Source organism: Hibiscus syriacus, unplaced genomic scaffold, assembly GCF_006381635.1.
Source record: "Hibiscus syriacus cultivar Baekdansim isolate YM2019G1 unplaced genomic scaffold, ASM638163v2 tig00009024_pilon, whole genome shotgun sequence".
Classification (NCBI taxonomy): Eukaryota; Viridiplantae; Streptophyta; class Magnoliopsida; order Malvales; family Malvaceae; genus Hibiscus; species Hibiscus syriacus.
The window spans coordinates 68,071-140,159 of record NW_024062185.1 but is presented as its reverse complement, the minus strand read 5'-3'; the positions used below and the strand labels follow the sequence as shown (position 1 = coordinate 140,159).

Sequence of the window (72,089 nt, the reverse complement as noted above, 5' to 3'; positions counted from 1 at the left end):
AAGTTGAGAGGTATCGTGCAAGACTGGTGGTCAAAGGATATGCTTAAAAAGAAAGTATTGATTTCAATGAAATCTTTTCTCCTGTGATTCGACTAACAACAGTTCGAGTAGTTTTGGCAATGTGTGCTACATTGAACTTATATCTAGAGCAGCTAGATGTTAAAATAGTTTTTCTTCATGGAAATCTTGAAGAAGAGATTTACATGCTCCAGCTTGAAGGTTTTGAAGAAAAAGAAAAGAAGAACTTGGTTTGCATGTTGAACAAATCTCTGTACGGTCTAAAGTAGGCGCCGAGTTGTTGGTAGAAGAGATTTGATCCCTTCATTATGTGTCTTGGATACAACAGACTTAATACAGACCATTGTGTTTATTTCAAGAGGTCTGATGATAACGATTTTGTTATATTACTGTTGTATGTGGATGACATGTTGGTTGCAGGACCCAACAAAGATCATATTGAAGAATTGAAGGCACAACTGGCTATGAGATTTGAAATGAAGGACTTGGGATCATCAAACAAGATTCTAGGGATGCAAATTCACCGAGACAGAAGTAATAGGAAGATTTGGCTTTCACAAAAGAATTACTTGAAGAAGATCTTGTCAAGATTCAACATGCAAGATTGTAAGCCAATTTCTACCCCTCTTCCTATTAACTTCAAATTATCCTCCAGTATGAGTCCTAACAGTGAAGAAGTGAGGATGAAGATGTCTCGAGTACCGTATGCATCAGCAGTGGGAAGTTTAATGTTCGTTATGATATACACAAGACCAGACATTGCACAAGCAGTGGGAGTGGTTAGTCGGTACATGACGAATCTAGGCAAAGAGCATTGGAATATAGTAAAGAGGATCCTGAGATACATCAAAAGGACCTCAAATGTTGCATTATGTTACGGAAGATCAAACTTACTTATCAATGAGTATGTCGATTCTGACTATGCAGGGGAATTAGATAAAAGCAAATCTACTACAGGATATGTATTCAAAGTTGCTGGTGGAGCTGTAAGCTAGGTTTCAAAATTGCAGTCAGTTGTGGCTACATCCACAACAGAGGCAGAGTATGTAGCATCTACACAAGTCAGTAAAGAAGCAATCTGGTTGAAAATGCTATTGGAGGAGCTTGGGCACAATCAAGAGTATGTCTCTTTGTTTTGTGACAGTCAAAGCGCCTTACATTTAGCAAGGAATCCAACATTTCATTCAAGGACAAAGCACATACGAGTTCAATACTATTTCATTCGTGAAAAGGTAGAAGAAGGGACGGTAGATATGCAGAAGATCCATACCAAAGACAACATAGCAGATTTCATGACGAAAGCGATAAATGCTGGTAAATTTACTTGGTGTCGATCCTGTTGTGGCCTGTCAGAGACATAAGCAACATGATGGTACAAGGTAGAAAGAATGGTGTGAATATATGATTGATCCAATCAAATCTTCAAGTGGGATATTATTAGTTGTCATGCAACTAATAATAGTTGCATAATGCATAATAATGGTTCATAATGCATTGTAAGTTGGCAACAATAATGGTTCATAGTTGGCATTAATAATGGTTGAAAAGTGACATGGCAAAATTATACATTTTAGTCATTGTACTTTAGGATATTTACAAGATTAGTCCTTAAATTTCAACCATAAATACCCTAGCTCATTTAATTTCAAAATCATCCTAAATCATTCTAGCTTTCTTCAAATACTAGAGAATTTAGAGAGTTTCTTGAAAGTTATTTTCTCATTTTTATCAAGAGAGAATTATCATTGTTTTCTCCTTGATAGATCGAGAGAAGTTGTAATTCCTATTTTCTCATAGTGAAATTCTTCTACCGTTGCCCGTGGTTTTCACCCTATATTATTTAGGGGTTTTCCACGTAAATTTTGTGTCTCTTTTATCTTCATTTTTATTTTATCAAATTATCAGTTGTGATTTTGCTCAATCCGATAGCCGTCTTCCGCAACAATAATGGTCCTAAAACTAATAACAATTGCGTTAATAAAAGACTGGCAAAATTCCAGGAGATACAAAGTAATTTTCGACAAAAATATTGGAACATCTATAATAGTTTTGAGTAACTAAAATGAAGCCAGAAAATGAAGGATGCATTGCTGCCACAATAAGAAAATATAATCCTGAAGCATTAACATTAAACTGATTGTAGAAGTATATCTTGATCTTGCTGCTCAGTCATATCACCTTCCCACATGATTATCAATATTATCTTTTCCTAAAACTAGCCTCAAAATTCCTCATGAATTTCAAGTCTTCAACCAACATAGAAACTAAATAAGTTTTAAATTCAATGTCAGGGATTTCCTCACTTTTTAAAGTTTAGAAAAGCTTATAGTACTAATCCACATTTGGAAAACATTCACGTATGCATAAATTGATAGTATAATTTACCTGAGCAAGCTCATGTCTGGAATCTATAAGTTCAACAAGAAATTCGTGGTTTGCATGCAGGACAGAATTCCCTTTCAACTATGTCATTTTCCTAACCTGAGAAAGTGAACAAAGTGGAAGATTTGGTTAGTTCTACAAAATTAAAATTTGCCGATAATAACAACACAAACCTACTAGAGAGAATCTATGAAAAATCAATAACAGAAAGATGTTATTTGCCCAAATATAGCAGCCGAGACACAGATTTTGCTAGTTGAGCAAGTTTCAGAATCGCTAAAACGAAGAAAAGAGTTGCTGATTTCTTGAATCCAAAAGATGAAAGCTACCTGTTTATCTGTTGTCCACTGCAGAACAAAGGATAGAGTACGTAGCTCTGTTATGATCCGGAAACCCTTTTCTTGTTTGTTATCAAAAGAGCCTAAGGACTCCTTTGAAATTCCAGATGACAGACTATAGATAGGCTTAAGGTGATGTTGTATTTGTCTTGGGATGCATGAGGCTGGAAAGACATCCACATGACCTGGGTCATTCATAACATTTTCACCATACCTGGGAGGATGCAGAAGCATACAAAATATAATCAAAACCTTGAAGCCACCAGTGACCTGCTTAAGCAATATATGATAATGCTACGGAAACACAGACAGAGACCAAAAAAGGGTAATACGCTTACAGCTCACTCCCTGCATAGCTCGAGAGAATTCAGATTTAGCTGATTAACCCGGTCTAACTTTCCTGCAATAGGAAGTGGATGTTTACATGTTAGTTCCTAAACACACACACACACAAACACACACAAAAAGAATATGTTCCTACATAATTCTCAGAATGAAAAGAATATTTACCAGAAGGGAGATGAGTGCTACCCTTCTCAAAATCAATACATAATGTAAGCGGTGTGCAGTTCTACGAGCTTCCGCATTTAGCAAATTAACATCTTGCTCTGCCTTTTTCACCGCATTATAAAAAGTATGATTTGTATTGAGAGACTGTAATAATAATAAAACACAACAAAGCTGTTATTGACCAGTGCATATGGAATGTTCAGAAAAATAATGCAAAACAAAGCCAGTTTGACCAGCCTACAATACACCAAAATTACTTTTGAAATGTAGTTTCCCTCAAAATAAATTATTGACTCCGAAGCATCATGAAAAGATATATTCTCATTGCTTTAGCAAAAAACCATAAGCACAAGGAAAAATACTACTACTATCGTTAACATCATCGGTCACCTCACATGTAGATATTCATTGATTCTCATTGATGCTTTGTTAGCCTCCTCTACAAGTCCTCTGAAACAATAAAAGTAATAACTATATGAATAAAGTAAAATTCCAAATCAACATACGATAGCTATACTCATTGAAGATTAACAATAAATAACCTGGCTGGATGAGTTGGTCTACAGAGTTATGCCGAATCAACAACAGAGCAGACCTACAGAAATTAACGTTTAACGAAGACATTTCTTAAAAATGATATTAACTAAGAAATATATATGATATAGAAATGAACCTACAGTGTCCGAAATCTCATCCATGGCTCGGATTATTTCAACCGAAGATGGCATGCCAGATATATAATCAACCAGCTCAGCAGACCTAATAAGTAATAACCGAAAAAGAATAGGAGTAAAAATTAAAAGTGAGCCTAGAATCCAGCCATAAGCATATATTCAAATTGTTACTGATTATATAAAGCTCATTGAAGTTTTTGAATCTCAAAGCTTTCAAATAAGTGAGAAGCTTCGAATAAAACAAGATATTGAGGTTATTCATGAAGCAATTTAAATAAACGAACATAAACGAACAAAATTTTTTGTGTTCATGTTCGTTCATTAAGGAATATAACTTGTTCATATTCGTTCATTTAAATAATAAACGAACACGAACAAACGAACATAAACGAACATAAACAAACGAATGTAAAAAAAGTAAACAGCAATAATAACAACTTAAAATTCATTAATATAACCTGCAACTTTAGAGTTAATTTGTTCGAATACGACAAAAACATACATAAATCATAAATAAGCTATATGAACATAATAAAGTCTTAAAGTTAATTTGTTCAACAAAATAATCTTCTTGAAATCCAAACAACTTCAATAATCTTCGTAACATATTCAACTTGCACTCTGTTCGAACATAAATGAACATAAATGAACGAACATATAATCGAACGTTCACGTACGTAAATGAACGAACGAGCCATTTGTTCACGTTCGTTCATTTAATTAAACGAACACAAAATCTTGTTCATGTTTATTCATTTAATAAATAAAAGAACATAAACGAAATTCTCTCTGCACGGTTCATGAACGGTTCGCTGAACGTTCAGATCATTTATAGACCTACAAGCGCTTGAGTGATGGAAATGGACTGGGCGGCGTTTGGATCTGCTCCTGCGGGCTTCTGGTGCTTTCACAAAAGAAAAAGGGAAATTTAATTGGGCTTTGAAGTTAAGACAAATCTCAACAACCTAGTAACCATATCCAAGCCTCATTCAAATTGTAGTTTATATTTATTTGGCTTAATACCTAAATAAGGGTCCAAATTATATTTTGAATATATACTTAAACTATTTTTCTGACTTATCCAAGTGTCTACCGTTACAAACATTATCATTTTAAGTGTTCGTGCCGTCAACGACATTAATTTTCCAGTTAAGTAGTACGTGTTAGAATCTGATGATTTTAAAATTTTTATTTAAAATTAATATATATTTTTTAAAAATGAACATTTTGAATAGACCCAAAACTTTGAAAACCCTCATTTCAACCCCTAAATCCATACTAATAATCTTCCTTTACCGTCGACGAAGCTCTACCTGATCTTATATCCCCTGATGACCAAAGTCCCCATGAAATCATGATCGATCAACGACAAACTGACGTTTTACACTACTCGAAACCTAGGATGAAAATTACGATCTCAACGACCAATCAACGAAAAATATGACGATATTTGACTAGTAGGATGGCAAGAACTATGCCGGGGACGATGGTCGTGGCCGAAAAGTGAGGTGGGTTAAACTTTGAAAACCCTCATTTCAACCCCTAAATCCATACTAATAATCTTCCTTTACCGTCGACGAAGCTCTACCTGATCTCATATCCCCTGATGACCAAAGTCCCCATGAAATCATGATCGATCAACGACAAACTGACGTTTTACACTACTCGAAACCTAGGATGAAAATTACGATCTCAACGACCAATCAACGAAAAATATGACGATATTTGACTAGTAGGATGGCAAGAATTATGTCGGGGACGATGGTCGTGGCCGAAAAGGGAGGTGGGTTAAGGATAGGGTTTGATAATTTTAGGTATTTTGGGGCTCTTTTATAATTTGAGAAAAATTAGTTTTTTTTTATAAATATAATATATTTTTAAAAAAAAATAGATTTTAAAATATTTGTTTATGACATGTGTCACTTAACGGGAAAAATTAACACTGTTGACAGCCTGGATACCTAAAATAATTTAGACACCTGAATGGGTCAAAAAATAATTTATACATCTATTCTAGAATTTAACTGTAATTTAAACATTTATTTTGGTATTAAGCCTGTTTATTTAGCTATTGCACAATGTTTGTATAAGGGTTCATGACATCACCCACCATCCGAGACAGAGTGAAAAACAAAGGCCCAAAAAGGGGAGGGTTGTTGGGGTTTTAAGATGTAAAGTGGTCCACTCCATGGCTCTGTTGATGTAGCAACTGTACTGTGACCCTTGGGGGAAGCTCTTTATACCCAACCGTTCGTCTGCTTCATCTAACAGTCTGGTCCATTACTCCGCTTGAAATTAATAGTTGATGATATGTTGGTGCAATGGCTTGCTTGGAGAGTCATGCCGCCGACCTTTTAACTCTCAAACATTCCGGACTAGCACATAGAGATTCCCTTCCCTGAATTACATATCCATGATTCCCAGAGGTTTATCCCCCTCGCCTCTCCCTCTGCTGCACAAGCTTCTACTCCCCTACATATTTGTGGTCACTTCAGTTCAAAATATCTTAACCTTGTATATCCCATTCCCTATACTTTTAACATTGAGGTTCGTGAAACGATGTAAACGAGTCGAGTCGAGTTTGAGTATTGTTGAGTTTGACTCGATTCGAAAACTCTGAAATGAAACTTGACTCGACTTGAAAACTTCGATAACTTAAAATTTTCAAGATCGACTCGAAATCGAAATCTTGAATTGAAGCTTGTGAGCAGCTCGAAAAAGGATCGAAATGAAAAAAAATCCTAAATTTAACTCGATTGAAGCCTTAAATTCAAACTTGAACCTAAATCTTAAATACATGAAAGACTTATTGTATTTTTTTGAAAAAAAATCAACAAATAAATATTAGTATTATATTTTCGAACTGATCATGAATTTTTCGTGTCGAATATTAAATAGTTTGTTTAAACTCATTAAGAACTCGAGTCAAATTCATTCAATTCAAATATTTATCAAATATTGATCGAATTAATCTCGAATAACTCTTGAAATATCTAGTTTCATTTACGACCGTAGATATTCAACTTATTTCTTCAAGTTTGGTTACTCAAAATATCTTTGATACTGCTCCATATTTTAAACCTTTTTTATAATTATATTTCCATTAATATCCAAAACTATTTAGTGGCGTGCCCTCACCTAAACTTAGGAACTCCAGAAACTCCAATATATATCCACGTGTATCCTTTTGCATGCCGTAAGCATAGTGTTCCTCCATCTCCCCCCACCCCACCCCACCCCAACACACTTTCCCAAAACCATGGCCTCCCCTGCCTCCACTTTCCTACAAAAAATCCAATCCCACTCACCGAGCACCACCCACCTCCTGGGTTTCTTGATCCTCTTCTTCGTTTCGGCCTCCATTCTCTTAATCCTCACCGGCATAACCCTCATCGCCTCCGTTTTCGGCTTCATCTTTTTCATGCCTTTGATAATCGTTTCCAGTCCTGTTTGGTTCCCGATATGTGCCCTGCTCTTCCTCGCGGCCGCTGGTTTCTTGTCGGCATGCGGCTTCGGAGTGGCCGTGGTGGCCGGGTCGACTTGGATGTACCGGTACTTTAGGGGCATGCACCCGCCTGGGTCGGATCGGGTTGATTCAGCTCGGAGCCGGATTTATGATACGGCTAGCCATGTTAAGGATTATGCTATAGAATATGGTGGATACTTGCAAAGCAAAGTCAAGGACGCTGCTCCCGGTGCTTGAGCAATGGGGTTTCCACCCCTTGTTTTTTTTTATTTGTTTATGGAATTTGGATTTGTGTTGATGTTGATTTCGAGTCTTTGATCCTGTTTTTTGTTATTCGTGTCTAATTGAAAATTTGGATAATAGATCGGATGTGTTGATTTGTAAGATGCAAGAATAATGATAAAAAAAAGGATACAAGGTCATCGACAGAGGATTGTTTTTATATTTTCTTCCATTCTTGTTACATAATATATCTGATTAGCTCATTTTATATTCGCTCAAACTCTACAATCTATCTACATATAGGCTTCAAATTTTACTGAAATCTATTTATATTTATAAGTAGGCGCATGCTCTTGGGTGCTTTATACATGGAAATGGTGGAGGTGGCTCGGAGGGTCTTCGGAATTCACCGCACGGGGACCAGAGCGGTTGTGGTTCCGTCATTCAACCAACACAAGCTGTTCCACTGCGTTTATATGATGTTGATCTCTAGGCATTGTCTCATCTGAAAGAACATATTCGGGATTGTCTTGTCTGCATTTGTTGAGCTTTTTATAGAATAAATAATTTTTAAAACTTAAGATTTTCAATTATTAGACAGCATACTTATCAAGCAAGAAAAAAAATAAGCTACTAATAAAAGAACTTCATCAACCACGTAACTATCCAATAATTATTTGGTAACTAAACTTCTAGTAAAGAGTCTGATCTTTCATGCACGGCATATAATTGTGTGTGTGTGTGTGTGTGTGTGTTTTGTATTATAATTATATTCGAAAGAAGATACTTGGGGAAAAACAAACTAAGATGGCGTCAACCAAAAATGAGTAAGTTATGTGTGTGTATGTATATTCACAAAGAGATTGAATAAATTAAAATTTGAAAAGTTCATAGAACCCTGAATAATTTGCAAATCATTAGCGAATATAAGTTGTTGATAGGAAGTGTTAAACATTCATCAATTTCTTTTTCGAAATAACTTTTACTAATTGTTTAAATATTTATTATTAAAATAATACTATTAATATGTGTCTATAAATATGCATAAATAATTTAGATATTTATTATAATATTTGTAATAGTTTAAGGTAAAGAGTTTTGAGAATTCTTATGCACTTCGATTAAAACCATGAATTTAAAACAGGTTTCTGAATTGACTTGAGATCCGCAAAACAAACAATATTAGTAACTACGTTTGATGTTGTGTAACTCGATAGCTTTGTACATATACTCTAGAGAAGAAAATGGAAACCATAGATAAATTAACTCTAAATTTTCTATGGGTGTGGGACTCAAGATTCAATATTTCATTTTCCAATACACTAATCACATGTTTTTGTGTATTAAAAACAATACGTTGCAAAGTAACGAAAGGAAGCATAAGCAAACACCCACCTATAGGAACACAGCATGTAGCACCTTAGAGATTTAACACAAAAAAGGAAACGCCGTAAACGAAAACATCTATGTGTTAAACAACCTTTGAGCTGTTTACCTAATCAAACCATTCTTTGAGCTGAGGTAAGCAGGCATGGGGCTGTCACGTGGGGAAGGCTCTTCCACTTGGTTTCCTTTGCTATCGTAATAAATCACACCTGAAAAATCCAACGGCTGACATTTGTCGCCCATCAGGATCGCCCTTTGCCATACGCCACCGTCACCGATCTCCTCCGCCTCTGCATCTATCCTGTTTCCCTCGCCGTGCCTCTTCCGACGCACAAACTTGATCGCCTTGTTACTGAGCGTCGCCAAAAGCTGCTTCGGCCTCGGCGACGCGAAGAATCTCGGAGAATCGGAACGCAAGCCGAATTGGTCTTAGGGTTTGGCTTCAGTTTTTTGGAAGCTCGGGCGGCGTGCTTGGCATATTCAACCGCCCTAAATTATATTTTCTTTAAACTTATTTCATATTTTCCTTAAAGATATTTATCAATTATAATTTATTTAAATAATGGTTATCTATTGTTCCCATATGTAATGGGGTAAGGAGAGGTAAGATAATAGGTTGCCCCCAACATTAGGTTGAGAGTAATTTTCATAGGAGACCTTCAAATTATGAAATGCCCTCTATGGGACTCGATCCCACGACCTCAAGGTTATGAATCTTGTGTTCTACCAACTGAGCTAGATGGTCATTTCAATTATAATTTATTTAAATGATATGTTTTATTAATTTTTCCATTAAGTTAAGTTAATTATAATAAATTAGTATTTGTTTTAAATACTTTCAATCATTTGACAATGAATACTTAATCACCTATGATACAATCGTTGTTGTTCGAACTTGAGACCTCTAAAAATAACAATCATTCCTTTAACCACTAGAGTAATTTGATTCGTGCATATTTTATTTCAATTGCTACTTTTGTAAAGGGTGGGAGCATTGCGAATAATATTCTCCTAGGAGCATGTTAGGGGATATGGAAGAAAGACTCTCCCCCAGATGTGCCATTAAAGCTAATATGCAGAAGACTTTTGACTTCCTAAACTGAAATCTATTCTAGGAGTTTTGTAAGGGTTAGGTTTGTCTGCTCAGGTTAGGAAGTGGATTGAAGTGTGTATTATTGGTTTCTTGTTTTTTATTTCTTTTAATGGGACCTTGGTTGGTTACTTCAAAGGCAGGAAGGGGATCTTTTGTGCCTTATTTGTTTGTTCCGTTAATGAATATGTTGAACTAGGTTGCTGGATGAGGCTGCTGTAAAGAAGATTTTCTATTTTCACCCAAGTGCAGGAAAATAGGGTTTACTCATTTGTGCTTTGTAGATAACTTGTTTATTTTCTGCAGAGTGAGCATTGAGTCCATTCTGGGGATTAAATGTGTTATGGACCAGTTTTATGAATTTTATGAATTAAGGATTAATGCTGTAAAGCCTGAGATGTTCTTCTCTGGTATGACTGAGGGTCAACTGGCCTTGTTCTTGAGGCTCACATTTATTGAATACATGAAAAAATGAACTATAGGTAATTTAGGGATGTTAAGAGCAGTATAAGTGAGATTGTAGATATTATTAAAGGAATTGTCCGAATCAAAATGTATAAGAATATGATTCAATATGATGTTGTAAATCATGACCTTAAATTGCATTCCAACTAAATAAGATGGTGTCATATCCCCAATTGGAGTACCACTCATACATGTCAGACAATCAATTATTCTATTACTCGAGCGTCGTATGTACTCGATGTGTACTTCCTTTTGATGTAGATCCTTATGTTAAATATATGTTAAAATTACTAAATTACACACTCCACATCCACGATCTGGGCCAACGACATATTTTGCACACAAAAAGTGGTTTTTACCCAACAAAACAAACGACGCAAGTAGAAGTTTTTTTTTTGGTCTGCGGTGTTTCCTATATTATTAATGGAACTCATCACTAAAGATGGTAAACGGATATAATTTTGTGGGTCTTGTACTATATTCGTTTAAATTTGAGTGAGAATGGGTATAAGTTTAGTGGATAGTGGGCGGGAGTAGATGTAAAAAGTCATACTCACTGTGAGTAGTAGGTAGGTGATGGATTTGATACCTTATTCACTCGGCATCCGCCCACCTCGCATCCACCCGCCCCGCATCCACCCGCCCGACCACTAACTACTCAACATATAAATTTTAGACAATTGTAAATTTAGATATAATTTTAGAAATAATTTTGTAAATCTTAAGATTTTATAGGACATGATTTATAATTTAACCTAATGTTAGGGTTATTGATGCTGGGATGTCACCAAGAGTTGAGGAATCTATTTCTGTTGTTAATAATGAGATATTACGTCGAAACTTCTTGGAGCTCACCACCAACTTTTTGGCTCCATTTGGACCATATTTTAGGGCTACTACTCCTTCTGAAGGATCTTCTCCATTTGATGACCCCCCTCCACTACATCCATTTAATGCTGATGATTTTCTCATGAGCTTATCAGCAATAGGGGTGGGCAAGTTTCTCTCCAAGCGTGTGAGACCTAACTGGCTGGATCTGTATAGGTAATATGAATGTTTGCTTCCACTTCTCAGCTTTATTAGTTGATTTTTTTATGTGTCTTGCTTGTGCATGTTAATTTTGTCATCCAGCTTTTGCATGCAGTCTTTGGTTACTGCAGTCTATTAATTGTACGTTTGAGCTAGAGATGCATTCTCTTTGCGTTCAGGCGTTCTTAAGGGACCCAACTTTATGCCATGGTTTCAAAGACGGATTGCTGTTGCAGAAAATGAGCAAAATAGATTGTGGAGACAGGCGAGAATGAATACTGACATACATCTCCTTAAATCTAGAATGCCTGAATTGGAAATTGTTGACAGCTTTAACGCTATTGAGAGGCATCTTCTTGGAGAAATACAGGTAATTTTACCTTTTTTCTGGATGATATTAGATGTTTGTGTCTGATATTGACTGTTTCAATGATATTAGGAGTACCCTGCTTGGAGACATGCTAATTAGTCTGAGAGAAGCAGTTAGTTTTAAATTACATGCTCCTGATTCATTTTGACACGTACACCTTGTTCTCCTTTCCACTCTTTCTTTCCTTAAATCTTTGCCGGTCTTTTTGTCATTCCTCTCACGTTCTTCTTTCAATTATCCAAGACTTACACTCTCAAATCTTCATGAATTTCTTTTTTACTTTTCTAATATGGTTCTCTCTATGTTAACCTTGTTAGTTTTCCTTCCATCTATTTTTCTGTCCAATGTTATAACTCTGCTATTATCAATTCTGTACTACCAAAAACTACCAACATGAAATCAGAAAATTAGGAGTCTCACTGAATAAGAAATTTTATTGCTAGATGCCAAACAACCTTTGAATCCAAATATTGATGCTTCATTTTAGATCTTCAATATGTTGGCTGCTGAGGTATAAAAGTAAAATCCAAAGAATTAATAGAATCACCAGTCATATTTAATTGAATACATTTTTTTGGGTGGGGGATGTTCTTAACTTCTTATTCTTTTTATTCAAATTTTTTTATACAATTAAAAGAGAGTGAAATATTCGGGATACAAGGAAATTTAAAGACATAACAGAAAGTGATATTCTAGAGTAGTACTAGCAATAATTAAAGACCAGAGATGAAAACAGAAAGAAATAAAGTGGAGAATATTTCAATGTCTCGATGAAGAATTTGGAGCGAGTAATTAAGTGGTGCTGGACTACATAGTTAACATTTATTAAGCTAGGCTTGCAATTTTCCATGTACCTATTGGCTTTAAGCCTAACTGGGCTTTACAACACAAATGTGATTGTCAAGTTTTTTTTAAATGTTTCAACTTTAGCGGTCTAACTTTGCAGCTGTTTCACCTTTCCATTTGATATAAAACAAAAAGCAAGTTGGATATAACAAATAATATTTGGCCAAAACTTAGACTATAGTTCAAAGAAAGCTTCTAATTCATATAAAACGATGGCTTATGGAATTAAAACAGAACAGCACGCCTTGATGTTTTGGAAGCATAAAGTCGGCAAAAGCAGCAATTAACAAAAGTAACTACATAAAAAAGTGTAAATTTTCACTATACTTGATGTTTTGGTTGGAGAAGCTTATGCACCACATTTTTTTTATGATTCTTTTCCTGTTCTCTGGATTTTGAATGAATCATTTCACCCTTGATCTCATCCTAGTAGCTCTAGCTTGCTGACAATCAAATTTGCAATCGAACTTCCTTTTTTGTCATTTGTTCTTCAGTGATCAGCCATAATGTAGCAACTCCATGCTTCATTATAGTGTCTACAAATGGATTCTTTCTAGCACCCTATTCTTGTATTAAGAAAGCTGTTCAATGTTTTGCCAACAAAAGTATGCCAATAAAAGGAATTCTAAGAATTTATCGTGTATTTTTGGGGAAGTTATGACAGATTACTTGCCTAGATATTTTTCGACCATTTATATATCGTCATCTATCTTGTAATGTCGGACACCTTTTAGTTACCACCGTCACATCTTCCATTTCAACTAATGAGCATTCCACCACGGCATCACCCATGCACATTGCATACTCACACAAAAGACTGCCTGTGCAAGAGAATTGTAGTGAAGAAGTGGTAAGTGGAGGAAACGGGCCATTGCAAGAATTATTTTTTTGTTCCTCAGCATAATAAGTTAGTTTGATATGGACTCTGCAAGTTATGGAACAAATTTGTTGTTTGAAATCATAGTGTAATTTAAGTTCTCTTTTTGTTTAAGTGGATAGTAAGACATGCTATTGGAAAATTCTCAGTGCTTTATCATATACGATTTGTTGCAATATTTATTACATAACGTACATTTTGCTAACTATTAGAATTGCACCGATGTAATCTTCAGCTGCAGCAATCTGGAAAGGCCGTATCAGACTCTGCAGCATTGTGCCAGAAATTGAAAGGTGATCTACAGGCAGTGTTCAATGTGCTTCCAAACGACATGCAGCAGCTTTTGCTTTTAAACCCCCAGAGAGCTGCTCTTCTACAGGGAAGTTCAAGTCCGGAACTGACAAAACTTCCCGGCCGTCCTTTGATTCAAGCTGGGGTTGTATCATCCAGTTCGCCAAGATGACAAAAAGTATGGCTCTGGTATCAACATTGTTCAGTATGCTTCTATAAGTAAGAAAAAAGGGCACGACCCATGATTCTCTTGTAGCTTCTTCTCCAAATTTTGGATGGAGATTCCCCTACTTTTGGCGTAATTGTTCATATAGGTGAGACTGAATACACTTGCAACTCTGTTTTCTGTACTATCATGTCATGTGTTATGCAATTTCTTAGAATGTTTTATCTTTACTTTCCATTTCCCCAATTTACAAAATAATTTGAAAGAGTTCATGCATATTTTGCTACTATTTTTGGTTTTCGGGCCACAGCTCTGACCATTTATTTTGATAAGGGGAAATGGATTTTAGGCATAGATTTCTACAATTTTTCTCATTCAGTCCTTTTGATGGTGGTGTTGAATTATCAAAATGATTTAAAAAAAAATCAAGCTCAAGGACTAACGTTGATTAAAGTAAAAATTCAGGGACCAAAAATCACTTTATCCCTTTTTAGTTTCACCATTTATCTTTTGAGTGCCTTGAGCAGATATCACATGCTGAAGGAGATCTGTTTAACAATAATAATACTAATAATGATGATGCTTTTCTGCTTTTAAGAATTCTTTCTTAAAAATTTCAACTTTGTTGGGCGTAAATTAAGAAGAAAAAAAGCCAACATTTCAACTTTAATCATCTATATTCAGATAAATCTCAAATTAATTAATTCTTGAAGAAATGTTTCAACTAGCTGAATTAGTGTAAATTATTCTATTTGAGAATTAATTCATTTTAATTCTAATTTGACTGAAAAATTTATATTTTGACAAATTTTAAATCGAATATATCTTAAATTGTAGTAATAGTTTAATTACTTTGATTTTAAATAACTTTTAAGTTGTAATATTTTTATAGTCAACAAAATCTACTTTATTAAGATTGTAATCAATCTCCTAATGATTGCACTTTGTATTATATAATCTCACTTCCGTCTATTGGTATATGGCCATTTCCAAAGATATATAATTATTAAAAAAAATTAACTGAATAAAAACAAAATTTTATTCAATGATTAAAAAAGTCTTTACTATTTTAGGTAAGTAAAGTTTTTGCTTCACAATATTTCATTGTTCATGTTAAGTTTTGTTTTGATGATTAGAAAGGTAGAAATCCGATTTATGGTTTCATAGGTAAGTGAAGAGGGAAGAAAGTAAATGGTGGAATGAAATAATATTATCTTAGGAGCCATGAAACCAAAGTAAAGAGATCGTTTTTTTAGCTGAACCAACTTGTAAAATCTCAGCATAAGCTCAAGAGAGGAAAAGGGAAATGTAAAAGCAATGGCTAAGTCCTTAGCAGTCAGGCTCGGGAGCAGAGAAGCATAGCAATGCATTTTCTGATGATGTAAAGCCTGCCTCTTCCTTGCTTAAGAAACCCTCCATTGGCCTTGTACCCTCTATTTGCACCTTTCTTCATGCCTTCAAATCACTCAACCTCTTTGGCCTCCGCTCTCTGCTGGGTATGGTTGGATGGATCATTTAAATGACTTGTCTTGTTTGGTTCTGGGGGCAAAGCAGAGAGAGTGTTGTTATATAGGGACGAAAAGCTATGGTTGTTTGGGGCCGGGGGTCAAAGATTTTGTTTTTGATTACTATCATCTCTTATCGTAGTTAATAATTGCGGAGGCTGAACACTCGTATAAAATGTTTTGACCAACATTGTGTTGCAACCGTCTTTTGGTTGGACTCCGAAATTGGGCTTCGACTTAAAAAAAATGTGGATTAGAGTCGCCACCGATCATTTATTTAAAAATAAATGGGTTGATCGGATACCCTATTTCTTACCTGATCTGCGTCTTACCAGAAATATGTCGGGCTCGAGAGTCGGTTACGGTCAAGGAAGGATTAGCACCATTGAACCGCCCTTTCGGTACTACGTAATTTCCAGTTGTCTTAATTAAAAAAAATAACAAGTTAAATTAAAAGGTAAAGTTTCGATCCTAATTACTTACCCTTGATTGATTTGAAAATATCCTTTAAAAAAAATCGAGAAATGTGTTAGATAAACAAGGTAAAGAAAACAAATAAGATACAAGGGAAAAATAAAATAAATAAGATAAGAAAAAAATAGAAAAGTAATAATTATATATAGTAATATTTGAATATATATATATATATATATATATATATATATATATATATATATCAAAGTATTAATAAAATAAATAAGCTATATATATACACCAAATACTTAAAAATAGAAAAGCTACCATCCCAATTCACCGAAAGTGGGGGACTTTAATAAGAAATAAGACAAAAAAATGGGCCCTCTAGATTAATAGTATATAATATAATGTTTAATAATAATAATGATAAAGACACAAGATTTTTTTTTTAAATAATAATAATATAATAATAATGAAAAAAAACGAAAATAATAAAAAATAATATAAATATATAAAGTTATAAAATATATTACATAAATAAATAAATAATCAAATAAAAATAATTAAGAATATATATATTTAATAATAGGTATATAAATAAACTATTAAAAGTATAAAAAATATATACGACTAGATAAAGATAATTACAATACATATATAGTAATATTAGACTTATAAGTAAAATATTAAAGAAATATATATATAATAATAATAAAATATAGTAAAAAATAAATGAAAATAATTTAATATATATATATATATATACATATAATAATAATAACATGAATAATAAAAATAAATGAATAAATATCCATATAATAAATAAAGGGACTAATATAGATTTTTAAAAAGCTATTCCCCTCCTTTAACCGAAAATCAAACCGATTTTTAAAAATAAGCCTCGGGGTAGATCTAGGTTCGAAACTTCGAAACCCCACCCATTTTGGTCATCGGCGCAACCAACGTTTTGGGTTATTCGAACCAAATCTCAAGAAAAATAACGTGCACATGCAAAAGAAAGAAAAAAGAAAATGCTACCTTTTATTTCATTTTCGAATCCTTTACAATTGTTTTGCCTTTGTATCTTCCCGTGCTTTCCTCTATGTTTTGTGTGTAAATCGTGTGTTACAATGGTGAGTTACAATGGCTATTTATAGTGCTTGTGGATCCTATCTTTAGGAATTTAAATCTTAGTAGAACTCTATCATATTTTTAGTAGTTTGAATCCTAGCAAAATTTTATCCTATTTTTAGGAGTTTGAATCCTAGTAGGACGAAAATGTGTGTTGACAGCTGCCCCTCTTTGCCCATAGTCGTGTAACGGGGATAGGGCAAAGATTAAAAGACACACTTTTCGTTCAGTGGAGTTGAAAATTAACTCTGATGTTTCAATAAGTCCCTGTCGAATTGAGTTACGGATGACTCCTCCATCATGAAGTCGAGTTCATCTTGAAATGATATGAAATTGAAGCTGTAGTTCGAAATTTGAATCAACACGTGGCTTCCCGTTACCCTTCGGTCTTCTTCTCAGTTTAAAGACCTTGGATCGGAATCGAACTCAGAAATCTTCATTGACAGATAGCTTTTTCTTGACTTAAGCTATGTTGTTTGAAAATGGTTGCTTGTCACTAAGGCACGGCTAACCCATGTCATCTTCTCGACTTGAAAACCTCGACTGCAACCGGAAAGTAGTGCGATTGATGTGTCATCGAGCTGAATGGAGTCGAACTCGACAATTTTGATGGCAGATAATCCTTCTTTGAGTTGGATATCCTTCGTCGTGAAGTTGAAATCCAAGTAAGTAGCATTGTTCCGAGTCCAATATCCTCCGTCGTGAAGTTGAAATTGGCTCTGGAACCGGGAAATTGTTTGTTGACAACCAGCCGTCCCTTCGTTGTGAAGTTGAACTTGTGTTGTTTCGAGTCCAATATCCTTCGCTGTGAAGTTGAAATCGACTCTGAATGAAATTTTGTTGACAAGCAGCGGTCCCTTCGTCGTGGAGTTGAACTTGCGTTGTTTGGAGTCCAATATCCTTCGTTGTGAAGTTGAAATTGGCTCTGAGATTGGGAAGTTGTTGTTGACAAGCAGCGGTCCCTTCGTCGTGAAGTTGAACTTGCGTTGTCTGGAGTCCAATATCCTTCGTTGTGAAGTTGAAATTGGCTCTGAGATTGGGAAGTTGTTGTTGACAAGCAGCGGTCCCTTCGTCGTGAAGTTGAACTTGCGTTGTCTGAAGTCCAATATCCTTCGTTGTGAAGTTGAAATTGGCTCTGAAATTGAGAAGTTGTTGTTGACAAGCAGCGGTCCTTTCGTCGTGAAGTTGAACATGCGTTGTCTGGAGTCCAATATCATTCGTTGTGAAGTTGAAATTGGCTCTGAAATTGAGAAGTTGTTTGTTGACAACCAGCCGTCCCTTCGTTGTGAAGTTGAACTTGTGTTATCTCGAGTGTCACGATATCCTCCGTCGTGGAGTTGAAATCGCGGATGTTTGGCTTCGAGCTAGACATCCTTCGGCGTGAAGTTGAAATCTATTCTCGAGCAAATTGTGTCGTTTCAAGAGAAACTGTCTCAAGGGAGACAAAATTTGTTTGAAGGAAAACATATTCAAAGATTTCGTTAAATTGTTTTCAAAGTTTATGTTTGGAGAGAAACTGTCTCAAGGGAGACAAAATTCGTTTCAAGGGAAACTATCTCAAGCAAGATAAAATTCATTTCAAGGGAAATGTTTTCAATGTTTATGTTTCAAGAGAAACTGTCTCAAGGGAGACAAAATTTTCTGTTTCGAGGGAAATTATCTCAAGAGAGAAAAAAAAATCATTTCAAGGGAAATGTTTTCAATGTTTATGTTTCAAGAGAAACTGTCTCAAGGGAGACAAAATTTTCTGTTTCGAGGGAAACTATCTCAGGAGAGAAAAAATTAATTTCAAGGGAAATGTTTTCAAGAGAAACTGTCTCAAGGGAGACAGAATTTTTTTGTTTCGAGGGAAACTATCTCAAGCAAGATAAAATCTTCTTAAAAAAATAGCCTTGAGTGAAATGAAATGCCTTCTTTCGAGTGAAAACGGTCTCAAGCGAGACAAATCTTGTTTTAAGAAAAACAATCTTGAGTGAAATAAATCTTCTTTCGAGAAAAACAGTCTCAAGTGAGACAAAGTATGTTTTAAGAAAAACAAATTTGAGTGAGATAATCATCTGCATTAAATGAGACTGTCTTAAGTGAGACAAAGTTTATATTGGAAATGTTGAATCTGGAGATGAATGTCGATCTTTCAATCTGTCAAGTTGGCTTTTAATCTCATCTTCTCCTGAAAGATCTGTAAAATGTATATGGATGTAACTATCCTGATGATGTATGCTTGATGTATGCCCAAATGAAATTTATTTGCTGTTGAATTTGCCCTCAAGGGAGGAAAAATCAAGGTTTTTATTGCTCATGATGATGAATTCAAAGATGCAAGTTTCATGCGTCATGTATGTACGTGTTGATGTATATGTTGAGATGTGAGGGGAATGGCTGCGTGTGCAATCTTCATTCTGACTTAATTTATCTTCATTTCCACCAGGGTGTACTCTTGCAGACCTCAAGATAATTTTTCCTTCCCTTATCAAATTTTGCCCCAAAAATGGTTTCCTTTGCCTCTGTTTCGATCTTGAGCTTCGGAGCGATATTTGTTAAATTCCAAGATATGCTTCCAGAGAACTTATCTTGTTTGAAAATGCTTTTCTTCTTTCGAATTTTCAAAATTTTGAAAAATATCAAAAAGAACTTTTGAAAAAATTACCTCTTTCTAGGTTTCACAATTGAAGCAAATCATAAAACATGAGTTCATTGGATATCAAAAGAATCAAACACTCTTTTAATCTTTGATAGCTGCAAATCTTTGACAAATATCAAGATCGAAAAGTTGGTCTAGAGGTGGGTTTGTTTCATCGATTTGGTTATCGTGAAGATCATGGCATGCCCCTCTTTCTTGATTTGGTATTTTGATCAGAGGCGAATAAAATGACACAACTAGCATAATCAATGACTAGATCTTTCAGAACACTTCTGTTTCAGTTCTCTGAAATCTTCCATTTGTTCAAGTTTCGTAAGCTCTTCTAACAAAGGTAGTGCAGAAATATCGGTCTAAAAAATGAAATTCTTGAGTGCTCGTGTGAATTTGACTATAATAGGTGTTTCTCAACTCCCTTAGTCTATTATTACCGAAAATTTCTTTTTAGATGAATTTGATTTATTTTGCCATTGTCTGGCTAGCCGAATCCATAAAGTCGGGGCGTTCAACCAATTGCTTTAGAGGGACAGCTTATAATCACTTTTATCAGGTTTAACTGAAGGGTTCATCTCATCACAAAGTCTTTGACCTGACAAAAGCAGTGGAGCAAAAACCGAATTGCCAAGTGTCCGAGCAATGTCATGATTTGAATGTAATCTATTCATAAAGCCAGGGCTTTCGAGTTTCCTCTATAACCAATTGCCTTAGTGGAATAGCTCAGCTTTAGAGGGACAAATCACTGAAGGGTTCGTCTCATCACAAAGTCTTTGGCCTGACAAAAGAAGTGGAGCAAACATCGAATTGCCAAGTGTCCGAGTAGTGTCATAGTTTGAACATAATCTATTCATAAAGCCAGGGCTTTCGAGTTTCCTCTATAACCAATTGCCTTAGTGGAATAGCTCAGCTTTAGAGGGACAAATCACTGAAGGGTTCATCTCATCACAAAGTCTTTGGCCTGAAAAAAGTAGTGGAGCAAACACCGAATTGCCAAGTGTCCGAGCAGTGTCATAGTTTGAACATAATCTATTCATAAAGCCAGGGCTTTCGAGTTTCCTCTATAACCAATTGCCTTAGTGGAATAGCTCAGCTTTACGGATTTAATTTCTTAAGATTGTCAAGAAGAACCTGTTATAGTCTAGGTGTTTTTGAAAGTAAAGGGTCTCATCTTTAGAGTTCAATTTCCAAACAAATGACCTAAACTAGATTTGCTTACTCGACTATTCCATCTGTGAAGATCATTATCATCCCTGAACATCATAAACAAGGGTATAAACCAATTAGTTTTGCAATCTCATGTGCTAGTTGCCCTATTCTGTTCGCTCTTAATACGTGTCTGAATACCAAACCTTGGATGGACTCTTTATGAGAAGAGAAAACTTAGCTCGGTAAGAGAAAAATATGTAGTATGATGTATCTTTTAAATTAGGACCAAGGGGTCTTTGTTTTGCAAGGTTCAATCTTGTCATTTGTCAAAGATTTACAACCTCAATTATTAAACAGTTTTTAATTGAGGTGATATTCAAGGAATTCAAGATTAAAATTTGCTCATCTCCTAAGAAGGAAGCATTTTATTTAAAATGTTTAAACGTCAAGTGACTTAAAATGTTCACGCATAAGAAGTACGAAAGAAAAACAAGTTCAAACAAGATGATATACTTGATAATGCAACAAAATTCCTAATAGATTCCCCATATGACTCTCGATCAGAATGCCCCATTACATATTGAAAGTGAATGCCCCTGAATCGATCAGATCTTGAACCTTACGTTTCAATGCCCCACAATTCTCAGTGGTGTGCCCTGAGCTCCCAATATGATAGCTGCATACGGCGTTAATATCATGACCTTCAGGATATGGGCCTCTCTAGGTTTGGATTGAACTGGAGTCACAAGATTTTTCTCAACTAGCGTTGGGAGTAACTCCTCATATGTCATTGGGATTGGACTAATGCAAATCTTTTCTTTCTTTGGTCCTCTTTGAGTTTGTTTAGAAGTACTAGATGGTACAACTACAACAGTTTTTGGACTTGAGACCGTAACACCTTTGTTGGCGTTGTAGGTACTGACATTGTTGATATCTCCCTCAAATTTTCCTTGTTTTATAGCTAGCTCGATCATCTCACCAGCCATAACTAGATCTGAGAAAGTTCCCGATGTAATTGCCACCAGGTGCCCGAAGTAAGGTGCCTTCAGGGTCTGTAAAAACAGCTTTTTAGTTTCATTTTCATCCAAGGGTGGATGAACTTGGACAGACAAATCCCTCCAACGCTGTGCGTATTGTCAGAAACTTTCATTGTGCTTCTTTTCCAAACTCTGTAGCATAACCCGGTCTGGTCTCATATCGTTGATATGTTTATATTGTTCCAGGAAGGACTTGGCTAAGTCTTTCCATGTTTTGATATGAGTTCGGCTGAGCTGGTTGTACCAACGGATAGCAGAACTGGACAGGCTCTCCTGAAAGCAGTGGATCAGGAGTTGGTCATTCCCTCCATATCCTGTCATCTTCCGACAGAGCATAATGATATGGGAAGATGGGCAGCTGTTTCTATCGAATTTTTCAAACTCAGGAACTTTAAATTTTGGCGGAAGCACCAAATCTAGAACTAGGCTCAGCTCTCTTGCGTCCACTCCATAATAGTCATGATCCCCCTGTACCAACTTCATTCGATCTTCTAGCATCCCGATCTTCTCTTCTATCTTATTCGCTTTGTCATCTTCATCGAAATCCGGGATACCGTAATCATCTGGACGATTATCAGGATTAGTTGTGGAAGTTTGCACCTTTACAACAGATGGTGCTTTTCTTTTGGCAGCAGAAGAGTTCTCTTGTGGTGTTGGTATGATCTCGGGTGAGATAACCACCTGTGGGGCTGGTAATATGATTACCCCTCCGGAGGAACCTCCCTCTACTACACTAGCTTGCTGTAATCCAGATAACTTGGCCACAATTTGATCGACCAATGACTCATGGTTATTCTTTATGGACTCCAAGGTGCTTTGACTATTTTGAGCCAACCTGTCTTCCAATTCTTTTTGCAGTCTCGTCATGTTCTCCTCGAGTTTTTCCATTCTGGCCTCCATTTGTCTCTTCTTTGCTCGGGTATTATGCGGATGATGCGTATTTAATGTCTGTAGTGGTAGACTTGATGTTTTCTCTTTCGCTTTCTGAGACATGTTCTGTTTGTTAATACGAATGTAAAAACATGGAAAATATAGAAATAAACATGAGATATAGAATGCAAAATATGCAATGCATGATGTATGCAGCTTAGAGGCACTGATCCAGAAAAAGTGTTCATTATTATAAATAATCTTTATTCAGACAAAAATATCTTATCTTGTAAGAGACATAAAAACAATCAAAGGTACACTCGGATTAAATCCTCTAAACCCCGAATAGCTTCTAGTAGATTGACAAGTCTTCTGCCTTAATCCGTTACTGGTTGAATACCTTGTCGAGCCACTCCGGCTTCCCTTGCCAGGCCATGAAGATGACGGGCTACCTTCTGTACTTGATCTAGGAAGTCTCGAATGGATGCGTCTCTGGCCTTCACCCTTTGTTGTGCTTGCTCCCAACGGAAATGCCACTGTAGACCTCCATCAAAGGGCACTATCCGAAGCTCGGCTGCTTGCTTTTTGAATCCATCTATGATAGCTTCTAACTCATCTATTGTTTTGCCATCTCTCTCATGCTGTTTCTCCAGATCAGTCATCTGGATTCTCAAGCGTTGGTTTTGATGTTGACTGTCTGCTAAGCGCCTCTGAGCAATCTTCATCTTTTCCTTCCAGGTTCTCTCATCAGGCCCCTCAAACTTTCTTTTCAGGCTGTGAGCTTCGTCTTTCCAGTACTCGGAGGACATTTTCAACTTGGAGTTATCTTTGACAACATCTTGATACCCCTTTCTTAAGTCTTCGAGCTCGAAACAGACTCTTTTCTGTTCCTTTTTCCAGTTTTTCTGCTTTATCTTTCTAAGAATCGGCATCCAGCTTCCACTAATAGCGCTCAGCCTCAAGTTCTTTTATCCTCTGCCTCAGCGCTGAGTCCGATCAATTACCCATTTCTCGTCTACTCCCGCGACTCTGGCCAGTGTACTCTTGAAAGGCTGACTTTTGGTGTGCTTAACGTAGACTTGCCCTAGTTTGATGTTTTCACAGTGTAGCAGTGTGGTGTATTCTTCGATAGTAGGCACCATGTCCTCCCAGTTAAAAGTGAAACAACTGTATCCTGGGTTCCAGAATTGGACCATGGCTCTAATCAAGGGCTCATCAATCCTAACCTGAAGTAAAAGTGCAATGTCACCGTACCGTTGGCTGAACTTCTGTTTCTGATCATTCTTCCAACTGTCCCAGATATCTTGAAGCTCCTGCACATTGTTCTATTTTAGGCTGATAGATGCGTAGCTAACTAGCTCTAACATATAGCTTTCTTGAAGGTTGTCTCCCTTTTCTTTCTGAGTCTTCTCGGACCATAGTCGTACCTTGGGGTTCTTAGTCTCTTGTATTACAACACCTTTGTCCATTAATGCAGATTATTTATGGTTAACGAACACGTTTTTTTTTGGATCAACACCTCTTTTGAATGATGCAGATGATGGAAATAAAATAAAAGAGAGGAAAAAAAATGAAAAGAGTTAGTAAGGTAAAGATAATAATCAAAGCAATCATGAAAATAAAAGTCCTACTCCACATGATATCTACCCCACATGCTTATTATTCCTACCCGGACATGATCTCTATCCCGCAAGTTGATTTTGAACAAGTCCTAACCGCATAAATTTCTAGTTCACATGTTTTGAACAGAAAGTAAAGCAAAAAATAATTTTGGCATCCTAGGGTTTAAAACGAGGTTTTGGGGTGGGCCCTAACTCCTTGTAGTCTCCAGGTTTAGGTTCTAAAAAAAGGTACTCGAGTTCTCCTTGCCGGTGCCCCCTTGGGCTTACCAGAGAGGAAACATTCCCTTATGCCCATACGGAGAATAAATTCACACGAAGGCATAAGGTATATGAATCCCGAAGGTTACTTGCTAGGCCCATATGATGAATAAATTCACACGAAGGCATCGCTTTCACCCCCACTTAAAACGGGCACGGAGCTCGGGTATAGAGCCTTTAGATGAAAAAAAGAAAACTTTGAAGGCTGAAATCATGAAAAAACGATTAATCCAACTATTTACTCGAAAAATAATCAAAAGTAAGTAAAAAGGATCGAAATATTACCTTAAAATTTAAACTTACCCTTTTCGTTAAAAAGACAATTGGAAATTACCTTAGCCTGACTCACTTACCATCCCCAGCGGAGTCGCCAAGCTGTCGCAACCGTCTTTCGGTTGGGCCCTGAAATTGGGCTTCGACTTGAAAAAATGTGGATTGGAGTCGCCATCGATCATTTATTTAAAAATAAATGGGTTGATCGGATACCCTATTTCTTACCTGATTTGTGTCTTACCAGAAATATGTCGGGCTCGTGAGTCGGTTACGGTCAAGGAAGGATTAGCACCCTTGAACCGCCCTTTCGGTACTACGTAATTTCCAGTTGTCTTAATTAAGAAAAATAACAAGTTAAATTAAAAGGTAAAGTTTCGATCCTAATTACTTACCCTTGATTGATTTGAAAATATCCTTTAAAAAAATCGAGAAATGTGTTAGATAAACAAGGTAAAGAAAACAAATAAGATACAAGGGAAAAATAAAATAAAATAAATAAGTAAGATAAGAAAAAAAATAGTAAAGTAATAATTATATATAGTAATATTTGAAAAAAGAAAAATATATATATATATATATCAAAGTATTAATAAAATAAATAAGCTATATATATACACCAAATACTTAAAAATAGAAAAGCTACCCTCCCAATTCACCGAAAGTGGGGGGCTTTAGAAAGAAATAAGACAAAAAATGGGTCCTCTAGGTTAGTAGTATATAATATAATGTTTAATAATAATAATGATAAAGACACAAGGTTTTTTAAAAAAATAATAATAATATAATAATAATGAATAAAAAAACGAAAATAATAAAAAGTAATATAAAGTTATAAAGTTATAAAATATATTACATAAATAAAGAAATAATCAAATAAAAATAATTAAGAATATATATATTTAATAATAGGTATATAAATAAACTATTAAAAGTATAAAAAAATATATACGACTAGATAAAGATAATTACAATATATATATAGTAATATTAGACTTATAAGTAAAATATTAAAGAAATATATATATATATATATATATATATAATAAAATATAGTAAAAAAATAAATGAAAATAATTTAATATATATATATACATATAATAATAATAACATGAATAATAAAAATAAATGAATAAAATATCCATATAATAAATAAAGGGACTAATATAGTTTTTTAAAAAGCTCTTCCCCTCCTTTAATCGAAAATCAAACCGATTTTTAAAAATAAGCCTCGGGGTAGATCTAGGTTCGAAACTTCGAAACCCCACCCATTTTGGTCATCGGCGCAACCCACGTTTTGGGTTATTCGAACCAAATCTCAAGAAAAATAACGTGCACATACAAAAGAAAATGCTACCTTTTATTTCCTTTTCGAATCCTTTACAATAGTTTTGCCTTTGTATCTTCCCGTGCTTTCCTCTATGTTTTGTGTGTAAATCGTGTGTTACAATGGTGAGTTACAATGGCTATTTATAGTGCTTGTGGATCCTATTTTTAGGAATTTAAATCTTAGTAGAACTCTATCCTATTTTTAGGAGTTTGAATCCTAACAAAATTTTATTCTATTTTTAGGAGTTTGAATCCTAGTATGACGAAAATGTGTGTTGACACATTGCCACTTTGGGTACCGGCTCACTGCCATGCCCAATGTGTAGCCTTTTTACTCTATTCTACACTCTACGGTGTTTAACAGCTGGGCTGCCACATATATTATTTTTCATTTAACACAAATATAAAGACATCATCTTTTAAATATGCAAAACCATCGATATCGACAAACAATATTTAAACTTGCTACCGAATCTTTGAGTAGAATAAAGAGAGATATTTTGTTTTGATGTGTTTTCACCTCCATCTCTGCTTCAACCACTATATATATATATATATATATATGTCGCGACAGTCTTTCAGTTGAGTCCTGGAATTGGGTTTCGACTTGAATTGATTGGATTAGAGTCGTTACCGATCATTTATTTTTAAAAATAAATAGATTGACAGGATACATTTATTTCTTACCTTATCTGCATTTTACCATAAATGTGTCGGGTTCGGGAGTCGATTACGCTCAAGGAGGATTAGCACCCTTGAACCACCCTTTTGGTACCAATTAATTTGTCGGTTGTCTTTAATTGTGAAAATTAGAATTTAAATTTAAATTTTAAAAAAATCGATCTGAATTACTTACCATTGAACGGTTTGAATTATGACTAAAAAAATATGTTAGATAAAAAAATCTAAAAAATTGTTGATATAATAATAAAAATAAAGAACATAGACAAATAAAATGAAAAAAAAATAATAACCAAAGGGTTAAATTAAAAAAAAGGTAAAAAAAGAACTGAACTTGAAAAACTAATAAGAAAAATGAAATAAAAAGTTAAAACAAAGATAATAATAATAAAAAAACCGGGGACTAAATAATAAATAAATAAAAGGGGATTAAAATGTGAACATATTAAATTTGGAATCCACATTGAAATGCAAATTAAACTCAATGACGAAAGTATAAATACTACAAAACTTTAGTACTGCAGAGGAGGTCTACCCATAATATTTGAAGGACCAATGGGAGAGTTTACCCAAAGTTCAAAATCACTTGGGAATTTGCCTAATATCACGTAACAAAAAGCCAAAATAATGGCTTTTCTATTTATTTGCTTCGATGGCTTCTGCCTTCTCTAATCTCTTCCTTCCTCGCTCAAGAAGTAGCCAACACGGCTGATCCTCCAATAAGCCGAAGCAAGCCACGCCTCGACCACCTTATATGGGTGGCCGTCCGACTCTGATCGCAACTCCGTTCGTAGTCATCATCGTTAGAGTGGGTTATCAACAAATCCGCGAGCTTTGGGCTAGCAAACCCGGCTCTTCCGTCGCCATGCTCGGCTATTCATGGTCGTGGTAAGGCATATCTTCTCTGAGAAAGCACAGCTGGCATAGGTCGTGGATGGACAACGCCGATTGGCCGTGAAACATTCCCTGTCGGTTTTGATTTGGGTATTGCCGCCGTCTCCGTGTGGTGACCTTCCATTTAAGGCTCCGGCAAGGCCGAGAGTGTCTAGGGGCCACTGTCTTCTCATTCTGATTCCCTTTTGGTTTTTTAGTGGATGTTTCCCCTTAGTTTTTTTAATCTGAAATCACCTTGCATATTCGTGTGATTTTTCCCCAATAATCGTGTCCCCCTTCGAATGTGTTTACACGCTTTATTTATAGACCTTGGTTTAAAAATTCGACTGGAAATTAGTTCCTTGACTCCACCATGCGGTTGACAGGCCTTCGAGCTGAATGAAATCGAACTCGAAAGGTCTTTGTTGACAGATAGCTTTTCTCGACTTAAGTTATGCTGCCGGAAAATAGTTTCTTATCACTAAGGCACGACTAACTCAGATCTTATTCTCGACTTGAAAACCTCGACTACAACCGGACAGTAGTGCGATTGATGTGTCATCTAGCTGAATGGAATCAAATTCGACAATTTTGTTGACAGGTAGCCCTTCTTTCCTTGAGTTATGCTGTGAATGATGTGCCCTTGAGCTGAGTGTAATCGAACTCAAAGGTCTTTGGTTGGCAAATAACCTTTCTCGACTTAAACTATGTTGCAAATAATGTGCCTTAGAGCTAACTATAATCGAACTCGAAGGTTTAGTGTTTCAAGAGAAACATTTTCAATGGTTTTTTTGTGTTTCAAGAGAAATGATTTCAAAGGTTTTTTGTGTTTCAAGAGAAACTGTCTCCAGGGGGGCAAAATTTTCTTTCAAGAGAAACATATTCAAATGTTGGTGTTTCAAGAGAAACTGTCTCAAGAGAGACAAAACTTTGTTTCAAGGGAAACTATTTCAAGAAAGAAAATTTGTTTCAGGAGAAACTGTCTTAAGAGAGACAAAACTTAGTTCCAAAAGAAATTGTCTCAAGGGAGACAAAATTTGTTTCAAGGAAAACATATTTAATGATTTTGTTTCAAGGGAAACTGTCTCAAGATAGACAAAATTTGTTTCAAGGGAAACTGTCTGTAACACCCTCAACCCGTATCCGACCCGGATACAAGTCTGAGGTGTCACATTGCCTTTTCAACTTTGACTCTTGACGAAAACCAAGGAAATTTAAAACTTTTATTAAAATAACATTGTTACTTTACACAAGTTAACCAAAACAAGACAAAACTGATCAGAGCATATACAATTCAAAACTTTAATTACATGCCAACTATTTTCACTGTACAGAATACATCTAATTCAAAATATCTTTTCTGATCTGATCTTCGGTAAGAAGTAACTAACCTGTCTTGCTCCACATTGCTCTTTACTCTTCTCACTTCTGTAACCTACGTGTGAAACAATCACACGCTAAGTCTATGACTTAGTGAGACAATAAATATATAATGTAAACTATAACTTGTAATCATGCATGAATAATTACTGCTATCACATCATACCCAAACATTTATCCATTCATATATCAACCCACACATGCATATAATTATCTTCTTTCCTATTATTATCATATTAATACCATTCATATTTCTATTCTCTTGTTTATATAATCTATTATGTTCATATCATATATCTTATAACATATACAATAATCATTAACACACATATATCATATCCTATAATTCATATCACAAAACACACACACACACACACACACACACACACACATATATATATATATATATATCACATACATTATTCAATGTTATCTCTTATTAGCCCATGTACACCTATGAGAACTGTAGTTATGTGAGTCTATTGAGGTTGTGCACTATGCTGTCACCACAGTTCGTAAGGGGTCCCACTAGGGGCTATGAAATTTTGTCCCGAAGGACCACTATGAAATATCCCGAAGGATCACTGTATGTCCCGAAGGACCGCGTAGAACCTCGACTCTTGGCATGCCAACTATACCTATAGTTCTCGTATCATATAACATGGGCATTTTCACTTATATCATTCACATGTATACTTTCATATCACATATCATATAAGCTCATATCTTTCTCGTGCAGTCACATAGTTCAGTTTCACATATGTTCATATATATACATCACATAGCACATACTTCTCATATCATTACATTCAAAAGCATGTTAACACATATAATCATGTATACATACAATTTATGTCATTCATATACGTATAATCATATATTCATGCATTCTAACATAGAAAATAGACTTGTCGCAAGTCTTGTTTCCATTTAACACCATAAACTAACTAATATGCACTCACATTGGCCTCACTAAGTTCCAATCCACTTTTATGATTTCCTTTCTTCCGATCGAATCTTAACTTGATGATCAACTCGTAACTTGTTCGTGCTCGATATCTGCATGTTTATACATTGATACATATCAGTATTCCATTGATATACTCTAATCTATCATTTCTTAGATCAAAAGAAATGTCTATTTCAATTTCCCTTTAAAGTGCATCGATGCATTCTACAGTGTATCGATGCATCCCTTAACATGTGCATCGATGCACTCCTTATGCATCGATGTATTAATTGCATTTGATGTTTCCATTTTTAAGGATGCATCGATGCACTTCCTGTGTATCGGTACACACTGAACAATTTTTGGAAATTTACCCTTGATGCATCGATGCACATTGAATGTGCATCGATGCACATAGCCCAAAATTCATTTTTAAGCCTGAAAATCCACTCAAATCAACTCAAATGCTTCATCTTTCATCCCCTTTCATGTTCTCAACTCATATACACATGTTTAAACCAATTTATATCCATATAAACCATCTTTAACTTCAAAATTCTATTCCTCATATGTAACTCAAGAATTAAACTAACTTTGCAATATGTTTTAATTCCAATTCTATGGCTTCTAACTTCTTAATTAGACCCTTTTCAAGTCAAATTTAACTTCCAACTCTAGTTATGAACTTTACTTCAATATTTCACCCAAGAACCTCAAATCTCTAATCCCTCATAACTCCATCATACTTTGATTTTAAGATAACTTAAGTTTTCCTTAAGCTTAGTTATCATCTAAAAATCAAAACACAACCTTAAAATCAACAATTAATCCATAAACAAAGAAACTCACCTTTGAGCTTAAAATACAAGAGGATGAAGGAGAAGAACGAAAACTCTGGAGGATTCTGTCCTTTCCCATGTGGTTCCTTATCTTATAAAAGGAAATAAAAATCTTACTTGTTAATTGACCATTTTACCCTTTAATTCATTCAATAATTACCAAACAACATTAAACTATATTTCCAATAAGTCATTGAACTATTTAACTATTCTACTTTTATCACCAAGTTTAAAAAATTCTCATTTTAGTCACTGACCCAAATTTTGGGATATTACAAATCTCCCCTCCTTTAAAGAAAATTCGTCCTCGAATTTTCACTGAACATATCAATAAGAACATATATTCTAATGTTCTCATGCTACTTCTTTTAGTTCTTCAACTTCCTTTTTCCTTTATACATTTATTTACTGTCACTTATTATATACACAGTAACCAGTAACCTCAATCCATTCATGTCTTTTCCCTCATTCGATGCTGCATTTTCCTCTTACATTTCTAAAATTCCATATAATGTCACTCATCACGTAGACAGTAACATTCATTTTCATCACTCAACATCATAAATCCATCTCTAACTACCTTATAACCATAACCAAACTCTTTTTTCATCATCATTTAACCAAGAACACGACCTTAAATCTTCTTTAAATATGATTCAACATACACTGTAAAGAATCTTTTCACATCACCTTGCACACTTTTCTTGCTTCTATCTCAAAATTATCATCTACACTTCCATATAACCTTTATCGTATATGATCCTTTAACTCAATCCCTTTCATTTCTTTATTCCATTATTCCTTTATTTATTCCTTATACACAAATCATATATTTCCTTACATATTCACATACTCCTGTCTTATCATCTATACTCATCTCTATATATCAATCTTCATTGCATCCTCATAACTTTGATAACCCATTTCTTATACAGAACTTCATTCTTTATCATTTCTTATACTTATATTTTCCTTCCTTAAGGTTCCATGCAAATACGTATCTCTTTTTTTTACATCATAGCTATCTGGTCAGAATACACAACTATATTCAGATTCACATCATAATTGATTAACTCAACTTTATCTTTCCTCCAATCTCATAACTCTATCACTTTTACTCTGATAGCCAGTCAATAACATATGTTCACTCTAGTGCACAAGCCCTAGTCAACCAATCATATACATCATTTCCAATCGAAATTATCTCAAAATTCGATTTCACCTCTATTCTCATACATCCTGTAAATTTTGGTGTTCAAACTCAATATTATGACTTTCTTTGTCTTATAAACTAATCATCGATATACACATTCTCAAACTCTTCTTATCAATCCCCAGGTTTACTCAAATATACAAATCCTTATTTCCTTTACTATACCTTACAATTCCATACTCAGAATACACCACCATATCCAAATCTGCATCATACTGGGTTAATTTACCATGACATCATCTTTTAATTCCAGTACATTTTCATCACATACTCTGGTTAGCCAACGCTAACTCTTTTCATCTTAACTACAAATCCTTATCATATCCACACTTTTGCTTATGTACAACACTATTATTTGTTTCAACTCATAAACTCTGACTTTATACATCTTATACGCTTGTCACTAATACACTTATTCTTGAACTCTTCTACCAATTCTCACTGCATCATTTGATCTTTTAACGCTCTTATGGTGACACTTGTTCACCTTATATTATCCACAAAATAACAAAACAAATCCATATCACCTTTCCGATTAAAAACTATGAAAACTTCTTATCATTATTCAGATATGATTTCAACTTTATGAAATCAACCTTTAATCTTATAAGAAAATTTCTGAGGTTTTCCCTCTTCATCCTGCCTGCCTGGCCAGGGCAGGTGAATTGCTATCACCATCAGATTTGTCAGTTATCGATTCACTTCGATAATTTCTATAATCAATTTCTACTATATTATACAAATCTTATTCTATTAGCAAGACAACATACTCCTTACACTATCAGATCAGAAATTTTCACTTTTAGTTGGCATGTACACATTTTAAAAACTCTTTTACCTTCAGTTTAAGCCTAGAATCGGCTAAACCTTAGCTCTGATACCATTAAATGTAACACCCTCAACCCGTATCTGACCCGGATACAAGTCTGAGGTGTCACATTGACTTTTCAACTTTGACTCTTGACGAAAACCAAGGAAATTTAAAACTTTTATTAAAATACCATTGTTACTTTACACAAGTTAACCAAAACAAGACAAAACTGATCAGAGCATATACAATTCAAAACTTTAATTTCATGCCAACTATTTTCACTGTACATAATACATCTAATTCAAAATATCTTTTCTGATCTGATCTTTGGTAAGAAGTAACTAACTTGTCTTGCTCCACATTGCTCTTTACTCTTCTCACTTCTGTAACCTACGTGTGAAACAATCACACGCTAAGTCTATGACTTAGTGAGGCAATAAACATATAATGTAAACAATAACTTGTAATCATGCATGGATAATTACTACTATCACATCATACACAAACATTTATCCATTCATATATTAACCCACACATGTATATAATTATATTCTTTCATATTATTATCATATTAATATCATTCATATTTCTATTCTCTTGTTTATATAATCTATTATGTTCATATCATATATCTTATAACATATACAATAATCATTAACACAAATATATCATATCCTATAATTCATATCACAAAACATATATATATATATATATATATATCACATACATTATTCAATGTTATCTCTTATTAGCCCATGTACACCTGTGAGAACCGTAGATATGTGAGTCTATAAAGGTTGTGTACTATGCTGTCACTACAGCTCGTAAGGGGTCCCACTAAGGGCTATGAAATTTTGTCCCGAATGACCACTATAAAATATCCCGAAGGATCACTGTATGTCCCGAAGGACCGCGTAGACCCTCGACTCTTGGCATGCCAACTTTACCTATAACTCTCGTATCATATAACATGGGCATTTTCACTTATATCATTTCACATGTACACTTTCATATCACATATCATATAAGCTCATATCTTTCTCGTACAGTCACATAGTTCAGTTTCACATATGTTCATATGTATACATCACATAGCACATAATTCTCATATCATTACATTCAAAAGCATTTTAACACATATAATCATGTATACATACAATTCATGTTATTCATATACGTATAATCATATATTCATGCATTCTAGCATAGGAAATAGACTTGTCGCAAGTCTTGTTTCCATTTAGAACCATAAACTAACTAATATGCACTCACCTTGGCCTCACTAAGTTCCAATCCACTTTTATGATTTCCTTTCTTCCGATCGAATCTTAACTTGATGGTCATCCCGTAACTTGTTCATGCTTGATATCTACATGTTTATACATTGATGCATATCAATATTCCATTGATATACTCTAATCTATCATTTCCTAGATCAAAAGAAATGTCTATTTCAATTTCCCTTTAAAGTGCATCGATGCATTCTACAGTGTATCGATGCATCCCTTAACATGTGCATCGATGCACTCCTTATGCATCGATGTATTAATTGCATTTGATGTTTTCATTTTTAAGGGTGCATCGATGCACTTCCTGTGTATCGATACACATTGAACAATTTCTGGAAATTTACCCTTGATGCATCGGTGCACATTGAATGTGCAACGATGCACATAGCCTAGAATTCATTTTTAAGCCCGAAAATCCACTCAAATAAACTCAAATGCTTCATTTTTCATCCCCTTTCATGTTCTCAACTCATATACACATGTTTAAACCAATTTATATCCATATAAACCATCTTTAACTTCAAAATTCTATTCCTCATATGTAACTCAAGAATTAAACTAACTTTGCAATATGTTTTAATTCTAATTATATGGCTCCTAACTTCTTAATTAGACCCTTGTCAAGTCAAATTTAACTTCCAACTCTAGTTATGAACTCTACTTCAAGATTTCACCCAAGAACCTCAAATCTCTAATCCCTCCTAACTCCATCATACTTTGATTTTAAGATAACTTAAGCTTTCCTTAAGCTTAGTTATCATCTAATAATCAAAACCCAACCTTAAAATCAACAATTAATACATAAACAAAGAAACTCACCTTTAAGCTTAGAGATATGAGAGGAGGAAAAAGAAGAAAGAAAACTCTAGAGGATTCTCTCATTTCCCACGTGGTTCCTTATCTTATAAAAGGAAATAATAATCTTACTTGTCAATTAACCCTTTTACCCTTTAATTTATTCAATAATTACCAAACAAACTTCAACTATATTTCTAATAACTCATTGAACTATTGAACTATTATACTTTTATCACCAAGTTTCAAAAATTCTCATTTTAGTCACTGACCCAAATTTTGGGATATTACACTGTCTCAAGAGAGACAAAATTTGTTTCAAGAGAAACTGTCTCAAGAGAGACAAAACTTTGTTTTGAGTAAATTAGTTTCAAGTGAGACGACCCCTTGTTTTGAGAGAAATAATCTCATAGGCGATCGATAATCTGCTTATTCCTGCATGTTCAAGAAATCCTTTCCGAAGCTCTAATCGTTGACTTAAGGAAGTCAAATATGTGGATGGCATGTTTGCTTGTTACGCTAAATCACTTCATCGGACACAATATCCTTCTTCGTGAAGTTGAAATCGTGGATGGCCCATTCGTTGTGAATTTGAGACTTGACTTGAATATCATTCATCGTGATGTTGAAATCCAAGCTTGTATTGTTTCGAGTCCAATATCCTTCGCCGTGAAGTTGAAATTGGCTCTGAATGAAATTGGGAAGCCCTTTCGCCATGAAATTGAGCTTTGAATTGGATATCCTTCGTCGTGAAGTTGAAATCCAATCTAGAGTTGGCACGATATCCTTCGTCATGAAGTTGAAATCGTGGATGACCCCTTCATTATGAAGTTGAGCCTTGACTTGAGTATCATTCGTCATGAAGTTGAAATCCAAGCTTGTATTGTTTCGAGTCCAATATTCTTCGCTGTGAAGTTAAAATTGGCTCTGAATGAAACTGGGAAACCCCTTCATCGTGAAGTTGAGCTTTGAATTGTATATCTTTCTTCGTGAAGTTAAAATCCAATCTTGTGTAGATGGGCACGATATCATTCGTCGTGAAGTTGAAATTGTGGATTTACGGGCACGATATCCCCCGTCGTGGAGTTGAAATCGTGGATAGCCCATTCGTCGTGAAGCTGAGCCTTGAATTGGATATCCTCCGTCGTGAAGTTGAAATCCAATCTTGAGAAAATTGGTTTTGAGTTGGATGTTTTCCGTCGTGGAGTTGAAATTCAATTTCAAACAAATTGTGTCGCTTTGAGTTCAATATCCTTCGTTGTGAAGTTGAAATTGACTCTGAAAGAGACTCGAAAAGTTATTTTGTCGTCAAACAATCGCCCCTTCGCTGTGAAGTTGAGCAACCACCCTCAACTTTTGAATGTGCTTTTTAATCGAGTATATTTCGTCTTGAAGTTGACCCTTGACTCAAAAAACTGCAAAAAATATGTATGCTAAAAATGATAAATGTGATGTTTAAGATGCATGCAACATGAATTAATTCTTTTTTTATCTTCTGGATGGAGCCTCATTCTTTGTCTGCTTGTTCTTGTATGCGGAGGAAAGGCCTTCAGAAAATCTGATAATTCGCATCAGGATGTTGAATCCCCAAAGATGCCTCAATATTCGATATTGAATCTTCAAAGATGCCCCCATTGTTCCTCATTTCTTGCTTCAACATTGATTCTAAGCATGAGTTTTGTGTCTAAGAGCCACATGTCATTTACCAAGATCCACTCTAGAGAGATTTTATTATTTGAAAAAAATATTTTTCTTTCTCTTTTATTTTCAAAGTTCTAAAAATATCAATTAAAAGAGTTTCAAAAAATGTTTAATCAAAAGTTTTGAAAATATTGCCCCTTTCACGGTTTTACAATTGAGACGAATCATAAAACTAGAGTTCATTGGATATCATAGAATTAATTACATTGTTAATCCTTCAATAAATTATAACTATTTGACAAGTGCCAAGATCAAAGCTATCTTTGGGAAATGGTTAAACAAGGAAAACAAAATTCTCAGGTTATTGTGTTTGGTCAACAGTTTGACATTTTTGTTTATTTGATTCTCAATGGTTTTATAGGGTAGCTAACATGCTCCTTTACTGGAAGTGTTCTCTGACTCCCAGCTTTCATGGTCACACTCAGATTGTGCGATGTCTTATCAAAGAATTTGTATATTCGAGTTGCCTTTTTAGGTTTTCAACTCGAATCCTCCTTTGGTTTCAAGGCGTAATCAGAATCTACGTCTTCAACCCCCTTTGTTTTTTCTCTATCATGCATTAAAGATTTTAGAAATTTTTTTGCAAATAAATATTAATCCTAATGGGTGGGATGAAATCTGAAGATAGTCTCTTTTGTTCAGAAATTCATGTATGATTAGAAGGAACTTTTAAGGCACATAACGTAGGCCATGGTTCATGGTTATGAAAGAAAATGATAAAAAGGCCCAAACAAGTGTTTCAGGGTATTGAACCAAGGATCAATTCATTCTGATGCCTTCAATCTTGTTTTGCTCAATTTGAATCTGCTCATATGTGTTTATCTTGATTTTCTCTGGATGCTACATGAACTTCGAGTAAAGTGATTCTGGAATGATTGTGCTTTATTAATCTCATAATTTGAATCTCGATGCGTCATTTGAATCGAGAGAATCTTTACATATGCGTTTTGTTTTCTTTTTTCTTTATTTTTCCTTTGTTTTTTCTTCTTCTTCTTCTTTTTTGCTTTTTTTCTTCTTCTTTGTTTTTCTCTTTTTTCTTCTTCTCTTTTTGTTCTCGATTGGATCTTCGCACTTGGCATTTGGTTCACCTTTTGGTATCTCCTTGGATTGATGTCTTCACTCATGAGAGCATATTTCTTCCACCTTGCCCCCCAGTATGGAGAGTGATCCTTGGTTAGGGTTGAATCAGAAGAAAAATACTATAGGCTCAAAAGGGGACACAAGAGATATATATTTTTCCCTGTTGTGAAGCGATAAAGAAAGAAAACCGTTCATCATTTCATACATGGAAGTCTTCACAGAAGAGGTATTCACAGGGGTATATATTTTCAGGATTAATTTTATTCACATAAAAATAATGTAATTAATGCATGATAGAATTATTTAGAATGAATTCTTCTTTCTGCTTCTTGCTCTCAACATGTCTCAATGTTCAGGCTCCTAGCGAGATACCCCAAGTTGTGTCTTAGAAGAATGCTCATGTTCAAATGAACAACTCAGTGCCTTATGTTTTAATGGTATAAAAAATATCAATTTTGAGTCTAAAAAGACAATGGTGTGATTTTATTGACTCAAAGAAAGGTATGCGTATGACTCTTTGTGCATCGAAAAGATAAAGGCAATGTTCAAAAGTTTCAAAGGGTGGTAATATCAAAATCTGGTCTTTTGGTAATGACCATGAGTTATTTTGGGTAAACAATCAAGGTAATTTATTTTGGGGTTTTTAGACAGGATAAAATAGGTATACTCTTGTCTTATGTCAAAAATCTATAATTCTTGAAGAATTAAAAGAATCCTAAATTCATTTAATATTCAAAGAACTAAAGATTAAAACTTGTTCAATTATTCCACCTTAAAAGGTAGCTTAACATCAGTCGTTTAAAAGATTAAGCAAACATGAAAAATCAAAAACGTGTTCGAACAAGACAATGCTCCCTAATGTAAATGGTAGATACAATGCCCCCTTCTTCGATTGTCCATACCCATGAACCCATCAAGTTTTGAATCTTGCGCTTCAGTGTCTTACAGTTCTCAGAGGAATGTCTAGAGCTTCCTACACAGCTTCAACATCGTAGCCTTTAGGATATGGGGACTCTTTTCTCAGATCATCCTGGCAGACTGTCCTACAATCAGCTGATCAGGCTCCCACTATACTGATTTCAATTTTTTCTTTAATTGTTAAAATCTTGCTTCCATATGGTGTCATGTGATTAATAACACTTCATCGAATCCTCTATGAAGAAATTTCATGTTTATGAAAATGCTTAAAAATGAAATGTAGATGAAAAATGAAAAATGCAAAAATGCATAAAATGTTCGAGGCATTGATCCGAAAACATGTCTGTTATTATAAATAATCTTTATTGGGACAAAAGTGTTTTATATTTTAAGAGACAAAAATATCAAAGGAATATTTTGATTAAATCCTCCAGACCCCGAACGGTTTCTAACAGGTTGACTAGTCCTCTGCCTTTGTCTGTTGTCGGTTGAATACCCTGTTAAACCGCTTCGGTTTCTCTAGCTGAACCGTGCAAGTGTTGAGCAGAAAATAATCTTAAAGCAACTTAGGGTTTGAAATGATGTTTTGTGGTGGGCTTTAATTCCATGTAGTCTCCCGATTTATGTTCTAAAAATGGTACCAGAGTTCTCCTTGCTGGTGCCCCCTTGGGCTTGCCAAACCCTTAGTCCTAAACCCATTACAGGCTCGTGTGGACTAAGTTAAACTCGAGAGGAAACATTCACTTATGCCCGCACGGTGAATAAATTGACACGAAGACATAAGGTATATGAATCCCGAAGGCTACTTGCTAGGCCCGCACGGTGAATAAATTCACACGAAGGCGTTACTTTTACCCCACTTAAATAGGGTTCAGAGCTCAGGTATAGAGCATGAGATGAAAATTTTGAAAATCTAAAATCATTGAAAAAAACGTCAGTATAACTATTTACTTGAAAAATAATCAAAGGTAAATAATTTGAATCGAATAAATAAATTTAAATTTACCATTTACCATTTTTGCTTAAAAAGACAACCGAAAAACAAGTTCGGCCTGACTCACTTAAATGTCCGCAGCAAAGTCGTCAAGTTGTCGTGGCCGTCTTTCGGTTGGGCCCCGGAATTGGGCTTCGACTTGAATTATTTGGTTAGAGTCGCCAACGATCATTTATTTTTAAAAATAAATAGGTTGACCGGATACTTTTATTTCTTACCTAATCTGTATTTTACCAGAAATGTTTCGGGTTAGGGAGTCGATTACGGTCAAGGAAGGATTAACATCCTTGAACCGCCTTTTCGGTACCAATTAATTTTTCTGTTGTCTTTAATTACGAAAATTAGAATTTAAATTAATTTTTTTTAAATCGATATGAATTACTTACCATTGATCGGTTGGAATTATGACCAAAAAATATGTTAGATAAAAAAATCTGAATTTTTTTATATAATAATAATAAAAATAAAGAACATAGATAAATAAAAGAAAAAATAAAAAAAATAATACCCAAAGGGTTAAATTAAAAAAAAGGTAAAAAAAAGAATTGAACTTGAAAAACTAATAAGAAATATGAAATAAAAAGTTAAAACAAAGATAATAATAAAAAAATCGGGGACTAAATAATAAATAAATAAAAGGTGATTAAAATGTGAACATATTAAATTTGGAATCCACATTGAAATGCATATTAAACTCAATGAAGAAAGTATAAATACTACAAAACTTTAGTACTGCAGAGGAGGTTTACCCATAATATTTGAAGGACCAATGGGAGAGTTTACCCAAAGTTCAAAATCACTTGGGAATTTGCCTAATATCACGCAATAAAAAGCCAAAATAATGGCTTTTCTATTTATTTGCTTCGATGGCTTTTGCCTTCTCCCAACTCTTCCTTCCTCGCTCAAGCAGTGGCCAACACAGTCGATCTTCCGTTGAGCCGAAGCAAGCCACGCCTCGGCCACCCTATATGGGTGACCATCCAACTCCGATTGCAACTCCGATCGCAGTCATCGTCGTTGGAGCGGGTTATCAACAAACCCGCGAGCTTTGGGCTAGCAAACCCAGCTCTTCCACGGCCATGCTCGGCTATTCATGGCCATGGTAAGGCATATCTTCTCTGGGAAAGCACGGTTGGCTTGGGTTGCGGATGGGCAACGTCGGTACGCCGTGAAACCTTCCCCGTCGATTTTGATTTGGGTATTGCCATCATTTTCGTGTGGTGACCTTCCGTTTAAGGCTCCAGCAAGGCCGAGAGTGTCTGGGGGCCACTGTCTTCTCATTCTGATTCCCTTTTGTTTTTTTAGTGTATGTTTCCCCTCCGTTTTTTCAACCCGAAATCACCTTGCGTATTCGTGTGATTTTTGCTCAATAATCGTGTTAAGTTAGAGCTATAGCTCTATCATGTAATTAAGCAAGAGAAAAAAGAAGAAAGGAAAACTTTTAAGATCATTTTTATTGAAAATCATAAGCTGCATATACTAAAAACCAAAAGCGAGTTATATACTAAGCTGACTAACAGCCCTAACTGTTTCTTTAACCAACTTGATATGCAACATAAGCATCCATATAAACAAGCATATAATAAACTCTTAATAGCTGCCTAACAAACTCATACACAACAACTCTAACAGACTCATGCACAGTAAGTAATGTAACAGCTCAGCAAACACTGTATTTCATACTTCAACATTCACCCTGCTTGGTAGATCTTGAAAAACTCATCACCAAACAACCAGAAACTTCATTCATCAACATTCACCCTGCTTAAAAAACCTTCAAAACAACCAGAAACTTCATTCATCAACACTCCCACTTGCACTTGCACTACATAATTCAGAAGCCAATGACTTATCTTTTAGTTGAACAATTAGTAGACGTAATCTATGCTTTAGAAATAAAGGAGCAGACAATGGTTTCGTGAAAATATCTGCAACTTGCTCAATTGCTGGAACTTCATGAACCTGCAGTCGTCTAGTAGCAACCATCTCTCGGGAAAAAAAACAAATCCAATTCCATATGCTTAAATTTTGAATGCAGTACTGGATTGGCACATACAACCACAAAACTTGAATTATCACACCATAGCGTAGGTGTACCATGAAGAACAACATGCAGCTCAGAGAGTAGAGATTGAAGCCATCTCATGTCTGCTGCAACACACGCAACACTTCTATATTCAGCCTCAGCAGTGGATCTAGCAACAACCTGTTGTTTGTGTGAACTCCACGAGACTAAGTTGCCAGAAAAATAAACACAATAACCAAAAGTAGACCGCCTACCATCCACATATGATCCCCAGTTAGCATCAGCAAAACCAGTCAACGTTAACTTGGATGAGGGTGAAAAGCATAAACCAAAATCAATGGTAACCTGCAAATAATGCAGAATTCACTTCACAACTTGAAAGTGAGTATCAAGAGGAGCCTGCATGAACTGACACACTCGATTGACTGCAAAAGCAATATCAGGACGAGAAATAACAACATATTGCAATGCACCAACAATGCTTCTATAATAAGCTGCATTTTCAAAATGAGTTCATTCTTAACTCGACAATTTACAATTCGACACCATTGATGTTGGAAGGCTCCTGACACCAGCAAAACCACTGCATTGCAACAAATCCATGATGTATTTGCGTTGGCTCAACACAATGCCACCTGCTTCATAACAAACCTCCACTCCCAAAAAATAGCTCAGAGAGCCAAGATCCTTCAAAGAAAACTGCTTATTCAATTTGTTAATAACAGTCTGCACTTCTAGTGATAATGATATCATCAACATAAACCAACAAGTAAATAACACTAGTGTTTGTTTTATAAACATAAAGAGATGAATCGAATTTTGTTAAGGCAAACCCTTCAGACTCCAAATACGTACGCAGACGCTCGAACCAAGCTCTAAGAGCCTGTTTAAGTCCGTAAATCACCTTGTGGAGTCTACAAACAGTGTTTTCATTCTTAAGCTCATATCCTGGTGGTTGAAGCATGTACACTTCCTCAGTAAGAATTACATTTAAGAAGGCGTTATTAATATCAACTTGCCTTAACATCCAACCATGAGTCAAAGCCAGAGAAAGAATAACATGAATCGTAGAAGGCTTAACAACTGGGTTGAATACTTCATGAAAGTCCACAACTGGCTGTTGAAGAAAACCTTTTGCAACAAGGCGTGCTTTATAGCGTGCAACAGAGCCATCAACATTTTTCTTTACTTTAAACAACCACTTTCATACTACTGCACGCATATTTGCAGGAAGAGGAATGAGTGACCAAGTCTTATTCTGGATTAAAGCATCATATTCTTTTTGTGTAGCAGCCTTCCAATGAGGAGACATAAACGCTTCCTTTATATTATGAGGCTCTTTATCAAAACATGCAATTTGAAAGAGTTTTGGTTTCCAAATCCCACTTTTACTTCTAGTCACCATAGGATGAACATTAAGTGTTACATCACTAGGAACATGAGTTGTATCCAGTGAAACTGTTGGCTCAGGTAACTCTTCACATGAATCTGATTCACTAGCAGTTGTAGACAATTCAGTAGTACATGGTTCACTACCAGCAGTAGGTAATTCAGCAGTGTTATCGATCAAATGGTTAGAACTGGTATTTGTCAACCTTTGACTAGTTACACCATTAGGAGTTGATAAATCTTCCTGTTCAATAACACCACAGGTAGCATGTTCAGAATTGATGCCGTTGCAAACTGATGACTATTGTTGTGGAATAACAAGCACATGCAATACTCTATTAGAAATACCATTAGCAGTATTAGACTTTGCATTATAAGGAAAAATTGCCTCATCAAAAACTACATGACGAGAGATGAAAATTCGACCATTTTCATCCAAGCACTTATAACCCTTGTGTGATGAACTATATCCGAGGAACACACATTGCTGAGAACGAAATTCCAGCTTATGTTTATTGAAAGGTCTCAGAAACGGGAAGCAAGCACAACCAAAGATTCTCAAATCAGAATAGTCATGCAACACTTGATAAAGTTTCTCAAAAGGAGATTTATCATCTAAAACATCAGTTGGTAACCGATTTATCAAATAAACAACTGCTGTAAAGGCATGACTCTAAAATTTTAGTGGCAGATGTGCTTGAGCCAACAAAGTCAATCCCATTTCAACTACATGTTTATGTTTTCTCTCAGCTTTCCCATTTTGCTCAGAAGTAATCGGACATGAAAGTCTATGTTGAATTCCATTATCACAAAACCATGCATACAAAGCCTGATATTCACCTCCACCATCACTCTACAAAGCTTTAATTTTATGTCCAAACTGAACTTCAACCATTTTATAGAAATGAATAAAACATTATACAACTTATGACTTACGCTTGAGCAAATAAAGCCATATATATCTACTGAATACATCAATAAACGACACATAATAAACATAACCATCAGAAGAGGTGAAAGGAGCTGGTCCTCATACATCCGAGACAATTAACTGAAAAGGAGTTGTATATTCAGTCAGCGAATTACAGAAAGGCAACTTATGTGATTTGCCTTGCAAACAAGCAGTACAAACTTGTGACAAACTACTAGCATCAGAAAATACATGACAAGATTTCATAATTGCCTTTAATGTCTTAATGGAAGCATGACCTAAACGTTTATGCCACAGATCCAAAAGAGCTTGTGATCTGGACACATTATTGACAAGACACCGAGGCTCCTTCTCAACACTAGGCAACAACTGATATAGCCCTTCATCCGTGAGCTTCCCTCGCAACAAAATTGACTGAGTCTGCGCATCCTTCACAAAGCATTCGAATGGATGAAATTCAAGAACTACATTGTTATCATGTGTACACTAAGATACATACAATAACTTATTCTTCATAGCTGGAACATGAAGTATATTTTGCAAGATCAATGGTTTAAAACTAGATTGCAAACAACCTTGACCAATATGAGCAATTGAAACTCCCTTACCATTGCCCATGAGAAGAGTATTATTACCTGTATATGTAGATCCTGAGTCAAAAACTGATAAATCATTCGAGACATGGAGAGTAGCACCAGTAACCGGGTACCAAATCGCATTCGTAGGAGTCGATTGACTTGATACATTCGAAGAGGCAGCAGGTAATGTAGAAACAAATGCTGGTGATGACACATTTTGAAGAGAATTACTGAACCGAGTATCAACAGGCAAAGAAGTAAATGTTGCATAAGTACCAGGATACAGAGTGGATGGATACATAAAACCAGTTGGATAAGGAGATGGCATATAATGTGTATAAGCTTGCATTCGAGGTGAAAATGAATGAGAAGAAAGGTTATCAGCATTCGTACTTAAAGATTTCTTCACATCATCGTTATGTAGAGACTCACTATTAGTAACACCAGTGAAGTCCCTATCAAACCGATGATAACATTTTTAACAGTATGTCCAAACTTACCACACAGCTGACACTGAGGTCGATTTGAGCCATTAAAACATCCTCGACCTCTCCCACGATAGCTATTGCCTTGATGCCCTCTTACCTGAGAAGATTGTTTCTCAGTTATCTCTTCATCAGTGGAAACCTTAACTGGCACATCACTAGCACGAGTATCACTCGAATGAACCACCATGTTGGCTGAAAGACCATCACTAAGAAACATCTTCTGTCAAGTTTCACAGTCAAGAAACATTTCAGTCAAAGCATCTAAGGACAAAGTATCACGAGAAGCAATAGCAATAATCGATTCAAACTCCATAGACAACCCAGCAAGCACAACACTTATCTGCTCCTGCTCAGTAAAAACACACCCTGCTGCATTTAACATATCACAAACAGATTTTATCTTTGCCAAATATTCACTTACAGATAATCCAACTTTCCTTTGTGAGTGCAGACTATGTCGAAGTGCAGTGATCTTAGCACTAGATTTGGCACCAAACAGTCGTGCGATGGCATTCCAAATAGTAAGGGAAGATATTAACCCTGTGAGATGAGGTAAAACATCCACACTAATTGTTGTTAACAACCAAGAGGCTAGCAACTTATCTTGCTGCCTAGACACAACAAACGTTGGATTTTCCTCAACTTGACCAGAATCATTTGTAATCCACTCACTCGGAACAACACTATCAGAAGAAATATATTTCATTAAGCCATAACCATCTAGTATAAGTGGTACTTGATGCTTCCAAAGTAAATATGTATTTTCAACCAGTTTGATTATATCATGTTTGGGAATATGCTGAATAGAAGAGAGAATAGAAGGAAAACTCGAGGAATTCCTAGGAGAATTCATGGGAGAGACTACCTGTGAATCAACAATAACTACCACTGCAACACCAGCAAGTCAGAAGTAACACACCTGAGCAGACGCATTATTCGTGAGCAGCCGATCAAACCAGTAGCAGAGAATTACACAGAGAAAAGCAAACCTCTAGGAAACAGCGACTGATACCATGTTAAGATAGAGCTATAGCTCTATCATGTAATTAAGCAAGAGAAAAAAAAAAAGAAAGGAAAACTTTTAAGATCATTTTTAAAAAAAAATCATAAGCTGCATATACTAAAAACCAAAAGAGAGTTATATACTAAGCTGACTAACAACCCTAACTATTTCTTTAGCCAACTTGATACGCAACATAAGCAGCCACATAAGCAAGCATATAACAAACTCTTAATAGTTGCCTAACAAACTCATACACAACAACTCTAACAGAATCATGCACATCAAGCAATGTAACAACTCAGCAAACACTGCATTTCATACTTCAACAAATCGTGTCCCCCTTCGAATGTGTTTACACGCTTTATTTATAGTAGAATAAAAAGTGTTTGAATCCGAGTAGAACTCCCAGTTTGTTGTTGTTTGTGTTTGTTGATGTTGGGTGCTGAGATTTCTGGCGATGGTTGCGTGAGTGGGTTGAGGAGTCCCATTGAAACACGACTTTGATGGCACTGTGAAAACTGGACGGTTGTGTTGTTCGTGTGGCAGAAAATTAGTGTCTACAATATATATTCATTCTTTCCCATCGAAATGGGGCATACTAGGACTAGGAACAGGACTGATGGTTCTAGTTTACACTTCCTTTTGTAGTCCTTTTATAACTAAAAAGATCAATCATTTCAATTATTATGGCAATGGAAATGACACCGACCACCAAATTAAACAAATCCCATTTCATCATGGACCAAAATTAAACATAAAAAAATCCAACAAACACCAAATAATGATAATGCTAGTGACGATACAAGTAACCACCGATCAATAAAGCGCGGGGAAATTATTCCAACTTCACTACTTTATTGCGACTCATGAGGGTGCTCAAAGCACAATTCATATACTCTATTTCATCATGTGCTCTATCAATTGCAGTTATATGTATACGAATACTGGTATGTTGAAAAACCATATAATATTACATTTTATATACCCATATTATTCTTTTAAATATTTAATTTATGTGCATAGATCGAACGACCTCAGTGATAAATGAATTGTTGTTGTTCCTTAAAGTCTCAAATTCAAGCACAAAAAATACCAAGAGTGAGCGTTTAATATCAAATGATTAATAAATATATTTAAACAAATATTATATTGTACTTACCCAAATTAATAAAAATATATATATAACAAATAGACTGAAGTTTAACCATTGAAAGGGACAAAAATATCATCTAATTATAGAGAACCAACTAGATAGGGATGTACAAATTCTGTTATATGAAATTTCGGATCACAAAAATAGCTATCCGAATCCGAAATCTTCACATACTTTACAAATCCAACGTCTAGTGGCACTAGACATCCAAAGAGATTAGATAAAAAAATCTGCATACATACGTACGTGAGTGTATCTATAAAAAATGCTCAATATATATACGTAAGCGAATAAATTTATAAAAAAATGTTAAATATATTATACATACATATGTCTTCCATCTCCCTGGCATACCGCAAACAGTATAATGTCTCCTGGACCAAGGCATGTTTACGTGCCATTTCAAACAAGGTGTGAACAAGTTCTTTTACTAATTACAATGGTGTAAAGCGTGATCCAACTATTCACTCACCCACAACAAAAAACCAAGAACACAACAACATGCATGCCAAATCCAAAAGCAAAAACACATGGAAATGCATGGTTTGTATGTACTCGGATCAATCGGAGGAGACTTCATGGGTAGCCTGTCCCGTCTTTTTCAGTTTTAGAGCCTTCTTCTGACTAGACTGGCGCTTCAGATAAGGTTTCACAAGCAGCAGGCGCGACATCACGAATGCCAGGAGTTCTTCATGATGGAAGAATGTGAAGTCCAAGTGTCCATACTCGAATTCATTGTATGATACGTCTACGCCAGCTTCCTTCATCAACCTATAGTGCTTTTTAACCATTGATGAACTGATTATCTGGTCCTTCCGTCCAGCTACCAAATCCACCGGAATATCAATAAGGGAATAATATTCACCCAAGTCTATTGGCTCCGGCGAGGCATACACCTCCATATTGACTGCTTTCCCAAAATCATACATTCTAAATTTTTTTCGTTCTTTTTATTTGTGAAAGGTGATGAATAACACGAAATGACAGGCCCGGCATGTCATTCATGTTATAATGAGGTAATCCCAGCACCGCAACCCAATTTGAGCTATCCCCACCAAAGCCATAACTCAATATAGTTTGAACCAGTCCCCCCACGGCAGGGTAGTTATGAAAGTCTCTGACCAGCTTGTTGAACAGCATTCGGAAAAATCTGGTAGGTATATATAAGGCAGGCACGAAAAGTGCCAGGATAGGAGCAAAAAGAAGACATGCATAATGTGCCATTGTAAAGAAAAAAACTAGTCTCGTCATGGAAACCTGCAGGTGAAAGCAAAATTAATCTTGAGAGCCTGTGAGGTTTCCCTTCTATCCGGCGTATTATAACATACATCAGCATAGCAGCTCCACCCATGCTATGTGAGATTGCACAGAGCTTGTATGGCTGCTCATCATTTATTTCTCCATCCGGTTGGCTAAGCTTCAATTCAGCGGTTTTAACTTCATGAATCTTATCCATCATAGCTGGAACATCCTCCATTCCATGCTCATTTATGGAGAATCGCCAATATCTGACCCAAAATAGCTTGCTTTAGTTACGAGGAAAAGATAGATAAATAATTCTTGGATAGATGAATCTGCTCCTACCTAGCTATCACATTAGTCACAGAAAACAGAAGAAATCATGTTGAAATATTTAATTCTTCAATTTCCAGTTAAAATGTCTGAGAAATAATAAACCAAATATACCGACAGTTGAATCATATATTTACTTACTGCCTTAAGGAGATATTTTTATCCACATGCTCTCTAGAGACTAAACCACGGAAGTTGCCAAGGAATACATCGTAGCCTGCAATTCAAGCAATAACATCATTCAACCACAATTTTAAACCAATGTACTATGAGTGACAAATAGTTTTAAGTATAAAATAAACCTTGATCAAATGCAGCAAAAGCTGGAGAACCAACAACGCCATTCAAAACCCAACTGACAGCGACATATTTTAGAAAAAAAGGGAAATGAGTTATAATTAGTAGGAGAAATAAATAGAAGGTTTCGACAATGATAATAATAATAACACAATCAAAGGGATTTGTTAATTGATGTCACATGCATGCTTTCAAGTCTTCAATGGATGTGATATCATATATTCCATATAAATGATGGTCCAATGATCCAATAATTAATTTAAAAATAACTGAGACAGGTAATAGATCCTCTTCCTCATCCCAAGAATAATGACTGAAATGATTCCTTCGATGAAAAAAAATAGTGGAACTATTCCAAAAGTCATCTTTTTCCCCTCTAAAAGGAAACCATTAGACCAAAAAAGTGGATATTAGATACACTGCCGTCTAAAATAACACCAAAGAAATACCGGTAAAAGAGTTAATGCATAACTCTCTTAAATTGCATGCGTGATGTGCAAAAGTCATAATTCATGGACATCTTTGTTTTCAAACTAGAGACATGAGCAATGTATGTAAACATGTAAGCTATTTTGCAATATACTTTGCAATGAGAATCACAAACATTCTTCTAGCATGGTTGAGGGGCATTTTCTTCCTTGCAGGAAAGGAAATCCCGTTTTGCATGCTCAAAGAGCAAGGTTTGAAGCTCCCCTTTCCCCCGAAGTTTTAGAAACAGTTCTTCATTCTTTGGATTTAACATCTCTTGTACTCTTGTCAATCTTGATAGAAGAGAATTAAGTAATAGTTCGTTTAGCTATTTAGAATTGCCCGTCCAGCTCAGTTGGTAGAGCGCAAGGCTCTTAACGTTGTGGTCGTGGGATCGAGTACCACGGTGGGCAATTCATAATTGCCGGAGGTCTTCCACGGAAGTTGCTCTCAACCTAGCGTTGGGGGCAGCCTACTACCTTACCTCCCCCTTACCCCATTACATATGGGAATAGGGTCAGCTAATTTAATTTAATTTATTTCGTTTAGCTATTTACATTTACTAGGGGCTAAGGCCAGATACTGTCAAACAAAGAGGTGGCCTTTAATTGAACTATCAGAAAAAAAGCTCACTCAATTAGAAATAAAATTATATTTGAGAACCCGATCCTCAAGATACACATAATGTTATCATAAAAAATACTGGTAAAAGTAGCCTTTAATTAAACTACCAGCACAAAAGTTCACTGAACTAGAAACATAACTATATTGAAGAACCCGATTTTTAAAATACAGATTATGTTCATCCAAATTACTAGTGACAGTGAAACAGTTTAATTATGTTAATCAAACATTAGGCATTATGGTTAAGTCGTTCCTGGTTGTCAGTTAAATACTCTTGGAAAACCATTGGAACAATATCAAATATAATACCAGTTACAGGACAAATATAACTGAAAAACCAAAACCCACAAATAACTTCCCTTGCAAAAGGGTCAAGCATGTAATAATTTAGTCCATAACCAGTAACCAACCAGCAAGGAAATCACAGGAATCATAAGCAGGCTGCAGGTTGTTACTTACCCCATAGATGAATCCATAATACCATGTTGTAAAATGACAGCCTTACGTGCATCACGTCTGCAATATCAGACTAGATGCATCAAAAAGCACAGCTTTCAACCAAAAGTGATAATCCGAAAAGAAAATGAATAATTATACCTTGCTATTATTTCTAAAAGGATGACATATCCATCATTAGTAATAACATGAATAGCTTCATATGGGTACCTAAAACAGGAACATGGGGTGAGAAACAGAAGCGCAATTACTGTGGTAAAAGAAAGGAAACAGAAATCGAAAATAACATCGCACTTACCCAAGCTCTGCTATGACATCCCGACATGTCCTCGCATCGGTGTTAAGAGCATGGTGAAGAATAAGATTCCTTTCTCTAGGAGATGGATCATTAGCTCCAAGAGTAGAGGTGGGAACTGAAGCATTCAAGGCATCATCATCAATATCCTTATCACCAGCAGTGGGAGATGAGAACCATTTTCCAAAGATCTTGAAAGTTGCAGACGGGGAGAACACACAATATGCAGCCTTGTGAAACATATAAAATATAGCTTCTATGAAAATCTCAATTGCTAGATGAAGATCTTGATACACATAGAATAACAATGAGTTAAGGTATAAATAAATAAATAAACCCAAAGAGGCAATAAAGACAGAAAAGCCATGGAGAAAGTAAGATGTAAGGGTATATAAACCTCAATGACTCCTCGTCTCCTGTCAATGGTGCGCTGGACAACATGGTCCTTCGAAGTGTGTCCTTTCTTAAAGGAAGGAAATGTCCTAAGACCCCGTAGCTGAAGGAGCCTTGGATTCTTGATTACTTAACAGAAGGAAAAGAAAAGATGGTATCCTCAGCAGAAACCTAACAGGTAATAAAATCCAAGAAAATATGTATGCCACCCAGTATGTCCAGTGCGAATCACGAAGGATGTGAGTGCTTGTTCTGTGGGTTCTTGACCCATGAGATGATGGTGTAAAGGGTATATTCCATCATCAGTCTCATCTTCTGCAGACGAGTAATCTGCACTTGAATTATCGTCCACAGAAAGCTCGTGGATGAACTGGTTGAATGAGGAAACACCACTATCATAAACAATAAAACCATAACGTCAACCACTAATTGGTATTACAATCAGTTAATATGGTAAAGAATATATTATAAAGTCACACTTATCACAAACTCAACAATTCATCTTCAGTGTGTGTCGATTGAGATTGAGCAATGATTTTAGATTTTAGAGCACATAACATAGGTTGTCAAGTAGCAACAAAATTACAATGGCTTTTTTTACAGACGATCAAGGAAACCGTGACATTGTCTTCTTAACTGTTTATTGTTTACTCAACAAAGAAAGCAGTGCAGAAATCCCCCTCCTATTTGTAGCTCCCCCCCTCTTTCTCTCTCTGTCGATGACACTTTCAAACAATAGAGAAGTAAGAAACCTGAGAAATTTCTTGTACTCCACTTCCTATTAAAACTATTGTGCTTCTGCAGTCATGCAACAAATTTGAATCATGATCAGACAAATAAAAGCTGCTATATGCAAATCCATAAAGCATATCCTTAACAGGATAGTTATAAATTTATGATTAAAACCATTCTATTAGGCTCTACAGTAGTACATTGGACCTATGATGTAAGAACACACTAGTGTCAGCAAGCAACGGTAGACTTCCCAGCAGAATATATTGACAATAAAAATCAGCAGAACCTGTTTGATATCTCCTATTTAATCTTTAGTGCTCCAATAAATACTTGACAGAAAGCAAAGACAAATCCAAAACTAAGAAGCAAGTATGAACTTAGATGATGATGTTAATGAATTAAACCACTCTGGCAAAAGGTTTTATTTAAGCTTACAAGTGGCTAATGCAAAATAGAAACATAGTCCATGATACTCGAGCAGTTTGTCTTTCACCAAAGAAAAAACGTACTTCTTCATACAGCGGGGAAATTGAGGTCCATGAAGAGTTGGCCTAAGCTCCCATCCTTGAGCACCATCAAGACTATTCCCCTTTCCGACAAGAATGGCCAATAAAAATGCTGACAATCCATTTATCAACCTTGCAATATTGTTCAAAGACTCGTACGTAAAAGTCTTCACTGACCTGCATAAAAAATAGAAACACATTGGCTATTCATTTTCCAACCTAATAAAAACACTTAGGCTCTATTTGGTGGGCATTTTTTTTTCATTTTTCTTTTTCAATAGAAAGGAGGAGTAAATAAATATACATATGAGCTAAAAACAAAGTGAAACTAGAAAAAAGCAAAAGACTCAATCAATCAGTGCTTTAGGAAATGAATAACAGTCACTACCTCTGCCTTAGGGTGGAGATAAACATACATTATAATTGAATGAAAAGTTCAGAACAAGCAAAGCAGATAAATTACCGAAACAATCACAGGAAGATGTACCATGCTTGCAATAACAATGCAATAAAAAAATAAGGTTGTTAAATCATAATTAGGCAATATCATTAACACGAAATTGGGAAGAACAAAATGCAGTTCAAAATATTAAATGACACCAAGCTGAAAACGGAGAAGCCTCAAGAAGGCACTAAAACAGAGCAAAAAGAAACAAAATAATGTCATTAATAACTCATCAAGCTAACGATGCTATCAACTTCTATTTTTATTATTCAACCAGCCCCAGTATCATCAGTCCATCACTAGTTCCTTGGAAAAATAAGAGATTCCGGATAGTAATAAACATTTCATTTTGTCGATAATTTAGACTAGTAAACTAGGTTCTTTTTCTTTGTCTTCTAAAAGAAATTAAGAAATTAAATATTTTCAGTAATTTTTTTTTTAATTTCAGAAAAATGGTTTCACAATGAGGTAATCAGGGTCAATTTGATATGAAGTAATCATATTGTTCCTTCTAATAATGATGATGAAATTCTAAATAAACGATACCCAGAAATTTGTATCAATGATTTTTCCCCTTTTCCTGAACTTGATTCAGCTAACAAATGCTCCCAAATACTTCTCTCTAAAAGTAATTCCAATAAAATCTTAACGACGGACCCTAAAATTTTCCGAACCAATAAAAAAGATCCAAAAGATATTAAGGAAGCGAAATGATCTTAGACATGCATGTACCGACATTCGTATAAATATACGGATATTCAAAAAAGAGAAAAACTCTCACTCTTTGCTAACAGCGAGAGCGTTGTCGACGAATCGCCGCATAATACTAGTCGTCCTTCCCTTTTTCCCAAAAAGAAAAATGATATTCTCGATTTCCAGAACTACAAAAGAGAGGGGATCGACTATGCGTAGAATTTCTGAATCGCCGAAACGAGGGTAGAGAGGAACGGGAGGATATAGGGATTGTCTTTTCTTTTCACAACGGCGAATCTTCGCGTAAAAAAATTAGGTCGGTTAATAATATCCAGCACCCCTGTTTTTTCAGTTTGTGGCGGTTTAAGGGTGGTTCCACGTGAAAGATGGTTATTTATTTGAAAAAAATGGTCTATATCTATATTTATTTAGATCAATAATCTATGTCGATGTTACGTGTTTGAGTTTGTTTGCTTCCTAAAAGTGAGTCTCGAATGGTCCGCTGAGCCGACTCAGATCATTTGTTGGATAATGGTCGGTCCAATCATTTTTTTTTGCTCAGGTTGCCGAGTTCACAACGTAGTTGGATTCGCTTCCAAGTCAAAATTATTTACTTTGTCGTGTATTACTTATAATTTTAATTATTTATGGTTAAATCTGAACATATATTTAGAGTTTTCAATACAATTAAAAACATGCTTAAATATATTTACTAACCACTTGAATTCAATCTTAATTGGTTGAAATTTAATGTATAAAAAATAAATTTTATCCGAGGATTGAATCAAAATACTTGTCATATTCATGATTTGATCAACTAAGTTGCAAAAATTTGATTACATACTCATTAAACCATGTTTTAAAATAGCCAGTATAATTAACTAAATATAATTTTGGAATGACAAATGTTTGAAACAGAAGCCGTGAAGTATATTGACGTTTGAAGATAAGGTCTGATGAGATTGTGATAAAATCATAAAACTGCCATCTCCTCACCATGAGGAATGAACGCAACACTGGTAACACAGTCGTGCTGCGTGGAGTAGAAGAGGGCGCTACTAAATTGTTTTTATAAAATATTATTACTGGCTTAAGATTTTTTTCACAATAAATATAAAAAAAAATATTTTTGGGTTTTTTAAGGACATACTAATCTAGTCACCAACATACAACAACATGCATCTATGACATTCAATACAACATGACTCATGCCAAATTCAAAAGGGAAACGGCTTTGTAATGAATTTGAGTTTAGGAGCTAGCCTGTCCTTTCTTCTTCAATTTCAGGGCCTTTTTCGGACTAGACTGGTGCTTCAGAGCAGGCTCTTCAAGCATCAGGCGAGACATCACGTATGCTAAGATGTCCTCTCGGTTCGACTTTGTGAAGTCCAAGTGCCCGTACTCAAGTTCCTTGTACGATACATCTACACCTGCATCCCTCATCGACTTATAGTGCCTTCTAACCATTGCTGCACTAATTATCTTATCATTCCGACCGGCAATCAAATCGATGGGAATATCAATAAGCGAATAATTTCCACCCAAGTCTATTGGTTCCGAAGATCCATACACCTTCATATTGGCTGATGTACTCCCATAATCATACATTACAAATTTCCCCTTCCATTTCATTTGTGCAAGGTGGTGAACCACACCTAACGAGAGCCCCGGCATGTCATCCATATTGTAATGAGGTAAGCCCATCACCCCAACCCAGTCTGAGCTATCTCCGCCAAGCATATAACTCAATACGGTTTGAATCAGTCCCCCAAGGGCAGGGTAGTTATGGAAGTCCCTCGCCAACTTGTTGAACAACATGCGGAAGAACCAGGTCGGTATATACAAGGCTGGCACAAAATATGCAATGATCCGACCCAAAGGAACAAGGAAATAATGCGCCACCGTAAGAATAAAAATTGTCTCCTGGTGGAAGCCTGCTGGTGAAAGTAAAATCATTCTTGAGAGCTTGTGAGGCTTTCGTTCAATCAGGCGCATAACGAGATACATCAGCATGACAGCTCCACCCAGACTATGAGCCATTGCACCAAGTTTGTACGGCTGTTCATCATTTGTTTCTTCATCAGGTTGAATAATCTTTAATTCAGCAGTTTTAATTTCATGAATCTTCTCTATCATGGCCGGAATATCTTTTGTACCATGCTCATTTACGGTGTACCACCAATATCTGAGTCAAAATAGTATGTTTTAGTCACAGTTGTTGCAAGAATGAATCTGCTCCAACCTAGTGATCACATTAGGTAAAGAAGGGGAGAAGTGATATATTTCATTCTTGAATTTCCAGTTTTAATGTATGAGAAACTATCAATCAAAGAAATTGACAGCGAAATCAGATATTCACTTACTTCCTCGAGGAGATTTTTTTATCCACGTGCTCCCTAGAGACCAGACCACGCAAATTCCCAAGGAAGACGTCGTAGCCTGTAATTAAAGGCATAACGTCATTACTCTGCACTTTTATACTACTAAAGCTATGAATGATGTAATCACTTTCAAGTATAATACAAACCTTGATCATATGCTGCAAATGCTGGAGAACCAACAATGCCCTCAGAAACCCAACTGCAAATCAGCATATGAAAACAACCAATTTACGTATTTTAGTACAGGTGAACGTGGATAAATTACAATTAATTGGAACAATAACTAATAGTGTTATGAGGATTTAATGATAATTAGAAGAACAATACTTAACACAATACAACGAGGAGAGATATCTTAAGTCATAGGCATCATATGCATATTTTTAAGTCATACAATAGATGAGATTTCTAGACAAATGCTGATCCAAGCCAATTCTACTTTAATTTAAGAATAGCTAAAAAGGTCTATATAAAATACACATTAGAGCAAGTTTTGGTATATATATGTTTCCAACATGGGTACACACTTTCTCTAAATAAATGTATATATTTTTTTGTGGATCATACACCATATCCATATTTGAATATGATAGAACAGGTGTTGAGCATGAGTGCTTCGAACATGAGGACTTCAGGTAAGATAAACAACAGGTGCATTGATCCTCACCTTGAGAAAGACACGCAAGTAAATAACATTATTTATCAAATAGCACCTACATTACAATAAAATGATTCATTCAATCCGTTAAACAGTAGTGCTATTAAAATATGAACCTCTTTTTCTAAAATGAAATCATTAGGACAAAAACTTGATGTGAGAATGGAATGCATTGTGCAGAAGACTTCATTCACGTAAACCACCATAATGCCTGCCCAAAAAGTGAGCAACCAGCAAAGAAATCACAACAGAGTGGCAGATAGACTGTAGATTGTTACATACCCCACAGATGAATCAAAAATACCATGCTGTAGATAGACAGCCTTCCGTGCATCACGTCTGCAATATCATATTAGAGGCATCAAGAATTGTTGCATTCACGCAAAAGTGAAAATATGAACAGATAACAAACAATTATACCTTGGTATTCTTTCTAAAAGAAGAATATAACCATCGGCAGTGATAACATGAATAGCTTCATAAGGGTACCTAAAAAAGGAAGATGTGGTAAGCAACCAACAGGAGATATGCAGAATTTCACGAGTAAAAGAAGGGGGAAAGGGAAAGAAAGAAAACAGAAATAAGACTGCACTTACCCAAGCTCTGTTATGATATCCTTACAAGTTCGAGCATCCGTGTTAAGAGCATGGTGGAGAGTGGGATTCCTTTCTGTAGGGGCCGGATCCTTATCCCCAACAGTATTAGGGGGAACTGAAGCATTCAAGACATCTTCATCAACATCCTTAACATCAGAGCTTGCAGATGTGAACCATTTCACAAAGATTCTGAAAGCCAAGGATGGGGAGAGCACAAAATGTGCAGTCTTGTGAATCATATCAAATATAGCTTCTATAAAAATCTCAATTGATAGATGAAGGTCCTGATTGTCATCACATCGCAGTAAGTAAAAGTTATAAAAAAAATAATGGAAAAAAGTAAGGCAATGCAAAACAGGAAATAGTGATGAAGTAAGATGTAAGTCCTTGAAAAAACCTCAACAACTCCACGCCTCCTGTCAATGCTACGTTTGACAACATGGTCCTTGGAGTTGTGCGCTTTCATAAAGGAGTGAAAATTTCTAGCACGCGGGCTTTCTGAATCCGAAGAAGCCCTTGATCCCCAAATATTTAACAAACGAAAAAGAAGAAATGGCATCCACAGAAAAATCCTGACAGGTAAAAGAATCAACGAAAATATGTATGCCATCCAGTCTGTCCAATGACAAGAATGATTGATAGCAAAACTTGTTCGCGAGGTTCTTGACCCATAAGATGATGGTGACGCAGGGTTTGTTTCATCAAGATCATTTTCTTCAGAGGAATAATCTATACTTGAAGTATCAGAGTCCACAGAAAGCTCATGGATTAACTGGTTGAAAGACGAAACACCACTGTGGTCAACAAGAAAAGCCAAATGTCAACCACCAATCAGTACTGGAATTACCTAATATGGTAAAGAAGCTGGTACAGGGTGATAATGGCTTATCATAAATTCAATAATTTAGCCCCCTGCATTTTGTTTGTGCAGGACTGCGAAAAGTGTAGGTGCAAATTCCAGATTTTAGATAATAGAACTAGAAAATTAAGCAAGAGAGAACTAACGAATTTAAGAAACTTCTGATGACACCACTTATTGTTTAAGCCATTGTGATTCTGCAGTTATGCAAAAATCTATCTTCACAACCAGCAAAATCAGAGGTGTAGTAGGCAATTTTCATAAGCAATAACATCTAGTAATATTCTTCAAAGAACAACCACACCTTTACATTAAAACAAATCTTATTTGGATGAACTCCAAGTATAGATTGTAAATGAACATGAAGAATAAAAATATCCCATTTAGAATGTAAGAAGCTAATTAGGTTTGGCTCTCCAAAATTGTGTGAACAAAGATAAGGCCAAAGCAAAGAAGCAAACTACTTACTTAAATGATATTTTTAACTATTTTAATCACTCTGGTGAAGGTATTCTACTTAAGCACATAAACGGCCATACAAAACAAAAGCATACTCCATAAACCTTTTGAGACTAATTTCTTCTCTCATCAAAACTGTATAAAAAAAAGCCACGTACTTTTCCATCCAGTGTGGAAACCGAGGTCCATGGAAAGTTGGCCTAAGCTCCCATCCTTGAACGCCTTCAAGAATATTTGCCTTTCCAAGTACAATGGCCAAAAAAAGTGAGGACACTCCATTTATCAACCGAACAGTGTTGTTCAAAAACTCATACATAAAAGTCTTCATCAACCTGCATTAAGGATAAAAACAAATCGGTTACCCCAAATAAAAATACTTGGGCTTCTTCGGTTGAACCTTTTGTTTTATGTTTACATTACTCATTTTACTCATGTTGTCGAAATAAAATTGAAATTTAATTAGCACTTATTTTAACAAAAACATATAAGAAAAAGGGAATTAATCAACGTGTTTCATAAAATCAATGAGGTAAAGTAGGATTTCTAGAAAAATCTGTAGCCTTAAGTTGCGGCATGCAATCGATTCATATGACTCAAAATGCAGAGAATTGTAAACACGTACGACTCCCGGCTAAGCTTCCGCAATTCATTTATATCAATGAAGTTCTAAATCAGAGCAAAAAGAAACAAACAGAGCAAATTATTTAGGCTTCTAAACTGGGTTCATTTTCTTTGTCTTCTTAAACAAGTTAGGAAAGTAAACCGTCTCTGTAAATTATTTTTGCTTATGAAAAAAAGGTTTCCACAACAAGAAAACTGTGGTCAAACTAAGAGAGCAATTACGTAGTTTCAGTTTCCATTCAGATTTCGACACTAGAAAGACGAAATCGTCATAGTAATTCCAGAATGGTTCCATTTGATAAAATTCTCAAATAAGTAATACCCAGAAAATCCTACTAATTACTTTTGCTTTCTGCTTTATTTAACTCGACTCGGCTAATAAAAGCTCCCAACTATTGATCCTAAAAAAATGCTGATAAAATCTTAAAGCTGATCCCAAAGAAATCCGGAAAAAATCCATAAGCAAGCGAAATGATTGTATAACAAAAGAAAGCTGGATGCAGAAAACTGATCCGAAAACTGCGTATACGAGTGCACGTATGGATATAGGGATAGAGAGAACGAAGATACTCACTCTTTTGAAATTGCGAGGGCCACGTCAACGAGTCTCCGCATTATAATTCTCTAATTTTTGCTTTTCCGGTTTTCGATCTCTCGATTTCCACGACTAAAAAAATCGTAAAAACAAAACCGAAATTCAATACAATTTTGGGCGAAACGGAGACGCAGAAAGAGGGGGAGGTGGGGTGGAAATCAAGAGATCATTGAAATAAAATCAGATGGTTTGGGATTGCTTTTCGCAACCAACGATTCTTTCCGTACGAAATGATCTAGTTAGACAGAATCCTAGCGCCAATAGTCTTCGTTAAATACACGTGGAGGACTGTTATTGAGTGACGTATGAGGACCGGAATTAAATGATGGGTAAATTACATTATTACTAACTAAACTTTACTCTCTCTCCTATTTCATTCATTGTACTTTAAAAAAATTTAACTTTAAACAGCGAAATTTTTTTTCACTCAACTGTTAATAATTAAAAAATTTATTTTCATTCTTTCTTCTTCCTCCTCCCCCTTTTTCTCTCTAATTTTCTCCTCAACTTGTACAAAATTAGATTCCGATCACCGTGCGACAATCGTTCTAACCACCAAGGGCCCCTTTCGTCGGAGGTTAATGACTCTCAAAGTTTTCATCAACACATCTCACTATTTTAAATGCAAATTTGACATTCTTTTAACTAAAAAAACACCCCAACTGACTCAAAACCTTAAATTCTAAATATTAACCTCCACCTTTTCCTCACCATGGCAACACCTTCACAGTAATATCTTCAAGTTTTTTCTTGATTCTGATGATTGCTCATTCACAAGTAAGTCCCAAAACAATTTTCGTGTTTGGATTTCGAATCCATCGATAATAAGTCTGAAAATTCCTTAGGAACCTTGATTTCAACCATAACTTCGGTGGTTTTTAACCATTCCCAATACCATTACCTTTTGCTTTTATCATATATTCTTTGTTTTTGTTGCTCTGCATATCAAATTTGAGGTTTTTTTTCTTTATCTTGTTGTCTTTTATCTTTGTCGTAGGATAAGGATGGATGGAGTTGTAATTTTGGATTTAGAATTTGGGCCTTTGAAAGAGGGAAGAAATATGTTAGTGATGATTTGAGATTTGATGTTTGGATTTAGGGTTGAAGGTTTAAGATTAAAGTTTGATAATAGATTTTAATAATTTTATTTTTTTATTCATTAAAATTATAAATCTGAAATTTTATTATTAAAATAAGTCATGTAAAAACCTTGTTAATGTCGATTGAAAAAAAATTCAAATGGGTAAAATTTAGTGAATAAATTAAAAAATTTAAAAGTACAATGATTAAAATAAGAGGGGATAAATAACACTAAGTAATTACCCTGAAATGATTATGAAAACTGTCGGTTCAATGCATCCGTGAGGTGAAATGAATCGGGGCGTTGATAGGAATGAGCTTGACGGCTAAGATACAGGATGGGATATTTTATTGGATAACTTTTGGCCAAAAATGCGGACGTGGAAATACGACCAACGCATGTAACACATTTAATACTCAAGTCAATTATCAACATCTATAAATATATATTTTATATACAATATTTTGTTTCATTCATGTAGTGGTAGAATAAATTTTAGTGACTATTTTAAAAAGTAAATGGAAATTAAAAATTTTAGCTTTTTATTGAGATAATTTTTAGTTTAAAGCTTCGTTTTAAGTAAAATAATCCAGTTGGTTATTTAATAAATACTCATCAATATTTTGGTTTTTATAATTAAAAGGGTTCAAAACTCATAAATCATTTTTAATTATTATATAATAAATTTAAATGATAAGCTAACCTTAAAAGACAATCTTGGGATGAAATTATTATCTTATATATATTTTTTTAATTTTTAAACTAAAAGAACATAAATTTTTTAAAAATTGTTTCAAGTACTACCAAATTAAATCTTAACGCATATTATGATTTAAATATATAATAAATATTAAATTAATTTTGAGATAAATGTATTAGTTTATTTTTATATAAATAAATGAAAAGTCTTAAAGGAAAATTATTGAATATAATAATTTGTATTTTTTATGGGATAAATTTGAAAGTTAGCGCTACCTCGTTTGTAACGTGCATATTGAAACTTAGATTTAATAGAAGAAAGCAGGTAGCGGGAAGGCGGGTTAATATATTGTTAATATATGGTGTTATCGGATATATTAAAATATATTTAATAAATTCGGTTTAGTGCTACCGGAAATGTTGAGTAATAATAATATAGTAGGTCTAAGTCATGAAGAAATATTAAAAATTTTGGCAACCGGCAAACTTAACTTGTCGGTTTGTGTCGATCCAAATTAAAAATATATCGATCTATATCAATATAACAGGTAAAAATATCGATAAAACCGGTCACAAAAAGACAATACCGGTAAATCCTTACCGGATATATTGAACGTGTCAATACTTTAATATAAGGATCGATACTTTGTGAATTTAAAAGATAAGCAGTTTTAAAGCCTATAAAGTGTCGATACTTTATAAAAATGTATCGATCCACAACGATATAACATGTAAAAATATGATAAAATTGGTAAAGAGCTACCAGATATATTTAAAGTGTCGTTACTTTAATATAAGTATCGACACTTTGTGAATTTAAAAGAGAAGTAGTTTTAGCGCCTATAAAGTGTCGATACTTTATAAAAATGTATCGATCCACAACGATATAACTGGTAAAAATATGATAAAATCGGTATCAAAATGATAAAACCGGTAAAGCGCTATCAGATATATTGAAAGTGTCGATACTTTCAAAGAAATAGGTAATTATCCTATCGAAAGTATCGACACCTGAACTAAAAGTATCGACACTTTGGTAGTTGTATCGATTAAATATAAATAACATATCCGATGAAAATATAAAGGTCATAGCTAAATATCCTCTGAAAATAGATAGAACGGACGAGTTTTTGAAATCGAAGCGTAATTGTTGCTGCATTTCAGAAGGCGTTTCTAAAGCGAAGTTTGTTTGTTTGTTGTTGCAGTCGAATCGAAAAGTATGTTGTCGAAACCCTAGTTTTTTATTATTATAGTAATCGCAAATAGAATTTTTATGTGTTGTTTGGGGTTTTGGAGTAAAGAAGCATTTGGGGTCGATTACAGGTAGAAAGTGATATTCAAGGTAAAATATAAATGTCGATACTTTTATTAAATATTATAGGTAGAAAATGATATTATAAGTTGTATAAATGTGCCGACACATTTTGTAGTGGCCATTCAAATTCTTTTGAAGAAAATCGTTTTACCACAAGAGTAGTTATTTATATTTGTATATTGAATAAATTGTATGTAATAAGTATTTAATTTGATTTGCGTAAACTGATATATGAAGGAAAAATATAGTCAATGGGTGGAAAAATTGTTGGTGGCGCAGATGACTTTGAAATTGAGGCCGAGACTCGAAAACAACCAAAGGGTGGATATATGTACTTCTAGTAAGTATCCATGTCTTTTTGTTATTATTGTTGAAATGGTAATTGGATTAAAGTATTTAAGAACTTTAAATTGATTACAAAATTTAAATGTTGACAGTATGGCAGAATGCAAAAGGATGAAGGAAGATGGCACACAGAGCGGTTCGGTATGTAAAATGAAATTGACATTGAGTATTATTTAGTGTTAATGTATTGATTAAGAAACGTTTATGCTTAATATTAGGGGACAAAAGATGTGAGGTCCAAATGGAATTCGATGAGTGATGCTGAAAAGAAACCTTACATCACATAGTTAAGGAATGATAGTAAAGAATACAAAGAACAGAGGAAATCACATGAAAATAAGGTATTCATTAAACTTGTAAATACGTTGATACAAAATATATAAGAACTATAACATTGTATATTGTTAAAAAATGTAGGAAGTGTCGACAAGGTGCAATATTAAAAGGGTGAATTCATTAATTAAACACCTTAAGGAGAATGGTCAGTTGAATGTGCTGGGAGAAATAGGTTTTGGATCGTTTGTAGGAGTAAGGGATCAATCTATTCGGAGAGAATTGTGTCGATCCTTGATGGCGCAATTTGATGTCAAACAATGTATTGCTAAGTTTGGTGATTTTTCATTTCCTCTCGGGATCCCATGTGCTGCAGCCGTATTAGGGTAGAAAATGAAGGCAAAAGTGTTGTAGAAGTTTGTAAGAGTAAGGAATGATAGTAAAGAATACAAAGAACGGAGGAAAGCACATGAAAATAAGGTATTCAATAAACTTGTAAATACGTTGATACAAAATATATAAGAACTATAACATTGTATATTGTTAAAAAATGTAGGAAGTGTCGACAAGGTGCAACATTAAAAGGGTGAATTCATTAATTAAACACCTTAAGGAGAAGGGTCAGTTGAATGTGCTGGGAGAAATAGGTTTTGAATCGTGTGTAGGAGTAAGGGATCGACCTATTCGGAGGGAATTGTGTCGATCCTTGATGGCGCAATTTGATGTCAAACAATGTATTGCTAAGTATGGTGATTTTTCATTTCCTCTCGGGATCCCATATGTTGCAGCCGTATTGGGGGTAGAAAATGAAGGCAAAAGTGTTGTAAAAGTCTGTAAGAGTAAGGACTAGAAAGCACTTGCCTCCAAATATAGTTTGAAGCAGAAGGTGACATATGCTGAAATTGAAGAGGAAATCAAAAGTGGATCTTACGGGGGGGATGAGTTGAAGGCCAGAGTTCTATTGTACCTTGTCGGTATCTTTTTTTTTCCAACGGGTGATACGTCAACGAACAAGGACTATATGAAGCTCATTTGCGATGAAGGCTTGAAGGGTGAATTCAATTGGGCTGAATATGTCCATTCAAGATTGATTGAATCAATAATCACCTTTAAAAAGGGCAGCCAGAGATACCTCAAAGGGTGCATAGCAATCTTAGAGGTAAATGAGTTGAAAAACTTTTTTGTGTTTTTATATAAAATGATAGTATAGTTATTATATAAAATTATAAATTTTATTATAAATGCAGGTTGCACTGTTTGATTTTTGGTCGGGCTGTGAGGCAGTGCCAGCTTATGAAAGAACCATAGTGGCACACATCCGTGCATGGGGGAAGGAAGAGGTGGTTAGAGTGATGGAGAAGTTGAAGTTGGATAGACCGATGAAGCAAGAAAGGGTAATAAATGTAATTAAATAATATTAAGAATATAACCAATGTCTTAATATTGTAATTTAATTTTGAAGGTTATTGGCAAGGAGGTAGAGGAGGCAGAGGAGAAAAAAGAAGATATGGTTGTATTGGGGGATGACGGTGAGGGAAAACAGAGTAACTTAGACATTTTGATGTCTGAATTGGATGATATAAAAAAATCCAATTTGATATCATGCAAAGACAATCAAGAGTCGAAGATAAACTTGAGAGAGTCGAAGATACACTTGAGAGGCATAAGGGGGAAGTGGAAGGAAAAATAGATGGAGTGGTGAAAGAAGTAGAGGTGTTGAGGGGTGAAGTGGTGAAAGAAGTTGATGTGTTAAGGGGTGATTTTAAGATGGTGACGGGTGAAAAATTTGATGGAGTGGTGAAGGAGGTTGTGGAATTGAGGAGTGAACTTACGGGGGTGAAGGGGGTGGTTGATCAATACTTGGATGAAGGGGATCAATTGAAGGGTGAAATAAAAGAGATGAAGAGCTATGTAGAGCAAAAATACGATGAACTGAAAAAATATGAAGAAGAAAAGAGGGAGGAGGAAGAAGAAAAGATGGAAGAAATTAGGAGGAAAGAAGTCGATGTCATTTATACACCGGAGATTGTTATAACAACAAATTTGGATTTGGAATGTCCTGCACCCCAGAAGAAAAAGCAGAATGTAAGTTGAATAAAAGAAAACTTAATTTGATTTTTATCATGTTGTTGTGACAAAAATTTGTATGCAAAATTGTAGGTTGAAAAAGCGGATATTCCAAGCGGAATTGATGACATCGAAGCTGCAATTTGTGATTATTTATGGAATAGTGAGTTAGAATAGGGGTAAGTGAAATATATTGCTTTGTGAGTGATATTTAAATATTTCATGACAAAATATTAATCCTAATGATTCATACAGATATTCTGTAATCTCAGTGGGAAATCAATTCGCTAGTGTATACGATGTTGCAACGTTGAAGCCTACGGAATGGGTTGGCGGTGTGGTAAGTAGAAAGTAGAAAATGTTAAAACTTATTGAATATTTTCTGATTGTGTAATTAATTTTGTTAGGTTATTGATTTGCTCGCCTGGACAGTATGCTACGATTCTCAAAAGTCACTCCGGAGGATTGGCTACCTTCCATACCTCTTAGCGGTGAGTTAAATAAATGTTGAAAAGTAGTGTTATAGACGGTAAATTAATAATGTTTGTTGCGTAATTACAGCAACAAGCGTTGGATGCCAACAACAAAGAAAGTGTTGAGAGTATTGCTACCTTTTGGGGTCCCATATTGGATAACTATGTGAAATTCACCGACTGTGAGAAGGTAAGATACCATACCAATTGCAAATGATGTTTTCGGATATAAAATGTTGAATTTTGTCAAATTGGGTGTGAAATTTGTTGCAGATCATGATCACAATAAACTACCATAATTCACATTGGTATCTGTTGGTGTTGGATATGGTAGATCGTGTTGCAACAATATATGATAATATGTTTACATCTGAAGCAGCTAAACAGAGAGTGAAGGATGCTAAGAGATTGGTATGTATGTATATATGAAAGGACATTATGTAAATTATAATGCATAATTTTTTTGGATCATAACTTCTTCTTTTTTAATGCAGATTAAAATATTAGATTTTTATAATAAGAAACATATTTGGGTTGAATACTGTGGATCTCTATGAAAGTTCCCCTTGAAAAATTTCAAATTTGTGAGCATAAGAAGAATAAGCAATTGAATGGGTATGAGATGTTATCATAAATAGAAAGCTTAATTTATGCAGGATTCATAATTGACATGTGTGGTTTTCAAATTTTGTAACAGATATGATTACGGCATGTATGTGATGATGTGGATGGAATCAATCGATTCTACAGGGGCAACTGGTGATTTTGTAAATAGAATTAAAAATTCTTTTGTGGTAAAATTGTTAAAAGTCGTAGATTGAATGATGTGGTTTACAATACTTAACGTTTTGACAATTTGAATAGAGGTTGTTGGAGAGTGGGATCGATCGCGAATATTAAACGATCTCGTAAGTCACAATCAAAATCAACGAAGACAGGAGATAACAAAAGCTGCCATGAGACACAAGAATAACAAAAGGGTGCAATTATGTAAATATAGAGTTAATTTTTTATAAGATTTATAATTTTGTATAAGATTTATAATTTTGTATGTGAATGTAATTATGTATGAGATGAGAAAAGTTAGCAGTAGGTTGTTGTATATTTTCTTATACACATTAAGAGTCATGTTGATACGTACGATATATGGAGATTGTTGTAAAAGGTAAATTTACAATGTAGTTGGTAAAAATAGACTTTTTAGTGAAAATTTAATAAACACTGATTTATTTCCAACATTTTGTCCACTATGATTCACAAACGTTAAGTTTCCAAAAAATAAGTCAGCACATGTGTATTGTAATAGGTAAAATTTATCGATCTAAAAAACATATGCATCCATAAGTATAATGTAATAGGTAAATTTTCAATGTAACCAGTATAAATATACCGGTTTTATGAGAGAATAGGTCTACAACATGTATCAACACTTTTTAATTTTGTGTCGATACTTTTGGTCCAGAATGAATGCCAAAAAAGGGTGCAACCATAAAGTGTCGATACATTTATAAAAAGTATCGATCCCATAAACATATGCATCCATAAGTATAATGTAATAGGTAAATTTTCAATGTAACCGGTATAAATATACCAGTTTTATGAAAGAATAGGTCTACAACATGTATCGATACTTTTTTAATTTTGTGTCGATACTTTTGGTCCAGAATGAATGACAAAAATGGTGCAACCATAAAGTGTCGATACATTTATAAAAAGTATCGATCCCAGAAACATATGCATCCATAAGTATAATGTAATAGGTAAATTTTTAATGTAACCGGTATAAATATACCGGTTTTATGAGAGATTAGGTCTACAACATGTATCGACACTTTTATAATTTTGTGTCGATACTAATTTAAATATCGCGTGTTTTCCCCTTCATTATTTATTCGATACAAACTTCAAATTAACAAACCCTAAACCTAAAGGCTTCTGAACTCTTCATCTCCGACGAATACTAGCGTTATCATAACAGTGACGATAAGATATTCAGGTAAATTTATCGATATTTTATGGGTTTGATTGATTTCTATATTGGAGTTTTTTTTCTGAAAGCGTTTGTGTTACATTGTAATAGCATCCACACCCAAAATGGCTCCAAAACGTCAGCGTCAGAAGTGTGCTTTTTCTCAAAGCTCTTCTCAACCTAGTTCTTCTCAACCACAACCTCCTTCTCAAACAAACGATTCTTCTAAGGAAATCAGGTCCTTCAAAACTCTGAACTTTAGATCTGATATGGAGAAACAAAGATGGCAGACGAGTTTTAAAGTAAGGAAGTTTTGTCCCGAACGTGTCATTGACCCGGGTTTCTTGTTTGATGATAAATATGCATTTAGTTTTAAATCTACATTTATATCTTGGGGTTGGCTTGAATTCCTTGGTGTAGAACCAAAATATTACCTCAACCTAGTTAGAGTCTTCTACAACAATGCTTCCTTACAACACGAGCCTAATAAGACTAATATAATAGGAATTAATACCCATGTCATGGGGAAGGAAATATATATATCTCCAGAAACTATTGCGGAGGGTCTAGGTGTCGAAAATAAAGGGGATTCAGATGAAAATAATTTAGATACTACAATACAACGGGTTGTTAGAAATAGCCCAATTCACCTAGATGTAGAGTCGAGAGTGTTTCACAAAATGCTCACATGGTATATCCGGCCTAGTGGGGGGAAACATTCAACACTTCAAGACATCGATTATTGGTGGATAGCAAAGTATAAATCCAAATCCAAAACTCGGTTGGAAGCGTGTTAAGGAGGTCAGATTAGATCAAGAGAGGGAGGAAATGGACCCCATTAGCCATGAAGACGAGCAACCAATTGGAGACGCAATGATGGAAGAAGCTCCAGTTGGAGAGATGTCACAATTAAGACCGTGATGGAATACATGGTCAATTTTCGGGAGCATATTGATTCCCTTGTATACGGGCTGATATTTCAGCATTGCGCGATGAAGTCTCCATGTTACATGACGAATTACATCAACGACATCAAATGAGTTATGTAATTCATTATTTATGTTTCTAAACATTTACACGTTCTGAAATGTATTTTATTTTCTTTTAATAGATGTGGACAACCAAGTGGTCAATGAAGATGAAGATGACGATGATGATGATGATGATCCAAACAAGTATATTGTGTTGCAACGCTGCCTTCAAGAAAACTTTTAATTTTTGATCTCAATGGTGTCCTTGCCTACATCCCAAGACTGCCTGCAGATTTAATTCTGTTATTTTGTATCCATTATTTTAACATATAAGCGTAGAACTTTAATCTCATTTTCTTCATGTTGTAGATGTTGTCCTCAGAACAGAATTATTTGAATTTATGCAATTTTGTGTAGACAAATTTGTTGTTGCCATTTAGTCTTCCAAGATGAGGTTAGAACTATTGAGCAATTGAATTACTTTAGCCAAAATCGTTAATATACAATTGATTGTTAACATTCAAACTTGATTACAATCTCAGGCATAACGTCGACCGTGTACTTGAGAAACTACCTTTATTTTCTGAGCATTTTCTATTCGTTTGGGTAAGATGAATATCATTATAGTTTGTTGACTTTTCTTTGTCTATGATTCTTACATATTTATGTTCGACTGTTTGTGAACAGGATCAAGCAAAATGCAAAACATACGATAATGTTACCTACTGTAAAGATCACAATGATGTTTAGAACGTGCGTCCTGATTTTAACGAGCTAAATACACTTTTGGTCGATGATTCAGCGGAAAAAATGATTTATAATCTGATAAGTTGCATTTATGCAATATGTTTTTCCAGTTAAACAGGTGTTCATACATCGATTATTTTAACAATTTATGTGTTTATATAGAAATTCAATTACATATGTCCACATACCTTTGACATTGCTTCCCATTCGAACGACAGTACTCTAGGTATGACGCAAATTTATTCATGCTTATGGGAATTTAGTTTATTGTTAGTAAAATTGCACCTCATTAGTTTGATAATTGAAATTATTTATGTATGTCCTCAGAAAAAGGCAGAAACATACGAGAGTATTTGGAAAATTTGTTGAAGACGCCTAATGTTCTGGACTTCGTTAGAAATAACCCTTTTTCATCGGATTAATTTCATTGTCGGTACATTATTTGAACATTGTTGTGTATGTATCTTTTCGTTTGATTATATTGTGTGTATATTTTCATGAATTATTCCATATTTACTTCTCTGTATACAGATACATTTGAGGATTGTTGAAATATCAATACTAGTTATTAATGTATTTTACATCTGCGTGCAAATGTATCGAAACACATTATTAAAGAAATGTTTTCTATGATCTCCACAACAAAGTTTTCATACTTAGAAATATCAGTACATTTATAATCATTTTTTATAATGTATCCAACCTTAAAGTTTCCCATAAAGTGTCGATCCATATATAAAAAGTAATGACCCAAAAAAATCGAAACCCATAATTATAATGTAATGGGTAATTTTTCAATGTAACCGGTATAAATATACCGATTTTATGAAAAATATGTCTACAACATTTATCGACACTTATTAGTATTGTGTCGATATTTTTTGTCCAGAATGGATGCCAAAAAGGGTGAACCTACAAAGTGTCGATACATTTTCATAGAGTGTTGATCCAAAAGGGTTACACGCATAAAGTTTCGATACATTTATTAAAAGTGTCGATCCCAAAAACATCATAACCCATAATTATAATGTAATAGGTAATTTTGTAATATAACCGGTATACATATATCGGTTTTATGAGAGAATAGGTCTATAATATGTATCGACACTTCTTAATATTGTGTCGATAATTTTTGTCCAGAATGGATGCCAAAAAGGGTGAACGCATAAAGTGTCGATATATTTTCAAAAAGTGTCGATCCCAAAAACATCGAAACCCATAATTATAATGTAATAGGTAAATTTACAATGTAACCGGTATAAATATACCGGTTTTATGAGAGAATAGGTCTATAACATGTAGCGACACTTGTTAAATTTGTGTCGATACTTTTTTTTCAGAATGGATGCCCAAAAGGATGAACGCACAAAGTGTCGATACATTTATTAAAAGTGTCGATGCCGAAAACATCGAAACCCATAATTATAATGTAATAGGTAATTTTGTAATATAATTGGTATAAATATACCGGTTTTATGAGAGAATAGGTCTACAACATGTATCGACACTTTGTAAATAAACCCCAGGTTTTATTGGCTATGCTGTCAACATGATTAACCTGGATAATCCCAGTTATAGAACTGATTCTGGCCATGATTACGGGAGACTATATTCTACAGATTGTTTGGCATTTATGTGATGATGTAGATGAAATATTAAACGGTCTCGTAATCCACAATAAAAATAGACTAAAAGAGTAAATTTTGTAAATATAGGGTTACTTTTGTATAATTTACATTATACTCAAACTGAGCTTGACTTGAGGACATGTTAGTTTGTTATGTCCCTCACAGTTGCAGTACCCACATCGCCTAATTATCTTCTCGACCTTGTTCTTCAGTACTTCTTTTTGCTTGCGTTGTTTTCATTGAGGGTCACGAACGTTGTTTACTACAATGCTCTGGTTGACTGAATCATTCAAACCAAACGAGTTTTCTAATTCTTCTATTAGTCTTTTCATCTCATCTCTTGCGGTTTTAAAAGACTCGTATGTCTTTGATGCAATGTAGCATAACCTACTTGACGTTGAATGTAGAGCAGCGAACCGTGCCATTT

The 72,089-nt window shown here is 34.9% G+C and overlaps 4 protein-coding genes and 1 pseudogene across 4 annotated transcripts; 2 read left to right on the top strand and 3 right to left on the bottom strand.

Moving 5' to 3' along the window:
- Positions 1-7,161: 7,161 nt before the first annotated feature.
- On the top strand, positions 7,162-7,715 carry LOC120203128 (oleosin-like). The gene has a single exon (XM_039203479.1). The coding sequence runs from the start codon at positions 7,182-7,184 to the stop codon at positions 7,623-7,625; it is 444 nt and encodes a 147-aa protein (XP_039059410.1). The 5' UTR covers positions 7,162-7,181; the 3' UTR covers positions 7,626-7,715.
- A 1,271-nt stretch (positions 7,716-8,986) lies between these two features.
- LOC120203121 lies at positions 8,987-11,186 on the bottom strand. The gene is made up of 2 exons (XM_039203473.1): positions 11,165-11,186; positions 8,987-9,424 (listed from the first exon to the last, which is right to left on the bottom strand). The coding sequence occupies exons 1-2, from the start codon at positions 11,184-11,186 to the stop codon at positions 9,102-9,104; spliced, it is 345 nt and encodes a 114-aa protein (XP_039059404.1). The 3' UTR covers positions 8,987-9,101.
- Positions 11,187-11,608: 422 nt separating this feature from the next.
- Positions 11,609-14,277, top strand: LOC120203118. The gene is made up of 2 exons (XM_039203472.1): positions 11,609-11,950; positions 13,909-14,277. The coding sequence occupies exons 1-2, from the start codon at positions 11,783-11,785 to the stop codon at positions 14,134-14,136; spliced, it is 396 nt and encodes a 131-aa protein (XP_039059403.1). The 5' UTR covers positions 11,609-11,782; the 3' UTR covers positions 14,137-14,277.
- Positions 14,278-47,823: 33,546 nt separating this feature from the next.
- Positions 47,824-54,120, bottom strand: LOC120203127 (annotated as a pseudogene).
- Positions 54,121-55,011: 891 nt separating this feature from the next.
- On the bottom strand, positions 55,012-60,258 carry LOC120203126 (lipase 1-like). The gene is made up of 9 exons (XM_039203478.1): positions 60,074-60,258; positions 59,037-59,210; positions 57,958-58,354; positions 57,561-57,844; positions 57,385-57,453; positions 57,247-57,303; positions 56,453-56,505; positions 56,289-56,364; positions 55,012-56,110 (listed from the first exon to the last, which is right to left on the bottom strand). Exons 1-9 carry the CDS (start codon positions 60,112-60,114, stop codon positions 55,177-55,179), a joined length of 2,085 nt encoding a protein of 694 aa, XP_039059409.1. The 5' UTR covers positions 60,115-60,258; the 3' UTR covers positions 55,012-55,176.
- Between the last annotated feature and the right edge of the window lie 11,831 nt (positions 60,259-72,089).

Bases quoted from the DNA above. Each gene is read 5' to 3' on its own strand.
- LOC120203126 (XM_039203478.1), bottom strand. From the start codon at position 60,114: ATGCGGAGACTCGTTGACGTGGCCCTCGCAATTTCAAAAGA. The intron at 57,845-57,957 runs GTTTTTTCAAGG...GATGACAATCAG, and splicing joins GGAGGCGTGGAGTTGTTGAG to GACCTTCATCTATCAATTGA. The intron at 56,506-57,246 runs GTATGTAACAAT...GCTGATTTGCAG, and splicing joins ATTTTTGATTCATCTGTGGG to TTGGGTTTCTGAGGGCATTG.
- LOC120203118 (XM_039203472.1), top strand. From the start codon at position 11,783: ATGCCATGGTTTCAAAGACGGATTGCTGTTGCAGAAAATGAGCAAAAT. The intron at 11,951-13,908 runs GTAATTTTACCT...TGTAATCTTCAG, and splicing joins ATCTTCTTGGAGAAATACAG to CTGCAGCAATCTGGAAAGGC.
- LOC120203128 (XM_039203479.1), top strand. From the start codon at position 7,182: ATGGCCTCCCCTGCCTCCACTTTCCTACAAAAAATCCAATCCCACTCA.
- LOC120203121 (XM_039203473.1), bottom strand. From the start codon at position 11,186: ATGCGGGGCGGGTGGATGCGAG. The intron at 9,425-11,164 runs GTGGGCGGATGC...CCAAACCCTAAG, and splicing joins GCGGGGCGGGTGGATGCGAG to ACCAATTCGGCTTGCGTTCC.